This window comes from Acipenser ruthenus, chromosome 7 (assembly GCF_902713425.1).
Source record: "Acipenser ruthenus chromosome 7, fAciRut3.2 maternal haplotype, whole genome shotgun sequence".
NCBI lineage: Eukaryota > Metazoa > Chordata > Actinopteri > Acipenseriformes > Acipenseridae > Acipenser > Acipenser ruthenus.
The window spans coordinates 21,086,960-21,159,048 of NC_081195.1; the positions used below are offsets into that span (position 1 = coordinate 21,086,960).

Sequence of the window (72,089 nt, forward strand, 5' to 3'; positions counted from 1 at the left end):
CTAATTACTAAGCGAATACGGTTTTTTCTGAAAAGTGAAATGTTTCTGGTTTATAAAGTTTATATATATATATATATATATATATATATATATATATATATATATATATATATATATATATAATTTACTTATTTGTTGCATAGTCTAATGATCGTTTCCTTTCAAATATCCACATCTATATACAAACCGCATTTATAGTATCTCCACACGGGTCTCCAAGAAAAGTAAGAATGGTGTTACCGGTATATTAGTTGAAGACATAATAAAATACAATTCGATCTACATTCCAGACCAAAACATTTTCAAATTCAAAATCTTGAAAAATAAATAATTTTCTTTTTACTGTACATTTGGTTTTACAATATCAACCATCAAAATTAATTTAGAATATACTGACAGGCATATTTTGTATTCATTTTTTAGATCTATTTTTTTTTTTTTTTGTAAGGAAAGACTAATTAAAATAATCCAAATATTCTAATCTTATTCAAAATATTTAATGATTTCCCTATATCTGTTTGGCTTATGAGTTTTTCTTTACAGCAATAGGATACAGAATACATTAAATAAATAAAACAGATTATTTTAGGTTTGAAGTATTTTTTTATGAGAGGAGAAAAAAAAAGAAGTATCTAGTATATATTCTAAGAACATGCATTTAAACTTCTTAAGTTGAAATGGGTCTAGTTAAAGCTTCATTAAGATATCACTGTGGATAAAGCCTGCAAGAATGACCCTTTATATTGTTCGGGGGCTCACTGGGCCTGCCTTGAACTTATCTGAAGTTCAGGTTGTGCAGCCTGGAATGCAAGACGCTACGCACTCCTACTCAAGCAGCTACCAATTGCAGGCCTTGTCAGAGCAGGCTCAATTTCACCTGGGTAATTTACCTATTAATGAACAATCAAGCTTACATTTTCTCTCTCCCGTAACACAACATTAACTACCAAAGGACTGGAAATGCATTGTCAGCCCAAAGCTTAGATTGATGTCTTATAAATGAGATAATTATAAAAAGCTGTAATCCCATTAAATATATTGTTTTGCAAATATCTAAATCCAATTAATAACTTGTTTCGCAAAAGGAGCTGAAAACATCTCTTTTAGAAAGCTTTACTTACTGTGACTTGAAGTCCTTTGTTTAAAGAAACAGCTTTGTGAACTGCGTGGTTTAAAAATGCATATTAAGTGCCCGTGGCATGAAATAAAAAAAAACTACATTTAATTTCCTCACCCCAAATTAGAACAATGTAATCATCTTCTGAGTTCAGTGTCTTAACTTAGTTTTTTTCATTATGAAAAGGAATTGTCTCTTGTATACCAGCTGAAACTATTTCTCCTATAATATCAGTCGGCCTTGTAAGTCAGTCACAGTCTGTATTTGTTAAATGTACAACACATGTATAAAAGTATTTCATAAAACCCCACAATTGAAAAGGAGATTTAAAAACTGCCATGAACATTAACCCATGATTTTCGAGTACGACTAATGTCATAGGCATTCAAACTTCTATTCATATCCAAAACACTGACACATACAGTGTAAAGTGTTGTAGTTGCAACTTGATAAACTCATTTAAAAAAAAAAAAAAATCACACATGGGCCATTATTTTGAAGCAAGTGCAAAGGTAAATGTTAATTTTCAGGAATACACTTCTACTGTTCCGAGTTTTGCTATGGCTTTTTTTTCCAAAGTAGGGCCTGCAAAGTCTGCAGTGTAGATGTATCACAGACTGACAACTAAAGAGTTAAATACTCTACGGCACTCTCCATACCTCCACTATCCTCCTGGATCATGTTTAGTGGAAGAAAGGAGTACTTCACGCATCGTAGCAGGATCCTAATGACAGTATAATTAGAAGTATCATTAAAATTACATTGTTTTGGTGTTAGTTTGATAAATATTGGATTTTTTTTTTAGTTCTTATTTTTTCCTACGTTAATTTCTCAGCTTGTTTCTCTGAAAACACTTCATTTGCCGTTTAATTTGGTGTGTAACAGAATTTATTTTGAAAAGCCTTTTTCACAAAAGTCAATTAATGTATAATTTTGGTTTAATGCTAAACATACTTGTGTGTATACTGTATACTGTACTTGTGATTTGTTTTAAAGAAATACTAAAATAAACTCCGATTCAGGGACATTGAAAAGACCTCTAGTCAAAACATTTGTTGTTGATATTTAGTTTCTTGTAGTACTGTATTTTGTAATTCCTAACTATTGAGTGGTAAATGGTTATGATTGAGATTATTTGAGTGTATTCCAGTTATAGTGTCTCTAAATAGATCTAGTAGCGTTGTCTTGTTCAGTGTCCCTGTGGCTGTTCATAGCCACCAGGGGACAGGAGATACAGTATCTGGTGCAGTTCCAGGCTGCAGGTACAGTTTGGGGAATAAAACACCCTTATAAAATCACAGCAAAGTGTAATACAGGATAGTGAAAGCACGGTAAAGCACAGAGAGATATGCTAAAGCTTATTTAAAAAAAGAAATATGGCAAACCAAGGTAAACTATGGTAAATGCATAGTGTAACCATGGTAATAGTATGGCCAGAACTATACATTCCGTTCATAACACTCCCCTTCTTACCTTTTCATTATTGCCATGACTGATTATCTTCTTATCCCCTGTTCAAAAACTGATAAAAGATTTTAAATATTAGCCATTTATTACCAATGCAGAATGACTAGGTGGGATATACATTTATGTTCTTCATTTTACCCCCCAAAAGGCTGGTTTCTGTGAAGGAGACTGCCTGGCCTGTCACAGCCCTCAATTTCTAAGGTGAAATGAAGAACATAATATCCCTCGAGTTACTGTTTTAATAAATACGACTCAAGTATTTGTGTTTGAAGAAGAACAGTGTTTATTTTAAAGAACAATACAGTTTTTTTTTTGTGTATAATCATCTTTACTGCATAAATCATGATATGATCAAATGTCCTTATTTAATTTCATATCTATCACCCATTCAATTCATATTTAAATACATAATTGGTTACATTTCAGTACCTCAGTGGGTCTCCTTCATATACTCAGTACATGCTACATGCTAAGCCATTTCACTGTATTGAACAATCTCATGTTTAAAATAATACAGTAGTTTCCTCTCAAACCATATATTCCATTAATTGTCTTTTCACAACCTATACTATTGCAAATAGTTGCATACTCCCAAAGTACCTTTCCAGCAAGTTATGTGAAATGCTTAAATACCTATGTAACAGACTATCGCAGTGTACTATAAAATGCACTGCATTATGCAGAACATATACTGTAATAATGTGCAAAACAGAAGAAGACACAGACTCTGCTGCAATCCACAGTTCAGACACTTATAAAGTAACATTTTCAAGGTAATAATATGTACCAGTCTTTTGCCCTATACTGAAACCTAAAAACCCACATCAAACTATATAAACTTAAAATTGGAATTTTATTTAGGTAGGTATAGGAAAAAAATAAACCCTGGAATCAAGTACAGTACCCTCCTTTCAAAGCCAAACGCTTTGAAGACACTGAACAACGGCTGTTTTACAATGTTTAAATTCAGCACTACTGAGTGTTTAATAGTTATACATGACAAATGTGACCTGACATTAAAGGATTCATTCCTAATAAACACTATTAATAAATTATACTGTACCTGAAATCCATTCTGCCCAGCATAAATCCAATAGCATCATTTTTGTGCCATGCAGAAATATTCCCTCAATTCGAATCAGTGACTGATCAATTGATTTCACAATATACATAACTGCCTGCCAGTAGTGTCAGGGTGCAGCAGTTAAATAGTGTCCTGTTTATTACATTTTGTGTTCCCTTTCCAGCATCCAAAAGGAAAAGACCCTTTTAGACTGCTACACTGACAAATAGTTTGCCTATGTACATTACAGTAATCAAGTGCTTTATTGATCAGGCACTAATTACATTAATGTTTTAAAATAATTTTTGGACTAAGCTGGGCAGAACAGTTTTCAAGAAACAGCTTTACTAGGAATACATCCTTTACATGAATCATGAAGCCTCTTCAGTGTTGGAGACTATGAGAAACATCTAACCAGTGGTGCATCAGAAAGACTACTACAATTCTGGCACAGCTGGCTAAAAAAATTAATTACAAAAAAACATCCATGAAAGAAAGACCTAGATGGATTTAATACTCTCCTTATTTTTTCAAAAATATAAGAAAACATATAAAAACAGGGAGAAAAGCTTTTAATCAGTACCAAACCCTATTTAATTATTCAATACTACTACGAATACATCATTGAATCAGTGTCCCACACTCAATTTAAATATATCCTCTTGTCAACATGACCCAGTTTGTTTTTGCTACAGTAGAGGATCACCAGCTTCCTTTACCCATGACATTTGCTTGCGACTGAGGCCTGGGATAAATCAGAATAATAGTGCTGCCATGACTATAAAGTGTGGCTAACAGACTATACTTTTTGTTTAATTCAGGCCTATGTCACTCTGTGAGCCAAATAGGCATTCTGTAACACACCGAGTTTCATCTGGGTTTTCCTTTCCTGGTCATTCTTGCAGAAGTCGGGGGTTGTGTATGACATTGTTAAGCTTTCTAATAACTAATGGAATTAAACAAAACAAACAAACAAACAAACATTGTGTTTTACAGGAAGCAGCTGTGGAGCTGATATTTTCAACTTGGGCTTAAAAGGTGATAAATAAAATAAAATAAAACATAAGGGACACTGCAACTTTAGTTCAAACAAATATGTTTAAAAAATACAATCATTCCACTAAACAAGTAAAAGCAGTTTCTGTAAAAGGATTGTCAACCCTCCCAGATTAATATGAGACAACATTTTCTAAAACCACCGACACATTTTGATCTCGTAATGCAAAATATACATAAACACAAATAGGAAATTGTTGTCAGAAACGTCTGGGGACATGCAGTGTAATTTTAGTACATCTACAGTCTAATTTTATTTATTTATTTATTTTTTACATTAACATTAGCCTTACTAGGTAACTAAGTCTAGTAGTCCATTCCAAAGTGCAAACTATTTCAGCCTTTCAGTATTTAGAGCAGCTCACTCCTTGGTTCAGTGACTGCAGGTGACCGCACAATTTAATAAGGAATATTCTCCAAGTCACATTGGTAAACTCCTTGATGGCAACACACAGTTTAATAAAAAGCATCAGCTAATTTTAAAGTAGTCACAGTCAGTGGTTTAATAATTGCTCTAGACATTCATGTGGAAATGAAAACAGACATTTGCTCAAGTACTTTTGGAAAGCAGTGTGCTATGTCTTGCAGAATACCACCAGCGTTAGATTTTTTTCACCACATGAAAGGTAGGTGTTACTTAAACATTCTTGTATATATTTACTGTCTATATTATTCCTTAACACCACAACTGGTATTTAGTGCAGTATATAGGAAACAGTTCATATCAGTGTCTTGTACAATTTTAAAACTGTATTATTACTGATTTCAATAAAATTAGAATGAATAAAGATGTGTATATAAATGTAGCATGGTTCTGTATTAGGTATTCAGTAATATAATTGTCTGTGTTCACTCTTTAAGACGTACATACCCAAAGATAAGTTGCAAGCATTTGGCAATAATTACATAGCTAAGCAAATATTGACTTAAACTGATGCTACTGAGACACATATTTGGCACTTTGTTTTAAGTCTGCTACGATTGTATATTACTTGATATTATTTAATATTTTACAGTCCCCTGCATCCTTACAGTACACATTCTTCTAGATTGTGTTTTTAATTGTGACTTCAATTCTAAGTTTCATTCAAAGTTAATAAGCTTTCTTTGACACTTGTTTTTGGTATGGTAAATAACAGAAGGCATTCTTTTTTTTCTAGTTTAATTCTGGAATTTTAAAACTTTTTTTGTTTTGTTTAATGTATCACAACACAAGTGTTTTAAACACTTCCTATAACTATTTGCTATTGACTATGGTGATTTAGTGCTAGCTACATACGCGGGATAAACTAATGACAGTATTTTTTTGTGAAACTTATGATTTAATTTTTTTAATTTTTTTTAGCAGTGTGGTATATATCCAGTGTTCAGAATTTCTATATAAATTATGCTATGATAATTAAGCCATATATAAATAAATGGTAGAGCTTAGTGTTTTAAGATGCACAAACACAGGTAGTTTTAATAGTTTGCTCAGACCAAATCTGGTTTAAGTGTTGGAAGACTATAATAATGTTCTTTTAAAGCAATTCTTAAGAACAATGTAAAAGTGCATATCAAAGAAATAAACAGAAAACAAACCCTGCTGATATGGTAAACTGCAATATAATTAAAGTTTTTAAATGGTTTTAAGGTAGTTGCCATGTAGTTACGACCTATTTGGAATTGTCAGTTGCAGGAAACAAAAAACAAAGAAAAAAAACATTAAAAAAAAGAAAAAACTGTACAGTACTTTCTGAACAGCCAGGAAGCTTTAACACATCACTTTGTGAAGCTTACAAGCATTTCACAATCCTAATTACCAAGACCCCCACCATTGGAATTAACAATCCCATGTTACTGCTTGCTATGTATGTCAGCATTTTTTAATGTGGTTCTGTGGTATATTAGGAGCCTTTCCATATGCATCAAGCAGCCTGCAAAACAAAACAGTTGCTATGAAGTACACAAGTCTTGCAGCCTGTGAGGTCAAAAATAACACTGGAAGTATCAAGGTCATGAAAGGTAGTGTTTTAAACAGAAACGCATTAAAAACACTTTTTTAGGTCGAAGACTGCAGCGTTTGTAAATCTCCACCAGCGCACTATGTTAACTCTGCAGGAGACGCATGAAGAATCACCTGCAATATCTGACATATACTTTTGCGCAAATGGGTTGTCTTTCGTTTGGCATGCGCATCCTGGACATGGGTAACATAACAAAGGCTGACATCTGGCTGTTTCACAAATCAGTTTCAAGAGGTTTGACAAACTATGATAAAGGTCAATGTTGTAGGTCTAACCCACATTGACAGTTCTGGCAGCTTAATTAAAAATATGTATTCAAATATTAATACAATGTTATTCATTCTAATTGGAATTTGCACCTGATGTTGAAGCTTATTGAGAACCATGAAGGATGTTCATAAAAAAAAGTTGCATCTTTTTTTGTAAAATAATACATTCTACATTTAGTTCCTTGAGTGTGTGTTGCCATGGTTGCACTTTTGTTTTAAAATGTGTGTTGGTAGGCATGGACATGCTACGGTTCTGATATATACAATATACATTTAAATTCTATAACGATATAAAGGGCAAACACTGATTTTGAATTGGTTTCCTGTTGCTGTCCAGTTACTGTTGACACATGTGCTAGAAAAGGTGCTTTTTTACCTCATGCAGTACCCCTGACGTCTATTTTAATGATCTGAACAGTGGGAGATCTAAATACGCTAACTCTATTTCATTGTATTTTTAGTATGAAGATCTTCCTATGTAAAGAGAATTAAAACAGACCCCATCAAGTGCTGCAGATTCAAAAGATCTAAAACAAAAGTTGAATTGAAAAAGTCACTGGCAGAGATGAACCTATGCCTGCTAGACTTATACGATTATTCCGTTTTACATTTCTGATTGCAGGTGACATTTCCAATGTGTAAAACGTCATTTATACTTTGGAAGAAAAATCTTTGAAAATGGCTCCCTCAAGAATTGACGGAATAAACAGGGTGTACCAAATGAAATAATGTTCTCACCTACATCATCGTATTTGTTTTCTCAATGTCTTACTGTGTTTTGTTTTTCTATCACCTCCTTGAAACTGTAAAAAGTTGGAGCTCAACAAGCTTCCTAACACTATGTTCTTTACCAAAGACCATTGTAAGATGCTTTTAGATAGTCCCCCCCCCCAAAAAAAAAAGCTAATGTGAGACTAAAGTAAGCGAGTAATACTAATTTGATTATTAGTCTCATATTCTACGCTTGTGTGAGCTTCCGTTGACAACTGCCTTTCAATGGGCTAGCGGAGTTCATCGCTGCTGCTAACAAGAGGCAATGAGTCTTTCAGTCTCACACTAATGATACTGAAAACGAACTACAAGCATATTATAATGGTCTTTAGTATAGAAAATATTGCTATGAACCATGCCGAGATCAAACTTTTTAAAAATAAGTTTCAAGGATGATAAACAGAAACAAAACTGGAAACCAAATAACATGAATGACAGGTAAGTGAAAGAATTATTATATTTTGCAGTCCCTATTCATTCTACCTTTAAGTTAAAGGGCTTTTTATTTTATTGTGTTACATGTTCCCATGTGTTGCTACAACTGTTTACGTAAGGTGTGTGTATTGTTTAATTTTTTTTTTATTTATTTTTTACATTTTGACCAGTTTATTAAACTTTTAAATTGCATTCCCTGCCTTAAGATGACTTCCCATGTACCTGCATGGACCTCTCAGAACTACATTCCCCATCATCCTCCTGCTCACTTGTGAATCCATCTCAGTTACATATGTGAGCAGGAGGATGACGGGAAATGTAGTTCTGAGAGGTCCATGTGTGTACATGGGAAGCCATCTTGAGGCAGGGAATGCAATTTAAAAGTTTAATAAAGAAATAAAACACACACCTTACGTAAACAGTTGTAGCAACATACGGGAACATGTAACACAATAAAATAAAAAGGTTCTTATGTACCCTTTAAGGCTGGAAAAATCCTTAGCAAAAATCAGCATCTGGTATTTTCTAAAGAACCATTACATACTTGTACATATCCACCACAAACAGTTTTATTTTAAACTAAAACTAAAATGATAAATCAGCAAAAGAAAGGTTTTGCATTTAAATGTTAGCAATATATATATATATATATATATAAATGAAAAATAGAAAAAACACCCCTTCATAATGGACCAGATTTATTAAGGTTTGTACATTAATTGTACAGCTATGGCCAAAGGTTTTGCATCGCCCTATAGAATTAATTATTTTGCTTCATGAAGTCGAATGAAACTTACTGAATGTTACGTTAACATATTTAATTACATCCCGCTTTGTAGTTTTCCATATGAAAACTGATTTTTAAATTATTATTATTATATTTTAATGTGACATTTTTTAATTTAGCATGAAATACTGTACTACTATTATGGCTTCCGGTAGACTTTTGCGATATCATTTTGTAGTTTCTTTGATTACATGATGTTAAAAGTTTTGGCCACAGCTGTATATTTATTAAGCTCCCATATTAATACTAATCAGCATCTGTGAAACCAGACTACAGTGACATGTACTGTGCACAGTCTGCAGTTTTCAGTTTCATACACCTGCAGTACTGAAAGTTAAACAGGTCCACTGGTGTTTATCACTGTGATAGAAATGAAATATTTTTATTTGTTTTACTGTTTTGAAAATTTCCCTGCTTTCTTGGCTAGCTCATACGGCACTCTGAGGATGCTGGGAGTCTCCTCCATGACCTTAACAAGAAGGCCGTCGATGTAGTCCTCCAGCTCGCGAATGTGGGCGTCCTTCTTTTTCACCAATTCCTTCTGTTTGACCAACTCCTGAACGACCTCTTCGAACGAAAGATTGCGATAAGATGCCACTGAATTGAAAGGGTTTCCTTCCTGTAAAGAACGAAAAGATAATTCTAGTAAAAAAAAGAAGTATGAGGCAGTTTTGTTCTTAGTTACCTCAGGGGAACTGACTTGCTGGTATTGGAGAAACATATAATTGCAATTAATACCCCCCACATTACAGATCGGCGTGGGCAATCATTCCCTGTGTCTCAGTTATTATTGCATAACTCTCGATCCACTGTAGTTGATAAAATCTCAATAAAACCAGACATTATCATGATTTCTTGTGTTCTACTTAAAAAAAAAAATCTCAAGTCACAAATTGAGAAACTAAATTAGACCTTGAAGCCTCAAAAGAGTAAACAGGCAACTGACGCATGTTAAGATAAAAGTGGTCGCTCGTTTCCCAGGGGAAAAAGCATTGGCTGATTCACTCTCCCAAAGTGGCTGGACTGATAACATTAAGGAGTTCATTTTCCCTGATTTAGAGAAACATCTGCACAGAATATCCCATCCAAAAGGGCCTTTCAGGACTCATTAAGAAGAACAGGACTACAAGACTAGATGAATCGGTTCAAAATACCTTTTAAATGAGGCTCGGAATTACCATTTTGAACATGAACCCTTTCTTGTTGACTTTATCTGTAAATGGCTTGCTTTTGACTCTGCAGATACAGCCACATAAACACAGATACAAACAGAACACATCTTTAATGCTTCCCTAATTGGACAGCCCTGCTGTTTACTGGCTGCCATGTATCACAACATCATTAAATTCAGCAGGTGGCTGAAGTTTTAAAACTCATTCGGGCAAAAGGAATGTTAACATGGCTTATGTTGTGAAGTCACGGTGAAAAATGGCAAATCCTGCTGGCTGCTGAAGGAAAAAAGCACTGCAAGACTGTTTGAACGTTCCATGCTGTCCTGACATTTATGCATGTGTTTAAACTGTTCTGGAGGGATACCACAGCATTCCCTCAAGAGGAACTAGCTTCCAGTGTGATTTTCATTTCTTTTACATTTCCTTTAGTGTTTTATGGTGTCTGGCATGCTTTGCGCTTATATGGTATGTAAAACGTTGGAAAATGAACAAGCAGAAGTACGGATTTGTATTTAAAAACGGAATCACCATTGATAATAATAATAATAATAATAATAATAATAATAATAATAATAATAATAATAATTATTATTATTATTATTATTATTATTAGTTCAATCCTCTAAAAGACAGCACTGTAGATATCAGAACACAAACGTGTAGGCTACACTTACAGCACAATAATAATAATAATAATAATAATAATAATAATAATAATAAATACAAACTTCTAAAATGCTTTTAAAAATGAACAATAAAAGCAATATGTATCATTATCAAAAATAATTTACTGTTTAATCTCAAACTTTGTTAATACAATAAAACTCACCAAGAGGTTTGTAAAATACACCAAGAGATTTGTATCTGGCCTACTTTCAGCACGCTTAAAATTATCAAAACCTTTAAAAACTTAATAATTGCATTTAAACAAATATGCATTACATTTAGGCCTACCTTAAATTACATTTTCTATTATTATTATTTATTAATCCTGAGCCACTTTCATCGCTGTCACTTATTAGCAGTTCATTACGCTCAAGCTCCTCCTCATCTTCCTCAGCTTCAATGGCAATGACACAGACCCGGCGTTTACTAGAGACCCAGCGTTTATTTACGATATTTGCCAGCAGACCCGGCGCTTATTGGCGACAGGTGCTAATTTGAGACCCGGCAATTACTTTTTACAGTACATACATACATAATAAAGCAATTAAAATGACATTTGAAACTGCTTCATTTTTTCAGGGAACTTTGTGGTGGAAATCTGCAGGAAAGACCCTAGTTCTGCCTGGTATACAGAATCACCTGCCCTTTACAGTGTGTCAGATCTGCTGTCTTAACTCTGTCAAGAACTCCTCTCAAGCCCTCAGACTGCCAATGTAGTGCAACAAAAATCAACCACGTGAGGGACAACTCATTTCTTAGGTCTAATTAAAAATCGTTAAGAGATTAGCTCCAGATTGGATCGATTTCACAAAGCCTTGGCATGTTTTGTAGACTGGCATCCTTGGCAATTTTGCAAAAGCAAGAGGAGGGAGGAGTGGAGGCAGAGATAAGGCAAACCCTTGGCATTTTCTGATTGTCTCATTATTGTTCTAATGAGGAGCTTTGCCCTGGGAATATTAATCCAGCTACTTTCACATCTTCTGCCTTCCTCCTTTAACCCCTCCACCTCCACCTCCTCCAGTCCTAACTAGGATTTCCAGCCCTCACACCAACATTTCATCTGTCCGCAGCTCCTGTAACACAGGCAGGTGATGCCGTTGGATACAAGACGCACTCTGGTCTAATTGCCACAAGTCTTCAAAGGCTTTCTTTCTTTCTTTCTTTCTTTCTTGTGTAATAGTAATTATCTTGCACTTGACATAAAAAACACACCTTTATAGAACTATAAATAATTCACATTAAAGATACTTAATGTTCCTGATGTAATGAAGCATGGAAGTTCATTTCTTCTTTTTATAGTCTGCAACTAGGAGAAGATTACAGCAGACAATGGCTATTGTTTTCAATTCTTAATTAGTTAATGGCTTGCTAATTAGAGCGTTTGAGAGGGTACAGTACAGTGTATCCAAGGTAAACAACAATCAATTTCTGATGTTGGACACGTATGGAAAACGTACCCAGTTAAAAACTAGTTTTGTTGTCTAAATGAATACAGTTTATCTGACATCAGTAAACAGAAGCTCCCAACTGAATCAATGCTGCTGATTTAATCGTTGACATAAACTGTGATATTGTTTTTAACACAATGATTCTTTTTACACCAAATTGTTATTAGTATGTTTTTTTTCAAAGAGTTAGAATGGATATATAATGTCGTTCAGAAAAAAAATATATATAGTGCTTGGACAAATATCAGAATATTGGAACGAATATTTTTTGACATGTATTCGGATACAAAAATCAGATGTTTGTATTTGCTACAAATGGCAAAAATACCTTGCACTTATTTACCGTCTCATCAGAATCTGTGTGACAGTTTCAAAAAATGGAAAATGAAAGAGAGCTCTGTGTGATATGCAAGATGAATATATATATATATATATATATATATATATATATATATATATATATATATATATATATATATATATAAACACAGAATCGACACAGCAGCTCTTGGGCTTCTATTAATTTTAGATAGCAAAAAGTAAACAAACCAGATTATGCGTGCGCACTCATAGTGATCTCTATGGAAGGCCATCTGGGACAAAAACATGTTGTGCTGCTTTAGAGCGAGTCAGAATCTCATGGGACAGAAAAAAGGCAAGCACGTCATTCTGAAATGCTTTGCTTAAACAGTAACCAACTTCCTGAAAATGTTGTGTAGTAATTTTTAGATGGATTGTATATATTATATATTTTAGTTGCAGCTTTCAGTTATGTGGAATGGAATAAACAAGAACCAAAAACTGAGTTTTTTCCCCCTTTCACTTTACAACACCATTTCCATGTTTGGCCACTGTTTACTGCGAAGAAACAGCAATGGCAAGGAATGAAAAAATAAATAAATAAATAAAATGCGGTGTCAACATTATGTACTATTTATTTCGGGAATAAACAAAACAACGTTTAACTTGAACTGCTATTTGGCATCCTTTGTTTTATAGTTAATTCACTGGGGTAAAGTAAGTCCTACACAACTTATTCTTTACTCCTGGGATATGTTTCTATTTTAACGTGTTACATATTGTAAGGTCTTGCTTTTAAATCAAGGCACACACACAGGGGCCATGGCCACGCCCTCTGCCCCTGCTGCTATGCTGTCTCTGCCTGCGTTCAGAGCAATATAATGGCTTTTATTACTTTTTGAAAAACAAACGAATATCCAAACGAATATAGTGAAAGCCTACTTTGGAGATTTGCAATTTAGTTTTTCAACTTCAGAATTCAGCACTACATGGCAATGCCTAGAAGTTGGAATAATACCAGGATGCACCATTTCTCCACTGGCTTTAACCATGGCACTGGAAGTAATTATTAGGGCATCAAAATGGGTAGTGGAATGCGACTACCATCAATTCACACATACATGGATGACATGACAACCATGACTACAACAGTAGCCTGCACTAATCGGTTATTGGGCAAATTAACCAATAACATTGAATGGGCACGAATGCAATTCAAGCCCACTAAATCAAGGAGCATCTCTATAGCAGTGTTTGCTCCAGGACTTACAGACTGAAGGTCAATGTGGCCCGCTCTCAAAATTTTAGGGGGACATTTTCTTCAGTGAGGGGGTCAATATGTTTGATTCAGAACCAACCACCATTTCTTATTTTTGTTTGTTTTTAAATATGCCAGCAGAGTTACTGACCTTTTGTTTCTGAATAAAAAATAAAAAATAAAAGCTGTAGATACAACCAAGGTGTCTCTACAATACTCACTGTCACTTTTGGGGACAAAATTGGGAAATGTGTCACAGTGATGCTGGTGCATCACTGAGTAGAGGATATTAATTGTACCAAATCACATTAGAACAGGGGTTTTCAATCTTTTTAAGCTGCGTATCCCTTTCCAAAAAATGTAGTCCACTGAGATAATCATAAAATGAAAACAGAAAAAAGGTCTGTACAGTAACATGATACAACAAAACGCACAAGCCTTGGAGTGTGTGATGGATACAATTATAAAAGTTACAGTATTATAAAAGAAAAAATATATATTGTATTTACTTTGAGCTAAAAATAGTCCCTCAGACAGGTTTCTAGATTTTGGAAACATTATCATTTTATTGTAAATATTCATTAATTAAAATCAACAAAGCCTCCGTGCTAGCCTCAAATCACTCAGAAATAACATAGGACTATTCCATGATAGCAAATGGCAATCATGTATTTTTATTGATAATAAAATTACAGAAAAGAAGGCAAACAGCTGACCTCATTACGAAAACATATTATTGGCATTTTTAAATTCTTGGTGATTAAAACGTACAGTACTGATGCTAATTAAAAAACAATAATAAAACGCTTACCTAGTATGTGATGGGTGTGCCTGCTTGTTATCACACAAATCACTGATGAGGGCAGGGAAATTGGAGAGCGCTTCAGTCTCAAAACATTTTTGGCGTTTTTAATCTCCAACGGTATTTCGTCTTGATCGCCCTTTGCTAGTAATGTTCTAGTATTGAGCCAACAATCCATATTTTTTCACTGGATTGAAAGCTAAAAACTCTTAACTCTCACACCAGACATAACGCATGGCAATACCTTGGTTTCTGATTGGCCATACATCCTGTATTTTGAAATGTAGTACTTAAGTTACAATAAACTTTAATCAGGTCATTGAAAAAAATAAATATCGATTCACAGGCACGAACGGACACAGGAAATAAAATGAGTTAAAGACTAGGCTTTTAGTTTTTTAAAATAGTTTTTTTTTTTTTAATGCCAGACAGACCAACTGTTTATGACATTTAAACAACAGGGCTTATTTAAAACGTACATATTTAATATGTAAATTAGTCGTGTGTGCACTGAACGCTCTGTCACAGCTCATCAGTCTGGTGTTAGCGACTAAATGTCGATTACATGGTAAAAGTTTGCAATAGATTGGGAAGTGGTACGAAATAAAATGCGTTGTCTGACATTTCAGAATTTTTCTCACGTACCCCCAGGTTTGAAAACTGCAAAGCTGGTACATACTTACCCCAAAAGTCTTAAAGCTGTTATTGCAGCGAAAGGTGGCTCTACCAAATATTAATGTGTGGGGGTTGAATACTTATGCAAGCAAGATATTTCAGTTTTTTATTTTTCTTAAAAATATTTCCCAACATAAAACCAATGTCACCTTACAATAATTGATTTTGAGTTTCATTGTTTTAAAATAAAATATCAAACAGAACGAAATTTCAATGTACCATTTGTAATTCAGTAATATGAGAGAATTGGTCAGGGGTCTGAATACTTTTGCAAGGCACTGTATATATATATATATATATATATAGACACACACACACACACACACACACACACACACACACACATTAGGACTGTCACTTGATTACAAATTTTGATCAATTAATCTATGGGCATTAGTTGATTAATCGGTAGATTCAAATCGTTAGATTAATCTGTGCACATTTTTAGGTAACAATCTTATAGCAGCTGCCCTGCATAGCAACACTAAAAAATCAATAAAATCTTTAAAAAATCTGAATCTTGATAGAGGTACCTGAGAATACTGTGGCTATTGACAAGCGATTGCTTAACATGCTGTCTTAGTCAGTAATCAGAGAACGTAATTCCACATAATTACCTCTATTTGAGGAATTGGTGCCTTCATCGTGCCCTCTGAATGCCAGTTCTTGCTTGTCAAGGTAAACAACAGAATCAATCAAGCGTTTGTTTCTTACTTGCTCATTGTGATGTATTATATCCCTACGCTTCTGCTCATCCAGCTGAACATCAATCCGGGTTTGTCCAAAAGTTTTGAGTGTAACAGTGGCTTGCAAGTGACTTTGGGAACGCTCATGTTTTTGTGCTGACTTCGATAAAAATCCTAGATTGCTGTAGCCAGTGCTGTTCCATATCGCCATTTTTCTGTACTGAACAAAAGACCATTCTTTTAAATTTACAGCTACCGGTAACCACGGCTACCTTTCATAATTTGAGTGTCGAATACATCCCTTCCCTTCCTGTGTCAGTTCGGGTATTTGTGGTGTATACCTCCCTGTGGCAGGGCAGGACCCTGCCTGTAAATAATATTGTTTTGTGGTGATTTGGTGGTGGTTAGCAGGGATGGGGTTAATTTCCTATCCCTTCCAAAAGACATGTGAGAATGTGGCTGTAGCTAATTGAATCATTGATGATAATTAGGCTCCAGCCACATGGTATAAAAAAGGGGAAAAATCCTTCATTTAGTGGAGGAGTTTTTGGTGAGTGTTTGTGCTGTGTTGCTGTTATTATTTTGGAAACTTTGTAGTCATATTTTGTTAGTAGTGAAGGAGAATGCCCAGCCTACATTTTTTGTATTTTGTTTAAAACCTTTTGTTTTGGCCCTTGAGCCGGTTATTTTGTTCCTGTTTATTGTGTGTGTTAATTGTTTTGTTAAACCTTTTTATTTAGCTTTGTGAGCAGTGTTTTTGTTTTACAACCTTTTTATTTAGTGTTTATGAAAGATGTGCAGCAGCGCTTCATCTACAGCTTCATTGTAGTCTCTTTGCCTGCCGATACCATCTAGGCCCGCAACGCTACCCTGTCACACTCCCTTTAACAATCTCCAGTTTTTCTGAGAAAGTTCTTCTTGAAAATTGATTCGTAACCAAATCGACTACTAAGTCTCTGTTGTCTGACATTTAATTTTTAAAAAACTATTCTAAATATTACTTGAAGTTATCAATATAATTCTCACTGTATTAACAATATTGTGAAATTCAGCTATTCTTGCACCACTTATCCTAGCATATTTGTGACCCGCCTCTGCTCACTAATGATTGGACAGCTGCAAAACCAGAGCAGATCTTTGACTTTCCCATTGGTTAAACCTACTCAAGACCTTCAACTGTTTATGTCCCACATCTGCTCACTTATGATTGGACTGCTGCGGATAAAATGCAGGATCTTCTATTGGTTGATTTTATTTTACACAAAAAAAATAAAATTCTGTACGATTAAATTGTAAAAAAAAATTAATCTGCGATCAACTTTTTAGTTGATTAATTCGTTGATTAATTTAGTTGATTAATTCGGTCCAATTAATCTGTTAATCGAAGCATCCCTAATATATATATATATATATATATATATATATATAGACACACACACACACACACACACACACACACACACACACACACACAGTCACCTCCAAAATTAAAATTAAATACCAGTACTGAGCTATATTGTAATTTTCCAACATGTGGAATATATTTGACTTTATTAATGATTCCATGGAATCAACCAAAATTACACATTTCTCAAATTATAAATTTATTCCCCCAAAAAATGAAGTGTCACAATTATTGGCACCCTTGTTTTCAGTATTTTGTGCACCCTCCCCTTGCAAGGATAATGGCACTGAGTCTTTTTCTATAATGTTTAATGAGGGATCTTAGACCATTCTTCCATACAGAATCTTTCCAGATCCTTGATATCCTTCGGTCTGCGCTTATGGACTGCCCTCTTCAATTGAAACCACAGGTTATCAATGGAGTTCAAGTCCGGAGACTGAGATGGCCATTGCAAAATGTTGATTTTGTGGTCAATTAACCATTTCTTTGTGGATTTTGATGTGTGCTTGGGGTCATTGTCTTGCTGGAAGATCCACTTGCTGCCAAGTTTCAGCCTCCTGGCAGAGGCAACCAGGTTTTTGGCTAAAATGTCCTGGTACTGGATAGAGTTCATGATGCCGTTGACCTTAACAAGGGCACCAGGACCAGTTGAAGCAAAACAGCCCCATAACATCAAAGATCCACCACCATATTTTACAGTAGGTATGAGGTTCTTTTATGCACACGCATCCTTCTTTCGACGCCAAACCCACCGCTGGTGTGCGTGGCCAAAGAGCTCTATTTTCGTCTCATCTGACCATAGCACCCGGTTCCAATCGAAGTGCCAATGCTCTCAATAAAGGCTTTTTTCTGGCAACCCTTCCAAATAGCCTATTGGCATGGAGGTGGCGTATAATTGTAGATTTGGAGACTTGGTGACCCCAAGATGCAACCAAGTTCTGTAATTCTCCAACTATGGCCCTTGGATTTCCCTTTGCCTCTCGAACCATCTGCCTCACTGTGCGTGGGGGCAAGATACACGCGTCCTCTACCAGGCAAGTTTACCACTGTTCCAGTGGTTTTGAACTTCTTAATTATTGCCCTAATAGTGGTAAGTGCTATATTTAGTTTTGTAGCTATTGTTTTGTACCCATTGCCTGATTTATGAAGGTCAATAACCATTTGTCTCTCTTCATTTGTGAGTTCTTTGCCTTTCCCCATGGTGATGGATGACAAATGGATTTCATATGCGTGTTACCTCATTTTTATACCCCAGTGAAACAGGAAGCCATGGAAGGCCACAATACAGTTCCTTAAGTCTGAGATGAACTTAAAGAAGTAGAATGTTAATGCAGATTTAATTTTGTTAGATTCTATTTATAAGAATCTTTAGGGGTGCCAATAATTCTGACACCTATCTTTTTGAGCAAAAATTGTATTACTAAAAAAAATTTCTGAGCAATTGTATTAGAATAAAAGAATATGGTTTTCCCATATATTTGAGCATAAAATATAGCTCAGTGTTGTTTATTTTATACAGCCTTTTTTGCTCATCTTTATCAAGGGTGCCAATAATTTTGGAGATGTCTCAACCAAATCCCCCCACAAAATCCTCACTTATACATATATACATACATACATAAACACACACACACACACACACAGGATAATTTGGTTTTAAGGCGATCCAATGAATGCTCAGTGTGGAAATGTTTTTCAAATTTTAGAAATACAAAAAAGATGTCATAAATTCAACTACAAACGGTTCAACTAGAAGTCTTGATCAATGTCTTCGTCTTAACAATTGTCATTTAATTTATTAAGCTGTTTGCCGTATTTCTAAACTCAGCACTATTGAGTGTTTAATAGTTATGGATTAAATGTTTTCATGAATAGAGGATTCAATTGGAATTCAACTGGACCTGCGTGTGATTGTAGTGGAAAACCCTTTACCTTTGCTTCGTCCCTGGGGTAGGCATTGCAGTTTGGCGTTAAAGATTTCTTGATGTCTTCAATGCTTGAAGGCTTCATTAAGTTGGAGCTGCATTATAAAAACAAAAAGAAGAAATGTTACAGAATCACACAGTCTTTGCTGTAGATTAGGTCCTGCCCTTTGTCCAGTTTTCCTAATTAGAGTTAGGAAATACATCAGTATTGGACAAGGTGTTGCAGGGGGGCATGTTAATAGTTACACTTTGGGGAACCAGCTGGACAGAAAACATGCCTTTTGAAGACACGTTAATAAAAAGTTAATAAAAATGTCATATCCATACCAAGTTACTCTTTAACTAAGATACACCTACAACAATATAAATCAAATAGACACATGTTCTGGCTTGTGCCTTCTTCAGTGTTTTTAACTAACCTACTCTTTACTATTGTAACAATGACAATGCAGAGTGCTATATTTACACAGCAGTGACACATGACTGGCTAGACTGATGAAGTTTATGTATGCAGTAAGGCCCAACAGGGCGTCCGTATACGTTGAATGGCATGAGGAAGTCGAGTGCCTCCAACATCCGAGAAGTCAATATATTCAACGTATACGGACACCCTGAAGGGTCATATTGCATTTATAATCCAAGTCAAACAGTGGATTTGAAGAAAAAAACATTCACTTTTTTTTCATTAAATATCCTTACGTCAATAAAGTTGTCCCATTTATAACTTTGAACTACACACTAAGCTGAGTAAATATTTATTGGAACATGCAAAAGGAAGTACATCTGTATTTTTGATATTGTGGACATTGCCACTGAAAAGATACACCAGGGGGCAGAGTTGAGACGGCACCGAGTTATTTTCTTTCCCTGTCACTGACAGTGCAGACACACTGTTTGAGCAAATTAGACGGGAGGAATAAAAATAAATACAACGACATCTCAGATTTCAGTAATTTTTCAAGGTATGTATCAGAGAGGTATGGATATTGTGCAGAAGTGTCTTTTTGTGTTCTTCTGTAGCATTTACAAACTGCTAGAAATACATTATTTTTGCAGGTAATTGGTCATTCAGTTTCATAGTTACAGCTGTACATCTGTAACTATAAAAGCAAGATGGCTACCGCCCGATACTTTAAATTATGTGAGATTTAGACTATGTGACAAGACTCCAACTGTCCGGATCCATCCAATATATGGACAGCTGGAACCTTGCTCGACCAATCACCTTGGTCAACTGTATTATGTTATATATGCTTGTGGTATCTCTCACAAGTCAAGTAAAACTCCATTGGGATTTATTTTATTTTTTAAAAGTAGAGGCTTCCGGGGGCTTCCGAGTGGCGCATCCAGTGGAGTGCAGGATGCGCCCTATAGCCTGGAGATCTCAGATTCGAATCCAGGCTATGTCATTGCCGACCATGACCAGGGGTTCCTAGGGGCGGCGCACAATTGGCAGAGCGCAGCCTGGGTAGGAAGGGCTTAGGTCGGCAGGGCAATCCAAGGTTCACCGCGCACCAGTGACCCCTGTGGCTGATAGGGCGCCTGTGGGTCTGCAGTGGAGCCATTCAGATCTGTGGTGTCCTCCGGCACTATAGGTCTGGTGGCTTCACTGTGGATCCGCATTACGAAAAATGACGGATTGGCAGGAACACGTTCTGGAGGACGCGTGTTTCAGCCTCTGTTCCTCGAGTCCGGGGGGTTGCAGCGGTGAACCGGGATAAAAAATAATAATTGGTCATTCCAAATTGGGGAGAAGACGAAGATTACCTGTAATATGGTTTCTTCGAGGAATGATGAACTCCACACACAGTGTGAACTCCCAGTCTCCGTGTCGCTTGGGTCAGGAAAAAAGCCGATCTCTTTCCCAGAGATCCTTTATATAATACTTTAATGGCGCCAAGTAATGTCCCTCCATTTCCTGGAATATCTATGTCCAAATTTCCAAACTATCTACCTAAAGTGAAACCATGAAAATGGGGAGGAGGGTAGGATATAGGTGTGTGGAGTTCATCATTCTATGAAGAAACTATATTACAGGTAATCTTCGTCTTCTTGCCTCTTTGTAATGGCCGCTGCATCTCTCTCGTTGCTGCCGTTGGAATGAGTGGATTTACTTGTTCTCTTCCTTGGGGGAGACCGGGCAGAGCTCTGAGATTCTGTGCAGCTGATTTGTCTTTTAGTTGACATTTTAGCTGATGAAGTGCTTGATATTTCAGAACGCGGAACTGGGGGAGAAGGAGCCTTTGCCCATTGAATTTGGTGCATCTGACATGTCAACACACATAAGACAGTCCTCTCTACCACAAGATGATGAAAGAGGAGAACCACACTGTGAACACACAGCATGTGTGAAAAGACCGCTAGCCACTGGGAATAAGTAGCAGTGTTCGAGAGAAGAGGAAAGGGATAAATAAATAAATAATTTATATATATATATATATATATATATATATATATATATATATATATATATATATATATATATATATACAAAAAAATGGAAACACCTGGGTAAATGATGGACACCAAGTATATTGAAAGCATGGGCTTCTACACAGGTGTGGCTCATGTGTTAATTAAGCAAATAACATCCCAGTATGCTTAGGGTCATGTATACAAATGCTGGACAGGCCTGGTTGCCTATAATTATGGATAGCATGGCTGCAAGAGGAGACCTCAGTGACTTTGAAAGAGGGGTGATTGTTGGGGCGCGTTTGGCAGGAGCTTCAGTGACCAAGACAAGTCAACTTGCTGATGTTTCACGGGCAACAGTGTCTCAGGTGATGTCGGCATGGAACTCCAAGGGAAAGACATCATCAAAGGGCAACAGTGGGCGGAAGCACATACTCCAGGATCGTGATATCCGTGCATTAAATTGAAGTATAAGGCAAAACAGGTGAGCAACTGCAGATCAATTGACTGCAAATTTCAACCTGGGGCATGAGCAGCCAGTTTCATCAAAAAAGGTCCGCCGAGAACTCCACAGAGAGGGATACCATAGTGGCCCAACACCCTATTAAGTGACTTTACATTGGTGTTTCCATTTTTATATATATATGCTCCTCAACTTACGACGCTTCAACTTATGACACACGGCACTTATAACTCTTTTGCATTATTACCCTGCTTCGACTTTACGACAGATACGGCATTTACGACACGGCAAGACACGAGCCATGCGTCATGTGTGCATGCTCAGTGTCCGAACCGCAGTACCTGTCGTGGTCGCTCTGACTCACTTAATGTCTGATAAGAGCAATGGACAAAACTAAACCTAAGCTGTGAACTCTGTCACATGATGAGAGGCTTAATTTCAGGCAATCGTATTTCCGGCTAGGAGTACCGGATACACACGCTGAATTCGTCACTGGAAAGCCCGTAGTCTGTACTTTTAAACAAGCCCGATAGGTGCCTGAGTAATATGCACGTAACCACCGGGGGACCGGCGCCCTGAAATCAATGGGAGTGTAAAGAGTTAAATAAATATCTGTATGAGTACAATATAACGGGTCATTTTTGTAAAAATATATTTTCTGGCCAAAGAGTCAGGAACGTAACCCCAATTTATAACATTGTTCCTATGGGGAAAATGTGATTCGACTTACAACGCGACTTTCCGGAACCAAATGTATCGTAAGTGCAAGGACTGCTTGCCTGCCTGCCTGCCTGCCTGCCTGCATGCATGTGTAACAGGGCGAGGAGCCCTGTACATTGATCTGTTTATTTATTTTGAGAACGGGGTTTCCCCCTCCGCCCCTGTGTTATTTTGTATTTGTTTATTATGATTTATTTATTATATTTATATGATGGCGACGCGTTTTGTTGTTTATATATGTGACAGCGTAGCCGTGTTTGTTTTGTTATTATATTTGTTTAGTAGCGTGGATGGGTAGCCCCATCCACAGTAATTTAAAAAAACTCGTGCAGATTGTGGCCGAGGGGTAATAGAATAATTGCTAGCTAGTTAAACCCCTCGGCCACGGTATAAAAAGCCTGCAGCTCTCCAGCTCGTGGTGTGGGTGTATGAGAGGAGTGGAGAGAGCGAGGAGAGAGAAAACGAAACTAAATTAAAATATACAGGAACAGTGATAGCGACTGTCCAGCCTGACCTGTATGGTTTATTTATTATTTTGTGTTCATGATTTGTTTTATTTCAACCTTTTATTTTGCTCTGTGAGCAGTGTTTTTGTTTAAATATTTTATTTATTTTTGTATTTGAATAAACGACGCAGCCTCGTCTTTATTATTTTGAAATCTGCAGTATTTGGTGTCAGTTTTTAGTTCCTGCTTCTGTATTCTGTCGTGACGTCGGACGACTCAGGCACCCTGTCACAGTATGCATGTATGCATGTATGTATGTATGTATGTATGTAGGTATGTATGTATATATATTTATAGCAATTTTCTTAACGACAAACAAGAAAATGTAAGTACGTAACGCCAAAAACTATACTGAGTCCTAATCCAAGCATACGCAGGAAAAATTTGGACATAGATACTCCAGGAAGGGGAGGCTTTATAGAGGAGGGACATTACTTGGCACCAAGCGACATGGAGACTGAGAGTTCACTCTGTGTATGGAGTATATCATACGAGCCAAGAAAACCAGGGTAAAAACCATTGGCGATGACTACATTCAAAAAAATAAAAAAATAAAAAATAAAAAAAATAAAAAAAAGTGGAGGCTTTCAAACGTATATAATAAATCCAGTATTCTTTGTAGATTTTGCTGATCAAACTGTTGATTAAGTGTCGCTGGCCATATACATGTTTATCACTGGGAATTTGCATGGTCATTTTACAGTTTCCCCATGGTTATACTCTGCATTTGCCATGTTTTTTAAATATGCTTTACCATATCTTGTTGTGCTGTACTACACTTTGCTATGCTTTTACAAGGTAAACTTGCTTAAGGGAAGACAGCAAAGGATATAAGCAAGTGTCCTCTGTAGAGACTGCATGTATTCTAGCCAGGTCTCATGTTACAAATTGCTGTTTTACACTGGTGCGGAATGTCTTCTCTGTTCTATTCTATTTCTGGACTCATTCCAGGGAAATGATAATGAAATCCTGTATCCTGATTTGAAAAATATACCAGGAAAAAAATATATATTACAGCTGCTGGAAATGCAAAAATGTTCCCTGGCGATGTCTGGTTGATGTATTTGATGTACCAACCTGTCCACTTCAAACACAGTTGCCTCCGTCTATCCCCCTGTCCAGCTGCACCAGGAAGAACTTGTTAATTATCTGCATGGATCTTGTTAATTACCTCTTGCCTACATCTGAGGGCCAGCTTCTAAAGTGCTCTAACTAATGACACGTTGAGATAAACAAGCCTCTCCATTAGTACCTGTCAAGGCCTGTAAATTAAGAAATTTTCACATCAAGCTATTCCTTAAACATGGGTTCAGTGACCTTTCTAAAAGGTGAATGTGATTTACAGTGCATTTTAAAGTTAAGAAATGTGCAAAGGGGAATCTAAATTAACTGAGAAAAGCGACAACCTTGCACAGCACAGTGAATTCAAATTCCAAATTCTATTACCTCTGTACAACTTGAAATGGAAGTTTCAATGAACAAACCAGGTTTCTCCACTATTCCCCAGTCATTAGGGATAGGATAACTTGACATTTCTGAATTGATAACTATCCCCTTCCCAAACACTGGCGGACAAAATGATGGTGTCACCAGCCGTGAAACAGAATGAAACATGAATTGCCCCTTTTGTCCCACTCAAACCCCTTTAATCGTCTCCTCTTAAAAAATATGCAAAGGATTTAAATGCTCAAGCTATCTCACAAATGTAGCGGTACCCTCAAACTGCCAAGACTGGTAAACAAGTCAATGTGGTATCTGGCAGTCACCATTGCAGAAAATGTTTTGGAGTAAAACGAAGCACCACCGCACAGTTGTTCTACATTAGCAGGTAATATTTGAGTACTATTGGGATGGATCTTTAATTAATTAAGAGATGATTAGTTGTTCAGGGATACTAAGATATTTAGTAAGCAAGGGAAATAAATGCCCCACCCTCAATTATTCTGGTTCAAGACTGGTGACACCATCATTTGACCGCAAGTGTATATGCATATGATTTCAATGTGCAAGCCATCTCTAGGGATGACTAGGGATTAGATATTTGTTATCAATCTCTCAGACCCCTTGCTCACTAAACAGACAGCTGCAATCTGCCCCAGTTCATTGGTACCCCAAATTTGATAGAATCCTACCAAAACATTTGTTATTTACTTTACCACCCTAAAATATGTTTCTGCAATGCTGAGATTAGTATTTTTAGTACTACCACATTTGGTCACTTCTAAGCCATTCTCCATTCACTCTGTCCCAATTACTGTTGAAGTGTAGTGTACATTTCAATTCATCAGACTCCTGCCAAACAACGCTTTTCTATTATGCATCTCTGCAGCTGAGTACAATGTGTAAAACACTTGAAAAAGAATTACATTTCCAGGAACCTGAACTACAGTATACATTTTACAATATAGGAAAAACACCACTTGTTTATTCAAGTGTTCCTTTTATGTACTGGCATTTAAAAGGAAATAAACATGCACAAGTTTGTTGTGCCAATACCGAATACTCAACTGCTTACATGCAGCTTTTGGATGTATTCAAACAACTACTTGAGTATAAAGGCAGGGGAGGTTTTGGCAAGTGTGGCGGTTACAGCAGATGATAAGGATCACAGTTAAATACGGAAGCAGTAACCAAATGAGAGTGCCTGGAGCGGTAACCAGATAATTTTTGTTTGACATGGATTTAAATTATTGCTACTAATATAATTACCTTAATGACTTACAGATTTATTATTTTTTTAAGCTTGGGGTGAACCTAAACCTTTTATGAATTAGCATAATGCTACTGTACTGTATATATGCTTTAAATAATAAAATTAAAATCTCTAATTAATATTATGATTTAAACAGTGGAATGCCAAATGCCTCAGCAAAATCAAAGTGACAGCTGCACACCCCTAGTGGTCAGTTTTCAAAGTAGTGCTGCTACAAATATTAGAATAGTTAAACAACACTACATGAATTTACCACGTTTGTGTTCTTTCATAGAACAGAATTTATAAATGCTATGAAAAGATATCATGCAAAGGAAACCATACATGCATACATGAGGTCTGTAATAAAAAACACACATTCTACTGTTTTACTCCTGAGAGACCAATATATATATGACAAAAACTTGCATTATGATTTGTATTACATTGTTGCCAGCTTGTCGACCAAAGGCTTGTCTCCCGTGTGACCACCTCAAACTGCAAGGCAACACACAGGCAACAAATGTGTTCCTCTTGTTGCCATCAACAAAAGTTGCCCATGTGACCAGCCCTTAACAGGCATTATTAAACAGGTAACCGTACCTCATTTAACTGGTACAAAATGTAATACTAATGTAATACTATGGAAATGTAGATGATAACATTCTATGTGCGTCATACTATTGTGAGTTTCATGACCCAGTACAGCAAGACTCACCTGGTCTTTGACTTATAGTTTGTGGAGAAGGGGTTTGTTCCTGCATCCCCTTGTAGACTGTCACTGAAAGGGTTGGGAGACCTCAAATCACCGGAACTACCCGATTTCCCGTTGCCGATCTTATCCAACTTCTTGCCGTCTTTCTTCCCCTTGACTCTCTCCAAAAGGCCCACTTTCTCCTTCTTCTTCTCAGATCTGATGTTGGTCCTGCCCTCCCACGAGACACCACTGCTCGACTCAAAGGGGTTTTTGTTCCGGGGCAGAGTGGCTGACTTTTGGGGCAAAGAATCGCTGATGTTGGCGAAGAGATCACTGTGTCCTTCATAGCCGCCTTCACCCTCAGTGGAAGCATTGCCAGGCTGCTCTGGGTTGGCAGTGTCGACGCTCTGTGATCGTCTATGGGGAGAGATCACGTTTCCTGCAAGAGAGTCAGAACAGCAAGTAAGATGCCAGGCTTTTCTTAAAAAAAAAAAGACATCTGCCTTCGTCCCTTCTAAGCACACCATTAGACCCTACGAGGACCTAATTTAACAGGACGGAATCCAATTGTTTTTTAAATGTTCACAGCCACTGTTTTAGATCCTACTACAGTACTCCAGGTAGGCTATTCCATGCATTTATAACTCTGTGTAAAAACATGTTTCCTATTTTTTGTTTTAAACTTTCTCAGATTCCGTTTATGCCCTTTAGTTAAACTCTCTTTGCTACCATTCAGGATTTTAATGAACTTCAATTAAGCCTCCCTTTATCCTTTCTTTTTTCTAGGCTGAAGAGATATAATTATTATTTTTATTTTCAGTTTTAACCGATAAAACACCCCCGATACAAAAAAAAATGAAAATCGGTGGATTATGCCAATAAACACCGAAAAACACCAGAATAACTGTGGAAATGGTTAATCAATTCACGTTGACTTTACCCTTTCCCCATTCAGAAATAAAAGCTACTACAAAAATAATAATGAATACATTCCCCACTGCTGCTGGGCAATGTCCTGCCTTCCTGACTTGCATCTATTATTGATTTGTTCTCAATACTTTAAACCCGCCCCAACTACTGAATGACAGCATATTCCTATTAAGATACAGTTAAGATACAGAGGATTTAAAACAGAATTGTACAAAAATGCCTACACACAAACCCCAGAAGAAGTGCCCATGGCCATAGGGATTTAGTTGTGGAATCTCTTGAATAGTATCCCTTTAGAAGGAGTTACAATTTATCAGTGGGGCAGTAATTGGCACACGATACCGCAGAACACTTCCAGGACAAACTATGCTGGCGGGGTGGGGGTCTGCAGTAAATGAAGAGTGCTAGAGTTCTTACCACTCTCGTCGATGGAATTCATGGAGTCTAGCTTGGGGCGAAAGAGCGGCGCGTGCCCGATTGTGCTAGCCTTAACTTTGTCTCCAGTGAAATGGGATCCGATCAAATCAGACATGGAGTGGGCAGCAGACAGACGCTGGGGCCCCAGCAGGAACGTTCTTTTTGGTTTGGGTTTCTCGTGCTGGTTCATCGCGGAGATATCAGGGTCAGAAGAGCGGGGGGTGCTCGTCCTGGGGAGGATGGCAGAAGAGGTGTCGGAGAAGGTCCCCTCCCCCTTCCCTCTCTTCATTTTGTCTTTGAGTTTGGAGAACGGTGAGCGTGGCTTGTCTTTCATGGAGAGGTCAAACATACTGGCCGTCATGTTGTTCCTCATGAACTGGATGTTGACTTGGATTTGCCCTCGGTCCTTTCCCTTCTTCCCAGGCTTGGACTCAAGTTTGAACCAGCTGAAAGAGAAGATCAAGGAAGCACAGCGTAAGGCACCAAGGCATGTCATCGCATAGCTCAGCACTGGAAAGACAACATGATTGAGTAGTAACTATATAGTGAGGTCACCCTACATATCACAATATGAATATCATGATGCAGGTTATGGTCCTGATGGGCAATTCTGTATGGTGTGAAACCGATTGATTTGTTCAACCTATACCCCATGATTTTAACTCAATACAAGTACTGTATGTCAGTAACATACATCTAGTGCCACACCTTCAAATTCATAATTGCAGCTATCAACATGATAAAAAAGTTGACGACCATGACATATATCAATAGTATGTACCAGTGGCGGCTCGTGACTTTGACAGGTGAGGCTCAAATCACCAAATAGTTATTACCACCCCCCACTCAGTGGCTAACGTACTAAAAATACATTTTCAGCTGATTTAATATATGCCTCCGCTGCGAGCATTTTAATGCATTCAAATAACAGACTGCAGTTGCTATGTAAAATATACCCACATCAACTAAAAAAACAACATTAGCATTGTAAACAACACATACTTTACAGAATTGCAGAGTTTTTATAATCAATTGGCAAATCAGAACCTTAAAACCACGTAGTATTTAGTTCTACGAGTCATTATGTGATACCAGCGTGGAACATTCGCTATAAAAACACAAATACAATATCACAAAATCATTAATTCAAAATGAACAAGGCAGCTTGTCATGTCGTGGCAAGAAATGGACAGTTGGACCATTAAAAGAGATGTAACTTTGTCTTATTTAGTTGAAAGAGGGTAACATGGCCAACAATAGTTTGTTCACAGCGCTGCTGCCATTTTATAAACTCCTTGCCGCATTCATTTACCGTCTTTCTTCAAAATCTCCAGTGCTAGTGTTATTCTGCCATATGTCCAACATACTAGAATTAATCAGTCACTTTTTAGAGAAAAGTATTTGTTTTAAGCCACCTCGGGTACTTTTTATTGTGTTTATAATGTGTTTTTTCTTCAAAACATCACATTTAAGACTTATGTGGCTAACGGAAGTGCAAAACAGGTCTATGAAATTGTTTTGTTACAATCCCTTTAATGCGGATGACCTGAAAATTGCACAATTAACAGGTTTCATGATGTTTCAATGCAAAGCTTGAGTCTGCTGAAAACAAATACATTCCTCAAACAGTCATTTATTTCAGTATTTGGGGCACTGAATAATTCAAGCCCTACTTGAATGTCATACATAATTTGCCAACTTTATTGCAGTGTTTCCCTGTACCTCTTTTAAAAAAAAATAATAATAATAAAATTACAATGTTTATAGTTCTGGAGTTGTGGCATCTGAAGATGCAAAAACATTGCGACACTCTTTGCAAACACTCAGTGTGGTTTGTTTTACATACAGTACGCCTATTTTTTAAAAAAGGAGTCATTTCTGTGCTTAAAAATATATTGAGCATTTTTAGGCGGTGACACTGCCTACACACAATGCAAAGACACATTCTGCACATATCTGCCTGTTACACCTGCTTAGGTTTTCTCACAGTTTTGTTCCTGTGACTTTACATGTACTATACACAGGATGTAAAAATTACTCCTGGAAACTGAATTTATACGAAAAGACCAGCATGTTAGGATGAGAGAAAAAATATAAAAGTGGAGAAAAAATATTTGATTTTGGTCCCTGTTTTTTTTTTTTTATGTGTACAGGCAAGTACATCAAGAACTTAAAGTAGTTTCAAATCACATTTTTGCAATTTTAAATCCGATGTGGTTTTTATTGCAATTACTTTTTTGTTGCCAATGTACTAATGTAAGGACACTCTAATATGTCTCACAATGTATGTGATGGTTCTGATGGGCTGCAGTACTCGTATGTACATAATAAGACCAAATAATCATGTATAGATGGACTGTTTTGTTACAAGACAAAAAATAAATGCATTAGGGATGTATTCTTCTTGCAAAAACCACTCCCGAGTGGCGCATCTGGTAAAGGCACTGCCCGGAGTGCAAGATGCACACTATAGCTTGGAGATCGGCGGTTTGAATCCAAGCTATGCCACTGCCGACCATGGACGGGAGTTCCCAGGGGGCAGCGCACAATTGGCTAAGCACTGTCCGGGCAGGTTAGGTGTCAGGTCAGCTAGGGAGTCCTTCGCTCACCGCACACCAGCAACCCCTGTGACTAACCCTAACCCTAACCCTCCAACGCTGTAAGTTCTGGATACGGCTGCACGGCGGGCTTGCAGAGTGATTAAAAGTGGATGACTGTTAGCACTAATTTCGGAGGACATGAGTGCTCGTCTTCGTCTCTCCTGAGTTAGTTCAGGGGTTAAAAATCTTATAAATAAAATACGATTCAAACTTTCTTCTCTTTGGCAGACAAGCACCAAACAACCTCAATCCCTCTTGAAACAATAATAGAATTTTCTTTTTCAAATAAAAATAAATAATTCCCTGGTTCCCAACTGATCAAACTTATCACATTTTCCAGTTAAGTATAGTCTATTTGCAATGATGTGCAGTATGAAAAATCCACAATTCTACAACTGCACCACCCACCAGCTGTGTGCACAATACAAAACACCAAAACCATTTTAAATTCCAAACGAACCCCCTGAGCTTTAATACAAAACGCTTGGTTAAAAAAAAACAACATGTGCCTTTGTTAAAACACAAAGAAGACACTGTAGTGCAGCACACCGCACAGTCCTTGGAGGAGTGAAGAATGGAGCCTGTGTGTATTTGAGGTGACCTACCTTTCACTGTTTAACTGCTCCACTCTTATCAGGCACTGGTAACAGTTCTACTGGAGATACAGTACAGGCAAATTGGCAAGGCTTTGTTTTCATAGCTCTGGTCTTAATGGGCTTGTACTATTTGTGACCTTATACGAACATAAGAAAGGTTACAAACGAGAGGGGGCCCATTCGGCCCATGTTGCTCGTTTGGTTGTTGGTAGCTTATTGATCCTAGAATCTCATCAAGCAGCTTCTTGAAGGATCTCAGGATGTCAGCTTCAACAACACTACTGGGGAGTTGGTTCCGGACTCCCACAATTCTCTGTGTAAAAAAGTGCCTCCTATTTTTTGTTTTGAATGCCCCTTTATCTAATCTCCATTTGTGACCCTCTGGTCCTTGTTTCTTTTTTCAGGTCAAAAGTTCCCTGGGTCGACATTGTCAACACCTTTTAGAATTCTGAATGCTTAAATCAGGTTGCCACGTAGTCTTCTTTGTTCAAGACTGAATAGATTCAATTCTTTTAGCCTGTTTGCTAGGGCTGTAAATCTACGTTTAATTGACTACACGTTTAAACCCATTGTTAATCCGGTTGTTTAACCGTTTAAACGGCCATAAATTTAATGTTTCACTTATTTCATATTTTTATATTTTACTTCCAATATTTGAAGTCATATTTTAACCTCGTGTGACAGGGTGGCTGTGCGGTGACGTCAGGGCAGAAGCAGGAAGGAAACTGACACCAGTACTGCAGCTTCAAAAATAAAGATGTGCGGCGCTGTTTATTTAAATAATACAAGAATAAAATAAATATTTAAACAAAAACACTGTGCTCACAGAGCAAAACAAAACAGTCAAACAAAACAAAATCACAAACACAAAAATACAAACTGAATAGGTCAGGCTGGACTATCGCCTTCACTGTTCCTATACGTTTTAATTTAAGTTTCGTTTCTCTCTCGCTCCTCTCACTCTCTCTCTCCTAACACCCACCCTGAGGGTAGAGAGCTGCAGGTTTACATACAGGTGACTATCTCCCGATTAGCAACAAATTAATCACTTAATTAACTCGGGAGATGGCCACCTTCTGCACAGGGTTTTTAATTTATTCCTGCCAGAGGATGAGCACCAATCTCTCCTCTGCCAGAACACGTTTAAAAATAAACAAAACAATAACAGACATGGTGCATGGCTCTCGCCGTTATATTTACAAAACAATAAATAAATACAAAAACACTACCCACGGCGCTTCACCGTCATATAAATACAATAACTAAATCATAAACCACAAATACAAAATAATAAACTGCACAGGGGCGGAGGGGGTACCGCCGTATAAATAAATACATTTTACAGGGCTCCTCGCCCTGTTACACCTCGGTTTGTTATTCAAAGCGCGTACCATATAGATCTACTTAAAGACAAACAATGGTAAACATAAAAGCATAAAGGAGGACTGTAAGTTAGCACTAATATGTAATCTATTTTATTATTATTATTATTATTTTTTTGTTTGTTTTGTTTTGTTTTATTTAGCAGACGCCTTTATCCAAGGCGACTTACAGGGACTAGGGTGTGTGAGCTATGCATCAGCTGCAGTCACTTACAACATCTCACCCGAAAGACGGAGCACAAGGTGGTTACAGTGGCTCTCAAAAGTATTCACCCCCCTTGGACTTTTCCACATTTTATTGTGTTACAACATGGAATAATGGATTTAATTAGGAGTTTTTGCCACTGATCAACACAAAAAATGTCCATAATGTCAAAGTGAAAAATAAAATCTACAAATTGTTCTAAATTAATTACAAATATAAAACAGAAAATAATTGCACAGGTCATTAAATCGCGGTTTCATTCCAGTCAATGATATTCGCATGTCACTTCTCCACATGCAGACGTGCTCTTTGCTTTGTCTTCAGTGCTGTCAGTGTGGAAAACCCAATCTCACACATGTGTTGTAGCAAAGGGTAAAATAGTTTTTAAAGCTTTTTCGCTAACAACAGGGTACACATCCATAATGTGTATCCAGAACTGTGGTAACGGAGCAGCAGAGAATTCAACCTTTAAAGTCCCATCATTTGATAGTTCAATCAATTCCTTTTGGGATTTCAGGTCCAGGTTTGTATCGATTTCAGAATCAAAGGGATTTCGGATCCAATTCAAATGTTTGTTTTCGAGCTCTGAAAAGTATTCACTGAAGTAATGTTGCAGGTAAACCAAATGAGACACGATGAGTGGCAGGATGCTGCTAGTACTCATGCTGGAACATTTAAGTTCTTCATGTAAAAGTGGAAACATTTCTGTCACTCCTTCATTAAGTTTATTTTCCCAGAGAGCAATTTTTTTAGTGAATGCTCTAACTTTGTCTTGCATACAGTGCCTTGCATAAGTATTCACCCCCCTTGGACTTTTCCATATTTTGTAGTGTTACAACCTGGAATTAAAATGGATTTAATTAGGATTTTTTGTCACTGATCTACACAAAATAGTCCATAATGTCAAAGCAGGGAAAAAAAATCTACATATTGTTCTAAATTAATTACAAATACAAAACTGAAAATAACAGTGTCTTTCTGATGGTGGAGTCATGAACACTGACCTTAGCCGAGGTGAGAGAGGCCTGCAGATCCCTGGATGTTGTTCTAGGGTTCTTTGTGACTTCCTGGACGATTTTACGCCTTGCTCTTGGAGAGATTTTGGCAGGATGGCCACTCCTGGGAAGATTCACTACTGTCCCAAACTTTTTGCATTTGGACAATATGGCTCTGACTGTGGTTCGCTGGAGCCCCAGAGCCTAGAAATGGCTTTGTAACCCTTTCCAGACTGATAGGCATCAACAACTTTTTTCCGGAGGTCTTCAGGAATTTCTTTTGTTCGTGGCATGATGTGCCTCTAGAACTTGTGTGCTGACAACTTCACTCTGATGGTAAGGGCCAAAGTTAGTCAGATTTATATTGGGCAGGGCTGGCCCAAATCAGGCCTGGTTGTTAACCAAAGTACTCAAACAGCTGACCCTAATTATCCCTTTAATTGGGTTGCGTTAACTAGGGGGGGGGGGGGGGGGGGGGGGGGGGCAATAACTTTTTCACACCTGAAGATTGCATGTTTGATTACCTTGCACACCAAACAAATAAAAGAAGCACCAAACTTTGGTGTCATTTTTTCTCTCAGACTCCCTCTATATATTACTACAACCCACATAAAAATCTGACCAAATACAATGTGAAAATTGTGCAAAAATGCAGAAAATCAGACAGGGTGCAAATACTTTTTTCACAGCACTGTAAATCATATTAAAATGTATTCAAATGAAGAAAAGAGCATGGAATTGTGTGGCAATCTGGAATAGAAAGCGGTCGCAAACATTATAATGAGATGTAAGGATTTTGCCTTACACTTGCTGACCCTCCAAAAACTGACAAGGTGCAAACCATTGTAGAAGCGAGTAATTAAGAGATGTATAAAACCACACATCTTCAGAGACCTGTCATTGGCCTCAGGATGGCTGCTGTGGTACACCTCCTGATGCGGCAACGCTTGGGCTCTTGTTAAGGACAGAAGGGCAAGACACAGAAGACCCCGCATATTCAAACCCAGGTTCACTTTGTTTGGGATGGACTGTCCTCTCCGCTTGACTCCAGTGGTGTCAGCTGTGATGTGGATGGCACTCCTCCTCCTGTTCCTGCTGCATGCCTGTGCTGCGTCGTGAGTTTCGCTTTTGTTCGGCGTCGCAGGTCCTGCCACCTTTTCATCACTTGGTTGACTGACCTCCAGGTAACACCGACAGCATTGACTTTCTCCACTATAGAGGGCCATATGGCCTCTTTGGTAGCATAACTGATGTTAGCTGAAGCTTTTCCAAATAACTAAGTTTCATGCTGAATAACCTCATAAAGACTCTCAGCACCTCCTCAGAAAACTTTTCTTTTCCGTGCGCCAAGAGGACTATGCTGCTCTTACTCTAACAATTTGGGCAGCAGTGTGGAGTAGTGGTTAGGGCTCTGGACTCTTGACCGGAGGGTTGTGGGTTCAATCCCCAGTGGGGACACTGCTGCTGTACCCTTGAGCAAGGTACTTTACCTAGATTGCTCCAGTAAAAACCCAACTGTATAAATGGGGAATTGTATGTAAAAATAATGTGATATCTGTATAATGTGAAATAATGTATAATGTGATATCTTGTAACAATTGTAAGTCGCCCTGGATAAGGGCGTCTGCTAAGAAATAAATAATAATAATAATTATTTATTTTTGTTTGGTTTGATTTTTGTACTCCACAAATCTCACACAGCGCCTATTGCTCTCTGTACTCTTAACTCACCTCACCTCTGGGCTGTAAGTGCGGCCGCTAAATAGCCCGATGCACAGGCGGAGCTCATTGTGACCCTAACTAATTTGCACTGCTCTTAAGCTTATATAGGACACAAAATAATTTGCTTGGCAATTTGGATTTTGTAGTGGCAATTGTTTGCACTGCGCCTATCCTTACATCAGCCCCTTAGACCCCTCGCCGTTTAGATAAATTGCATATAAATTGACTCCTATATGTTTGCATTTGACTACAGTCTGAATCATACAGTATAGTAAGAAACTGAAATTCCTCTTGTTGTGGCCTGGCCTATGTAAATAAGGGCTGGTTTTCAAGACTTCCTAAATATTTGCAGCTTTTACTGCCTGGTTTCCACTCTCAGCCCAGTCACGAGAGAATAATCAGATTTACAGCCGTGTTTAACTGAGTTAATCACATGCCACTGACTGGGCCAGCTTCCACCCTGTGACTCATAGATTTGTGCACAACACTTAGAGTTTGCAGGCAATTTTTTTGGCTTCACAAAATACAAATATAGACTATGCAAGATAGGCACTTGGAATACAGTCAGCACAGTTGTATTAGGAGGAAGCGAATAAAATGCAGCCAAGAATAGCAAGTGTCTAATCAATAAAAGGCACTCTGCAAATGGCTAAGACTTTTTTTTTACCCTCACAGTACAGAATAGTAAATGGAAAAATTTCCACTCTGCAATCTTTCCGCCATCCAATTTGGCAAAATGCAAAGCAGTGCTTTTGGTCTACTAGGGAAATATTTATTAGGAAACAGCTATCTTCACATCTAAAAACAGACAGGAAATAAACCATTGCCTCCCTGTTAGGGTGAGCCCCTCGCTGTAATATTTAAATGCCTGTTACTGTATTATTATTATTATTTTTTTTTTTTTTATTATTATATTATTATTCTTATTATTATTCTACTGGCGATACAGCAGTGGGTTTAGGTATCGTTGCATGCTGTTGAGTGTATTTGATATAGGACAGTATATTGCTTTATTTAGATTTGGGTGCTTAATGAATTTGCTGTTGTTATATAGTTATATGTTCGGCAAATCTTCCAAGAGACGGGGTAATGCTAATGTTCTATTTCTACTGGTAAGAGTTATTGACTAAAGAAGAAGAAGAATAATAATAATAATAATAATAATAATAATAATAATAGAGTAAACACAAAATGGAATAGTTTATGGATTGTTGTTTGTAAACAAAGACAGCATTCATGCAGGTTAAACAAAAACGTGTAAAAGAGAAGAAACATGTTTATCGTAAAACATCTAAGTATGAATGGAATGACTGTTAAATAATAATAGTTTATCTGTGTATTAAATCATTCCATGTGTAACAGTTATTGAATAATTCATCCTGTTAGGAGCAGGCGGTGCTGGGGCTTATTTAATGGCGTACCTTTTCTGTGCATTTTGTCATACAAGATCTTGTCTTTGTGAGTGTCAGTCATTTTGTGTACAACCTTACTCAGTTGTCATTTGTATTTTGTAAGAAGTATACTTCCAGTGCCAAAATAAATATTTATGCGATCCAAAAACCTCCATGTTCCTGAGGGTGATTGTGGGTGGGGGTAAGTGCAGACAATTACCCTGTTAAACTCCCATTCTATTTAGATTAGACCACCTGAATCCTGAATATCATCTGCAGTTATTAAAGTCTTGCAAGTACTGCAAAGCTACATTTCCCATGGCCACAACCCTATTTTCAGTGAGGACCGTGTGTGTGGAGAAAGGGTAGTAAAGCACTGTGCTGTTTTAATGATTGCCCTCCCCCCTAATAAGTATTTCCCTATGTATTATGATAGGGTGATTATGTTTATTCTGTTTGAATCATTCAAAACCACTTTACATTAAGCCACTAGGGCTCTGAGAACAATTTAGTGAGCACAAGTAAAATAAATGGTTTCCGATTTTTGTGCCTACAGTCAGTAAGTGAGATATAAACTTGTAAATAACTCCCTTTTAAAAATAATCTTATAGGTCACATTTAAAAAAGAGCAATTGGCCCTCTATTGCGGACTACAATTCTGAAAAGAAACACACACCCCACATTTTTTAAAGTGAAGCTACATGATGACATATTTCCACATTACATCCAAAACAAACTGAATTGATTTACTCAGAAAAACTTCCAAGTTACTTTACATTATCTACTGTTAAAACACATTTATACCAAAAAACAAACCAATAATATATCACTTGGCCATTGGCCTGCTTATCATTTTGTGTCGTGAACTGCTCTACTACTGCGTAAATTAATGAAGACTGCATGGACGATAAAAATCCAATTGCTAGACTAATGATATTCTGGTTGTGCGGCCTGCATAAGAAACATACATGGAAATTAAAGAGACCCTTGAATTGTCAACAGCACTCTTAATCGCCCACCCTCTAATGGTAAATATTTGAATGGAGACGAAGGGTAGGACTGCATAACAAATAGCCATTTCATTTGCTCAAGATTATATGGAAGCCTTGGCTTTTAGTGTGCACTGTAATTACTAAGAACTAAAAAAAAAAAAAATTTAAAGCTTTTTGTGCAAGATTAAGAGTGCAAATAAAAACACATGAACAACGTTGTATGGCCTTTCTACAAACCTGTTATACTAATTGCAACACACAGCCATGTTCTGTACAGTACTGCGGTATGTATGTTATTACTAAATGTTTAGTTTTTAAAACAATGAACAATGCCAGTAAAATGCAATTAAAACAGTGTTGATATAAGAAACATCTGCTTTGCTGTACAGCTTAATAATTAGGCATTTTATTGATTACAATATTGTTAATTTATACTTTTGTCTCTTTTTCATGAATGTTATATTGTGCTACCATACTTCATATAGTATGTCAGACATTCCAATAATGTACAGCAACTTAATGTAATACTTCTAATCTTATGGTATGTGGGGTGGACATCTATTGTACTGTATGGAAGGGAAGGGATAAACACAGTATGACAATAACCAATGTGATATTATCAGGAGCTTGTCTCCTTTGACTCCCATTACATTCTGGCTAGGACTTCTCAATATGTTGATAAGTGAAAGGGTTACATTGACAGGATATTAAGTGGGTTTTACTGTATGACATGTAGGCTAATGTTTTCATATATCCTGAGAATGTCCAAACCAAGTTTCATCATAATTGCATAAGCATCTCTAGTTGAACAGTGAAGTTAGATTAAACCAATTTAGATCAAATAAAAACAGTTAAAAATATCAGCAAACAGTTCAACTTGAAATGCTTGTCTACTTGTCTTAGTTTATTATGTTTTACCTCGATTGAACAGATCCTAAAGTCTTGATGATCATTAGCAATCACAAACCAGAAATGATCGAGAAATTATGTCTGGACATCTTACAGTGACTAAATATAGCCTTCATTAGCACCGTACTCATGACCTACATTCTAATACTCTGGTAATGAATGTGCACACCCTACCAAGTTTCACAACAGTTGTCTGGTTGGTTAAAGTAGATCCAAGTTACTGTAAACAGAGCTTAGCATACTGCAGAACTTGGTTGACTTGTCAAATGATACTTAGAGGTGCCAGCTCCAGTAATTCACAGACTGTTTTAGAAGTGTAGATTATGGCCCGCAGACACAAAGCGTTTAGGGTCTTCTAGATGTTTTGAAGCAAGTACAGCACTTGCTGCTAGTGTAGTGCTGCATATACCAAGGGTCATATTAATTAATGTACTTTATTATTAAACACTACTGAAACTTCTTCATCAATTTTGAAGATAAAACCTTGTCACATAACTAAAACATATAAAACACAAAAATATCTACTAACAAATGTGTCTTATTAGACAGTTTTGAAATACTTTTGGTAGTCAAGTATCTATCCTGTTTCAAGCCCAGTGAATGAAACCTGTGGCATAAAATCAATGCAAGTCATCATTTTTTTGCAGCGCTGAACAACATTATCCCAGTGGAAATGTTTAAGTTTTTAATAAGGCTGCCAATTACTCCTTAGGTCTTGTGACAGAAGATAGCTTTGAAGTTCTTCCACAATTGGCTCTCTCAGATCTTAACAGCTCTTTTCAAACTGTGTTGCACGGCATTAACACAGGACTCCTCAAATACTTTCATTCTTGTCATACACAAAAACTCTTGAGGGCTTTACAGAGACATACCGAGACATAGGAAAAGCAACAGTGCCTGGACGACTATGCCAGAACTGTGTTTTTTTTTTCCATACCCGGGTGACCAACCACAATCTGGATGTAAAGGGCTACCAGTAAGTTTTACAATTATTTATTATATATGTTTTAATTGTTGGTTTGCTACTGTAAGTCAACAAAGCGCCTGAAATGAAAAAAATAAATAAATAAAACCATCTCTTTAACATAGTTGTCACAGAAGCGACTCATGTATCTCACAAACAATACATGCATTGATGGATAATTATACAGGCCTATACAATCAGTTAGGAACACGTGGGCAGTTAAAACACTACTCCCTAGTTACTGTAAGGCAATTCAGGAAATGCTGGTTTCCCTAGGTCAAGTGTGAACTCCCTTTAGGGCTGTATCAAAGTTACATGCTCTATATTCTGTTAAATACTTAAAAACCTTCCCCAAATAACACTTGGGTACAACATTATGAACCTGCAGAACAACCACCAGTTAATCACCTTGTATTAATTCATATCCTCAGAGTACAGCTTTATGTGAAAGTCATCATTTAATACAATTTGAAAGCAATTCACTGCCATATTGGATAGGAGGTCAAAGTCAAGTCAACAAATTCCCCATTGGTGGGTGCTATACCTTTCAAGATTCAAATCAGTATCCCAATCTGCCTGCTCCTCGTCCTGCTCTTTTCCCTGAAGCCTTCCTTGTATTGGCTGTTGCTTTCCTGCTTCTACATCTACTTTTGCCCAGTTTTATGCTGCACAACAACGTTGACGTATGCCAGCCGACTACATGTGTTGGACATTCATGTGTATATGGAAAATACTTTGAATAAATATTGAATATCTAACCTTACACTGCACAAATCCTACTGTATAAACTCTATAGCTGACCTCTGTTTATTGTATATTTGACATGCATTTTTCTATCAATAGCTCAAGGTTTAGGAAACAATTCGTTTAAACTCTAAACTCTATTTACATCATTAAAGTAATGCTTTTTTTTTTTTTTTTTAAATAGACAAAACCAAACACTTACTCAATTTTTCTTCGTTCCTTGTTGTCAAAGATTTCATTGAGGCTGATAGACACTTGCCCCAGAAACTTGTCCAGTCCCACCAATGACCTGTGCATCACGATCAAGTTGAGAGTGTATTTTTCCGGATTGCCCTCCAGAAGTAGACCGGGAAGTTCAAAGGAAGCTTCCTCTTTCCACACCGGACTCAGGGTCTTCTCGGCTACGGAGGTAGAGTATTTTTCTTTGCCTAACTGAATGATGGTGTAAGTGTCATTGGTGCCGTTCTTGCCTTTCGGGTGGAGGTCTTTGGCTTGAAGAACGGTGGCCTGGACGTGGGTTGGGAACCACTTTTGAGCCTGTTCTGCGAGTGACATTGTCAGCTGTGTGTTTTTTTTTTTTGTTTTTTTTTTTAATTCTTTCAAATTGTTAATTAGGAGTTAATATGCTGTTTTAAATCAAACCTACGCATCAAAACAATTGGATTTGCAAATATGCACATACACTTAAATGTTCTTCTATCCTATTCCTTTCGCAGCATGCTTAGTACATTATACTAAATGCACTTGACCATTCTTAGCGTTCAGTAACACCGACCACTTTTTTATTTATAATTATACAGTTTAGTAAAATATCGCAGAACTGGATTTTCTAGTGTCTCTATCCTTGTATATGATGCGTATTGCTTTCTCAAATGGTCATACATTAGCTATATCTGACTGAATACAAAAAAGCTGACTTCCCAAAATATTTCCCGCAGTTATTAGTGATGCCATTCATTGGCAATGTACATACCAAACCCTCTGGCCCAACTCGAACAACATCACTATCGTTCAAATGACAACAACATACATTATTAACAACAACACTGTGTTGCTATCTAATGTTCATAATACTATAACCATTACCGATATTGCTGGCTAGTTTTCACGATTTCCAAAATATCATCATTTAATTTGAATGCATTTCTACGCAGTCACTGCGTTATTGTAGAATATGTTTTTAATATAAACCATTTCAGAGAGGAGAGAAACAAAAAGAGCACCATGATCTTCACCAGTCCCTGACTTCCCTTCCTAGTTCTCCATGATGATTGCCGTCCCGTCCTGCTTGCTGCAGTCAGAGGTGAAAGTTCAAGCTCCTCCTCGTTTCCACGGCAACCAGATTGTTTCAGGAACTACAACACACTGACAGCATTGCATGGCGCTGCTTTACAAACTATCTGAAAAGGTGACTGATATTTAGAAATGTTTATTAGTGGGGCTTGCGAAGCAAGAGTCCCCACTTTAAATCTTCGACATACTTCTTCTTCTTCTTCTTATTCTATGGCACGCTACTCCTCTTACACCGTTTAAGCTAGAAACGCCGTTCAAACTTTAAAACGTGTAGACCGGTCTGGAATAGTGTGCTTGTATACAACTTTTTGATATATTTTATTCTTTTTAAACTATCAACCTTTTTGTCCTTTTTTTGTCCATCTTCATTCACTTTAATGGGACTTTTTCAACATTCTAAAGCTCCCCATTGTTTAAAAACTCCCAGACTTCCAGCATTCTATTCACTGTAAACGATGTAACTTTTGACACAAATCAGCTGCTTTGACCACTTTCCCAACAAGTAAGACAAAAAGTTCCTCTACTTCTCTGCTATTCAAATCTGAAATCAAAACAGAAATAACTTTTACCAATCAAGAGGTACAGCTGTTTTAGTAACCGCACCAACTACGTTTTCTGTGAACTTTTAGAAATAACTGCTGTTTTTACCACTTTCCCAACAAGTTAGACAAATATTTTGAGCAAATGAAATCTTCCTGTAAATCTCAGCTATTCAAATAGGAAATCAGAACAGGAATGGCGTCTACCAATCAAGAGGTACAGCTGTTTTAGTAACCGCATCAACTTCTTTCAGTAGGCTACTTCCCACTGTTGAATTAACTGTCATAGAACTTTGAGACATTTCAAATTCTAGCACATTCTAAGCATGAGACAATTAGTAAACAATGTGACTTTTGACACAAATCAGCTACTTTGACCACTTTCCCAATAAAGCAAGCCCCACAACTTTACCATCTAGTTTAGGACTGCTATTACAAGGGGGGTGGACACTTATCCAACCAAGCTATTTCAGTTTTTATTTTTAATTAATTTTCTACAAATTTCTAGAATATTTTTTCACTTGGAAGTTGTGGGGTAGGATGTATAGATAAAAGAAAAAAAACAATTTTATTGCATTTTAATTCCAGGCTATAAGGCAACAAAAGGTGAACATTTTGAAAGGGGGTGTAGACTTTCTATAGGCACTGTAAGTATTAGAAACAACATCCCTTGTAAATATAACATTCTTTTAGCTGTTTTTACTATTATCTTGAAGTTGATATTGCCCAATCAAAATATTATAAGGCCCTTTAATATAATTTTATATTAAAGTCATTACTCCATTGGGAATGTCATCAGAGACAGTTACTTATTCTTTACAGGGTAATTAGCTCATTCTTTTTTCTTTTACCTTTTCTTTACTTTTGTATAATGTTTAAAATAATTCTTGGTGGTTCTGAGTTAAGCTTAATTTTCTATTATCTGAGCCTGTAGACTCCTAGTTGCCAGCTCCTTATGATTAAAATCCAATAATGGAGCAAAACCAGTCAAAATGATTGCGAACACCGTAAAATGATAAACGAATGTATTTGAAGGTACTTCCCTTAAATGCTGACAGGAAGGCTAAATAGTTGACCATTAAACAATTACTAGTACTGAACTATTTAGAGAAAAAATTAGAGAACAACGCCTTATTAGAATAAATATTCATATTGTTACAAATAAAATACTTACAGTATGTGGTGAATAATTGTTTATAGATTATACACCAACATCAAATTTGATCAGCAGTTTAGTTATTGACTGAAGACTGTATTTGTTCATTTTCAACAGCGATAGTCTAGATCTAATCAAGTCTGTGGGTCATAATGGTTTATACAATACTTCAATTAATCAAACAACAGGAAAAAAAGAGATAACATAATCTAAAACATTCTTAATTTTATTTTTATTACAACCAAACTCAACACAAAAGATTCACATTTTTAAAACTTTTGTAGCCTCACATAAAAAATAAAAACAAATCATTTGCACGGGTGTCTGAAATCTCAGAGGCTGTGAAGAATACTGCCTTGTGTGTGTGTGTGTACTGGAAAGCAATGTATTTTTAAAAAAGCAGATCCTGAACAAAAAATGTGTCCCGTTTAAAAGCTCCCCGAGGACGAGATGAACACCCTTGGTCTTAAACAAATTATAGGCTTGAGGAAACAGGGAAGCTGTAAATTTGTTGAGAACATACCTCCTGTGAGTACAAATTGCACCTTGCTCTTTGGAAACGCAATGCCGTGCACAGGAGACCAGCATTGCAAGGTGTATCTCCTTGTGCCTGGGCAAGTAATGACTTGCGTTTTCAGCTGCTTCTTGGTAAGGGGCTAAGTAATTGGAATCCGTTATTCAAAACATCTCTAAATGTGATTTAAATGGTGAGGATTTAATAACAGAGAAGGAAACCATTAAAGAGGTACATGCAGGGAAGAAGGGAATTCTGTTTTCGGGAAAGACAAGGGGGGGAAATAAAGCAATTACTTGTTGTAAAGGCCAAGAACAGGACTCCTACGGTCACAGAGAAATCAAATCTGTCAGCAATTAGTGGAATCTTAGGAGGCAACGCAATGTTGGACAATGAATAAAGCAATTTAGGACCTGATAAAGTAGCCTGTTTTTTTCCTTCTTTTTCTTCCCCAAACATAGGTTAACCACTCATTCTTTTCTTTGTCACTTGTTGCAAATGTTAAGAGGGTCTCCTTTACTTTCAATACTGTTTCTTGTTGTAGTTTTACTGTATTGTTTGCCCGAATAGAATGACTCGACCATTCAATTTTCAGAGAATGAAATGCTTCTTGATCTAATATTATTGCACAGGAAGCAGTGCCTTGAAAGAGTTATTTTATCTTTTTTTTAAAAGATATTTATACATGGGGGTAGCCCTTTTAAAATGCATGCTCAGTTACAAAGAGGCCCTTTGCTTCGGGGGAAGGGTCGTGTTTTAAGGCCCAGCCTCAGGGATTAACAGACTCTGCTATTCAATAAGTACCATGGGGTTTTTAAATATCTGCAAAGTGGCCTTAACCTTGGCTGACTGATCTGTTAAACCTAAAGGACACAAAATGTAATCGATAATAAAATGAAGAGACGGTTATATAAAAACTAGGCTTACTGTCTGGTTGTTGAGATGTGTGTAGTAAAGTGCAGATAATGAACAGTAATAAATAAGATTAAGAAAAAAAAGTCATAGTTCAGTGTCCTTTGTCTTCCTTTTTTAAGACATGAAGCTGCAGCCCAATGTGTGGTATTTGTTTTGTCACGTAGACTGAAGACTACACTGCGATTCATTTTACTTCTAACTTGAGCCAGATCCCTCACCTAGGAACTCAGAAGATGTTTTAGCTCAGGTAGCCTAGTCTGGGGAGATTTACTGTATACTGAAAAACACTGGGGAAGTCAAGGCCCACTGGGGCCTGTATACTAATGGGAATTATCTAACACTTTCATTATTACATTTTTGTTCCAAGAATTAGTTTAATATACTTGTTTTTGCTGTTAAAAAACAACAACAAAAACCATATGCAATTAAGATTATTGTGAGATCATTAGAAGGTGCAATAATGCTTTCTGAATAAGGCGCATGGGTCATGTTCTGTGCAAATATCTTAGTATTACCTCTGTGTAGATGTTAAGAGCATGCAAGGCAAGGGCTCTCTTTGTGGCCATTTTTCTATCTATCGTGTTGGCACTGTCTTACAATTGAAATGTGGTTTGTTGTAGAATTTTGTCTGTGAACACATTTTTTGGGGTGTTTCTGTAGGATATGATAAGTTGCGATATTGTGAATAACCACACTTTTTAATATAAAAGAAGCTGACATTAGTTTGTATATTGGCCTTTTAATATTGGTGCAGCATTTATATATATTTCATATTTTGTTACTACAGTCTGGGTATATGCCATATTCCTTTGAATTTAAGACGCCTTCCAATTTATGATGCAGCCCAAGTTCTCACCCTCAATTTGATGAAAAAATAAGACCCCAGAGATGTACCCTACTTAGCTCAATCCAGACGGTTGTCATGCTGATACGCTGGGGAAGCCGCACTGTGGTTGATCCCCGGAGCCAGCATCGCAGCCGTTGTGTGTGCTGATGCACTAGGGAGGCAATAAGCTGATCCCTGGAGCCAGCATTACACTTCAGCCATCAACACCAGACAGAAGGATATCTACAGCATCATATGGAAGGAAGCGCAAATGGATGGAGACACAGATGGATCACATTAGTTTACTGTAATGCTACGTCTTAGTCGGTGCTTATCTTGGTGAGAGCCGAGTTCAAATCAGCATGAATTTTTAACATCTACTCTCGTGTAATGGAAATCATTGTATGCCATTCTTTTTAGCTGTAGATCGCTGTTAATGAGAACTTGTAAATGCTTACTGCTAAATCAGTTGAAGTAATGTTTACATGTGTTTTTCTGATTGATTTACAATAAAGTAAAATATTATTTAAATATGTGTGGAAAATATTTTGCTGAATAACTGATCAAGTGTCTGTGTGTGAAGGGCATAGCAGGCAGCTTGTCAGATTGAGTGCTGCATTAAATTTACACAGGTTCCAAACAAACCCCCTCAAACACATCTTGGGCTGTACTGCCTTTCTCTCCGTGATGACTTTTTACACATAAAAATGATACCACGGAACAGCAAAAACAGTTCAGAAAAAGTTGGTGAAAATGCTGAAAATGATTTTCGCTGATGAAAATGAAATTGCCCTGGCATGCTTTCTGTTTGTCTTGAATTACTCCTCTTGTTTAATTTTTTTATTTTTAAAATGGCAAAATAATACACTACACTGCAGGCTGTTGGTCTTCTGTTTGCCAACCAAGATAGTGAGCCTGAAAGTTGTGATCCTCAGGACAGTTTAGCTAGCGAGATAGGAAGAAACTGTATTGTATATAAGTGTAATCATATTTGTTCTACAGATCTACCAAATGAAGACATAAAAAAAACTCCAGGGTTTTCTTGTATTGTTGCATTATATCTGTATGGCTTACATGCATCTATTTACATATCTTTTAGTACAGTATTCTTATTCTGTATGGCCACACTTTCTGTTAGGACCTTTCTAATCTGTAATTTACACTCATTCTTTTTTATTATATTTTATAACAAAAAAATAAAGTTTAGCAAGCATTTGAATCACTGTTCCCATGTTGTACATTTTTTTGGGGGGTAACTAAAAAATAATTATAAGACTTGTGAATGAATATTAGGTTACTGACAAGCACATACTGTCCAGACTGTAATGTCCCAATTTTTCAGTGTGTGGAACTTTTTGTGTTGAAAACAAAAAAAATAAAAATAAAATTAAGGCCAATTAATGACTCAAATGTGTCATTGTTAGATAAACTAGTAATTTTATTCAATTTATTTGTACTGAATGAAGTATGAATTATATTATAATAGGGGTCTCTACAACATTTAGTTTTTTGGTTGTACAGTGAAAACATTATTGTATTTATTGAATGTATTGTATATAGTTAATTAAATTATACATGTACATTTAAAAAAAAAATTTTTTAATTATGCATCTATGGTCTCCCTATATGTTTTGTGAATTCAACAACAAAGATTAATAATAATAAAAAAATACATAGTTGTGGAAGGGTGGTGGGTAATTCACTGACACACGGGAGACACAGGTGAACTTGAAACACTGCACAGGTGCCCAGTTTTATTCATGTTGGGGTAGTTCCACTTTTCAGCCCGCAGAGGGCGCTGTTGACCATGGTCTGCCTACCAACGATGGTAGACAGAGCTACAGTAATACCAGAGGTGGTACCGTTTACAAGTGCAGGCGCACACACAGGTGCTCAACAAAAGAATAAGTAAAAGGCAAAAGAAAAAAGGAAAATAAAACACAGTAATCAAAAACTACAAATAAAAAGCGCTGCACTCGGCAGCTTCATCCCAACCGTCGCTGCATGCATGGCCCGGGTCTCCAGCCTACTCTCGCCGCTCCCTCAGTCTGCTAAAAACACTTATGGGGTCTGCCAACGGTTTTCCCTGCTACCCCTATTCTTTCTTTGTGTTCTTTGTTTTTCTTTTGAGATTTTCTTTCTGGCCGTGTCTCAGTTCTGGACCAGAGTGTCTGCACGTCTCCTAAAAGGGCAGACCTGAGAGAACAGCAGAATATTATTTTATAGGGCCAGCAATCCCCCCAATACCCGCCTCTCAGCCACTCAGAGAGAAGGAAAGCCCACACACCCTCTCTCCCACCTCTCCGTGTCACTGCCATGACTGACAGGCGAATATTGAACGGCTGCTGCATCTTCAGAATGGCACCACCGGTTCATTCAAAAAATCCTACATCCCCATGCCTTCCTGAGAGAAAAAATCATTGTTTTGATGCAGCTTTCCTGCTCGGTGGACAACCCTGAAGGCATAGGGCTGCAGGGACAAGTACCATCGCGTGATTCTGGCATTGCTATCCTTCATCCGGTGAAGCCATGGTAAGGGGGTTTGATCTATAACTAGGGTGAAGTGTCGCCCAAGGAGGTAGTATCGGAGTGACTCGACTGCCCATTTTACCGCGAGACACTCCTTCTTGATGGTACTATAGTTGTTCTCGCGAGGAAGGAGCTTCCTGCTGATATACAGGACCAGGTGCTCGCTTCCCCGGACCTCCTGAGACAACACTGCCCCGAGACCTGTATCCGACGCATCCGTCTGCAGGGTGAACCTCTTACCGATATCTGAACTGCATAGTATTGGCTTACTACACAGTCTCCGCTTCAGAGCGAGAGAGGCCCTCTGGCACTGCTCCGTCCACTGAACCGTATTTGGGGCAGCCTTCCGGGTGAGGTCTGTCAAGGGAGCAGCGAGCATGGCGAAGCTTGGGATGAACTTCCTATAATAGCCCGCTAGTCCCAAAAAAGAGCGCACCTGGGTTTTGGTCGTAGGGACCAGTCAGCCAAGGCTTTCACCTTCACAATCAGCGGTCTGATCTGACCACCCCCTACTCGATACCCCAAATACTCCGACTCACTCTTCCCAATTGCACACTTCTTTGGGTTAGCAGTGAGTCCAGCCTCCCGCAAGGATCGCAGCACTGCCGCTACCTTACACAGATGACTCGGCCAATCCTCACTGTGGATAACCACATCATCTATGTAAGCAGCAGCGTACTGCTGATGGGGCTGTAAAATGCGATCAATCATCCGCTGAAAAGTGGCTGGTGCTCCATGCAACCCAAAGGGCATGGTCCTGAATTGGTATAACCCGAAGGGAGTCTAAAACGCTGTCCTCTCCCTGGATTCCGGAGTCAGGGGTATCTGCCAGTACCCCTTCGTTATATCCAGTTTCGTCATAAAATGAGCCATGCCTAGACTCTCCAGCAACTCATCTACCCGGGGCATGGGATAAGCATCAAATTTTGATTTTTCATTGATTCGCCTGAAATCAATGCAAAACCGAGTTGACCCGTCTGTCTTATCCACAAAGACAACAGGACTGTTCCAGTCACTTTGGGACTCTTCTATTACCCCAAGCATTTCATTAATTTCCATCTTTATTACCTGTCTTTTACGTTCAGGTATACGGTATGGCCTCCGGCGAACTGACGCCCCTGGCTCAATGTCAGGCTCGATTCTGCCCCGGGATGGGAGAAAACACATCAGGAAATTCCGTCACCAGAGCTTGAGCTTGTTAGTGTCAGATTCTCTGCAATCTGTACCAACCCTTTTCTCCCCAACACAGAAAGATCAGGTCCCAGATCTGGGACATCATCTGCTTGCGCCACTAACAACGCCTCCAGTTGCAACCAGGGCTTCAAGAGGTTAAAGGATAAATGTGTTTTTCTCTCCGTCGCTGTGGCTGGCAGATCTCATAATCCACCATCCCAATCTGGAGTGTAATCTCAAACGGTCCTTGACACTTAGCCAGAAGCTTCGACTTCGAACTAGGTAATAATAGAAGTACTTTATCCCCCGGCTGGAATGTGTGTAACTGGGCTCCTAGGTTGTATTGTGTCTCCTGTCTGCGCTGAGCCTGCTGCAAATTGTCATGCACCCATTTGCCTACAGACTCAAGACGTTTGCGCAGGTCCAACACATACCGGACCGTATTGGTTGAATTGTCCTGCTGCTCCTCCCACATCTCTCTGACCAGATCGAGCACACCCCGGGGTCTCCGCCCATACAACAGCTCGAATAGTGAAAACCCCATGGAAGCCTGAGGTACCTCTCTGATCGCAAAGAGAAGGGGCGGAATCAGCTGGTCCCAGTAACGCACATCACTATTAATAAATCTGCACAACATGTTCTTAAGGGTCTTATTAAAGTGCTCCACAAGATGAAACACTGAGGTCCTAATGGTCTTAATTCCCAAAATCTTACATGTTCCGCGGATTAGCCGGGACAAAAAGTTGGTGCCTTGGTCGGTCAGTATCTCCATAGGGATCCCCGCCTGGGAGAAAACCTTCACAAGCTTGTTGGCAACAGACTTAGCGGACATAGATCGGAGGAGAATGGCCTCTGGATAACACGTCGTGTAATCCAAAATGACCAATAGACGTGTGTATCCCGCTGCACTCCTTTCCAATGGCCCAACTATGTCCATCCCAATACGCTCAAATGGAGCTTCCACTAGGGGCAAAGGCACCAATGGCGCTCGTGGGACGACTCTAGGGCTAGCTTTTTGACACTCCCCACACCGCTCACAGAAACGTCTGATGTCACCATCTAACCCCAGCCAATAGAACCGTGTCACGAGCCTCGCTTTGGTTTTGTCCCTTCCCAAATGACCAGACAGGGGAATAGCGTGAGCAAGCTGCAGCAAATCCTCCTTAAAGGGCTGAAGAATGAGCAACTGATGACGCATTTCACCCATCTGGGGTAATTTTTCAACACGGTACAGAAGGTCTCGAGCAATGTCAAAGTGAGGGTACGTGGCAGCGCGTCTGGGCTCGACCACACGACCATTAAACACCACTGCCTGCTCAAAGAGCCTGCCCAGCACGTCGTCACACCCTTGCTCGAGCCACAAATCACTGGAACAAGCTAAAAAAATCAGCCCCCATGGCCTCCAGCTCGGGATCGGGTCGGTCCCGAGCGTAGGCAGCCGAGCCAGACCTCTGCGCTGGCTCCGCAGCCTCCCCCCCATACTCTTCACCAATCGCCCCCACCTGCAACCTCTCGGACTCCCTCCTTTGCCAGCCCTCATTCTTAGCTGCCCAGCGTTCCCGTTTAGTTTTCCGGGATCTAAATCCATGGCAAAACCAAGTCGGGTCACGGAAGGGGAAGATCTCTCCAACTGCTTCCTCCTTCTTAGCCAATAGGGAAGACGGTGCTGTCAGGGTAGCTAACCAATCTTTAAACTGCCCACAGTCCCACCTCAGAACTACTGGTACTGGCAATTGAGGACACAATCCTACCTGCACTTTCGTCACCTGCTGGCCAATGGTTATATTCACACTGATCTTGGGATAAGAGCGTACATCCCCATGAATACATTTAATATGCACCTGTCCCAATAGTTGTTTATGCCCCGGTGAGATTAGGCTATCCTGTATTAGGGACTGACCACACCCTGAAACCAGGAGAGCCTGGGTTTTTGTACCATCCACTGACACAGGAATAACAAAACCCGTCTGCTGAAGTGACTGAGGTAATTGAACAGGCTTACCTGGTCGGCTGAGGTGACAGTAAATCATCATGGGGCAATCTCGCACGAGGTGGCCCACGTCCCGGCACATCCAACACCGCAGTGGACTGGTTTCTCGCCCTGGACCTCAGCAAGAGGTGGAAACACAGGAGCCATCAAAGGAGCTCGACAGTAAGGTGGCCGTGCGAGACCCCGGTCCGACACCGCAGCAGCCCGTGGGGGACCCCACCCTTCCCCGGTTCCCGGGCCGGGAGCTTCCACCGCCCCCCCATCCAAAACCTTGTCCACCCCTTCCCTCCAGTCCCTTCGCTCTATCTGGGGCCAGTGAAGCAGATGATCCCGCAGTGCTTCGCCCAGGCAGCCTAGCTGGCGTCAGTTCTGCTGCCTGGTACTGCTCTGCCAGTGCGATCCCGCCCAATCCAGAGTGGGAGGTGCCTGCCGCTGTACCCACAGTCGTGGTCCCAGAGCTAAACACTCCAGAAACCGTTTGATTACTATGATCTCCACCAGTCTGGCTTTAGTGGTCGCGTCTGGATTCAACCACCCCATGGCATACTCATTCAGGTGGTGGGCGATGGTTCTGGGGTGCTCCTCGGGTGAGAAGCACTCCTCCCGAAACTTCCGGCGATACCCCTCCGGTGTCGCCCCCACGCGATTCAGGATGGTGGCTTTCAGCATGGGGTAGTCCATGATCCGATCGGGAGACATCGTCCTCGCTGCTGCTTGCGTCTCCCCCGTCCAACCTCTCTCATAGCATCAGAGTTAGACGTCAAGAGAAGGGAGTGATTTTCAAATATTTAGACATTAGTCAGCTAGCCATCTATGGAAATTACTTTTGCATATTACAAGTAATGAAGATCAACGGGAAGTGATGCGTTTCATCTAGGTTTTAGACATTGCAACTCAGTGCAGTGCAGTGCTCGCCTCTCCCGCTGCAGAAAGAAAGGGAGCTGACAAATGTCAGATGAGAAAGGTGAATGCTGTGCTCAAAAGGTAGTCAGATGCAGCCTCAGAAAAACAAAATAAATATGGAATTTGTTTTGACTCTCTTAATTGAGACGACTTTGTTTTGTTTTAGATAAATATCTCACCTTTTCATTTATGATACTCTCCATGTATTTAAAAAAAAAGTATCAGACCTTGCATTGGAAGTACAGTATTTTTTCCCCATGAAAAAAGGACAGAGAAAATAAATTTGTGTTACAGTGCAACATGTGGCATTCAGTGTGTTAAGGCTGGTTTATATTGCATCGCTCGACTGTCGTTGAAAAGCAAGGCGACCTGCGATCATCGCTGTCGTGTCGCCGTGCAGTTTATACTTTCTACCGGCATTCGCCCTGCTCAACCTGCAGTCACTGACAGTTCAAATCAACTGAACTTTGACCTCGTCGCTATGATTATTACAACGACAAAATAGATGACCGGTTGTTTGTCGAGAAGCTGCTCAGTGTTTATCCCTGCTTTATACAGTCGATAGAGCTGATTATAAAGATCAGATGAAAAAGGAGAACGCATGGGTATCAATTGCTGAACAAATGCATTCAACTTGTGAATATTTTAACCTCACTGAAGTGTAACAGGTGAAGTTTTAATTTTAATACAATGACTGCTGTTTTAAACACATTGTATATTATGAAGTGCCCCAGGTCCAACACGTTGTTGTTATTATTATTACTGTGCTACAAGATTTTTTTTTTTAATATATCAATATTTTCTGTAATAATAATAATAATAATAATAATAATAATAATAATAATAATAATTTGCGTGCTACAAACTCTGAAAAAGGGATTCAAATTATTGCTAGTAAACTATATGCAACCACGTTAAATAAAGTAAACCCTTATTTGGTATTTAAGATCCATTTTGGTGAATTTACTATTTACTGGAATCAATTGTATCTTGAACTGACTTGTTTTAAAGCTTGAAAAAACATAGTAAGTTAAGGCTTAGCAGATCCTCAGTCAAAGTGTGACAATAGAAAACAGCATTTTTTTAAAAAATATTTAATTTATTTTTAATAATATAGGGTTGAAGGACAGACTGGGCTAAATCTAGGAATGACAAACAAGCAAGAATATGTATGCACTACATTGCTGAGGTAGAAATAAGGCAGCTGCAAGAGAATAAAAGGTACAACGTTCCTGTCAGTGATGTCAGATGGTTCAACCAATAGCACTGTCATAGAAGAGGAGCCTCGAGAGGCGACGGCAGCAGCAGCGGACCCTCCGGAGGCGACGGCAGCAGCAGCGGGCCCTCGGGAGGCGAACTCGGGAGGGGAGCCCCTGGCCATGGAGGCGGCAGCGGGAGTTCCACTTCTATCTCGTACCCTAGCAGGGTCTCCAAGGGCTGGCCTCACAGCAGCTGGCAAAGGTTTGAACAGGCAGCCCCAGGTGATGCAGAGCAACAGGCAGCCCCAGGCGATGCATGGCAGGCTTCCTTGGGCGGTGCGAGGCAGGCATCCTTGGGCGGTGGTGGTGGCGGAGGCAGAGGCAGCTCCCGCTGCTCTGCTCCTGGTGGTGGAAGCAGTGGAGGTGGCGGAGGCAGAGGCAGCTCCCGTTCTGGTTCTGGACCTATGGGCCCCCCCCTTCTGGGCGCTGGATGTATGGGCTCCCCCCTTCTGGGCGCTGGATGCATGCGCTCCCCCCTTCTGGGCGCTGGATGCTCGTGCTCCCCCCTTCTGGGCACTGGATGCTCACGCTCCCCCCTTCTGGGCACTGGATGCTCGTGCTCCTCCCTTCTGGGCGCTGGATGCTCGTGCTCCTCCTCTTCGTATTGCGTGGTGCATATGGCCAACGTGTGCCCATATGCCCCACAGCCAGGGCATAACCTCCGCCACGAGGTTTGTAACATAAACCTCCCAGCCATCATCCCCGATCTCCTCCTGCTGTTGCTGCGGTTGCTGTTGCTGCTGCAGCTTACCTCTCCCCCTTCTCTTCCTGTTCCTCCTCCTCATCCTGGAAGGGGCAGATCGCTACCATGTGCCTGTACACCCCGCAAGCAAGCCTTGGTCCTCCAGACCACCGAGGAGGTCCTCCAGTTCCCCGCAGCTGTTTCTCCAGCTCCAGCCTTCCATTATTTTTTTTTATTATTTTTATTTTTTTCAAACACAAAAAATACTTTAAAAAAAAAAACAACAAAAAAAAGGCCCTTAGCTGTTCCTGGTCCGGCTCCTGGAGGCGTTGTTTATCCCACCACCTGACACCATATGTGACTGAGCTGTTGTTGCAGTGACGTATGGGTAGTGATGTCACGGACCAGGAAGTAAACAAAGGCAATGAATGGATGGAATGGCGGTGGTGGAACTGAACGCAACGGCGCTCAGTGTTTTATTAAATAAACAAAACAAACAAAAGATTTAAACAAACAACAAACAAAAAGGCACAAGGGGCAAACAAATAAACAAATAAGTATCTATTAGTAGTTATTTATAAGTTTCGTTTTTCTCCTTGCTCTCTCCGCTCTCACTCCTAACACACTCTCCTCTGTACACTCTCCGCTTTAGCACGGACAGCTGGAGGCTTTTATATTCTGGCCGAGGGGTTAACTAGCTGTTAATTATCTTATTACCCCTCGCCCACAGTCTGCATGAGTTTAGTAATGATGCATGACTGTCAGCTAGTTAAATAATCAGTAGCTGACCAGTCACGCATCCTCACAAGTTTTTAAATACAAGACAATAACAAATAACAATCGGCTTTCGCCATAATATAAAAAATAAATCATAATATAAATAAATAACAAACAAAGGGGCGGGACACTCCGCCACAGGCAGTCACGTCTTTTGTTGGCGATTTTAATACACACATCACTATACTCGAATTTAAGATGCAGGCCATTTTTTAGAAGAAAAAAAAATGTTTAAAAAGTGTGTCTTAAATTTGAAGGAATATATACAGTCAACCTCGGTTAACTCGACATTCCACGGAGATGCCATTTAATGTTGACTTGTCCAAGGTGTCGCGTTAACCACGGGTGCACATGAGCCATGTCATTAAAATGCATATAAGAGAACACACATTTACAGTATTACAGTATTTACAAGTTTATTTTTAGTTAAATGTCCTTATGAAAAACAGCTGAACTGCAGTGGATGAATTGTCCTGCTGAAATGTGAATTTCCTCCCCAGTTTCAGAGTCTTGGCTGACTCAAACAGGTTTTCCTCAAGGATTCGCCTGTACTTTGCACCATCCATTCTCCCCTCTATCCTGACAAGCTTCCCAGTCCCTGCTGAAGAGATGAATCCCCATAACATGATGCTGTCACCACCATGCCTGACAGTTGGGATGATGTTGACTGGGTGATGTGCAATGTTGGACTTGCGCCAGATGTAATGATTGGAATTTAGACCAAAAAGTTCAATTTTTGTCTCGTCTGACTTCAAAACCTTTTTCCGCATGTCTGCAGTATCATCTACATGCTTTTTCGCAAACTCTGTACGTGCTTTAAGATGAGGCTTTTTGAGTAATGGCTTCTTTCTTCCCACCCGTCCATACAGGCCAGCTTTGTGTAGGGACCAGCTTATTGTTGATGTGTGAACACCGACTCCCATCTCAGACACAGATCTTTGCAGATCTCTCAAGGTCATTGTTGGCTCCAGAGTGACATCCCGAACCAGTTTCTTGCTTGCCCGGCTGCTCGATTTGGAAGGGCGACCTGATCTGGGTAGTGTCTGGGTGGTATGATGCATCTGAGTCCCTTTCAGAAAACGGGTCAATAAACTATGAGCACCCGGGGACATTGAGTCAGTGGGGACATGGCATGCAGATATGGCTGCTAGGTACACTTTCAGCGTAGAGGGGGGGGATCTACCCATCTAGCAGATCTTGCAGAAACTGTAAAATAATTGTTATAGGGCAATAGATGGGGTCATGACCTTTGGTCATACACCAATTTTGAAAATATGTCCACTTATCAGCATCCAACACCCTTGTGGAGGATGCCCTAGCATTTTGCAGTGTACTAACGACTGTGTCTGAGAGCCCTAAGGCAGACAGACGGTCCCGTTCAGGGGCCAGACCTGGTTCTGGGTGCCAGAGGGTGTCTCTTGCCTGACTGAGGAGATCTATGCCTAGCGGGGTCTCCCAGGGCTGGCCTCACAACAGCTGGCAAAGGTTTGAAAACCAGATTCTCCTGGGCTATCTGGGGGCCACAAGGAGAACTGTTGCCTTTTCTCTATGTACTTTAGGAAGGCCGGGAGCAACGGTATTGGCAGGAATGCGTACAAGAGCAACCTGGGACACTCGTGGGCTAGGGCGTCGATGCCTAGTGGACCTCCACAGCAGTGAGTCTTCGCTGCCGTGGCAAAGAGATCTACTCAGGCTTCCCCGAAATGTTCCCAAATGGGCTCTACCAGATGACGGTGGAGTCACCATTCTGACGGGTGAGGACCCTCCCTCGAGAGGAGGTCTGTCGCCCAATTCACCACTCCCGGGAGATGAACATCCTGGAGTATTTCTGTGCCCAGATCAGCAGCAGAAAGGCTATCCGGTTTTATTCCCAGGGACCAAAGTCCTCCCTGGTGGTTGACGTACGCTACTTCTGACATCTTTTCCATGCAGACAAGGACATGTCTGCTCTGGAGCACTGAAAGGAAATTCTGAAGGGCAAGGTGAACTGCTTGCAGTTCCAGTGCATTTATGTGCAGGGATCTTCAGCGACCCGACTAGGGCCCGCTGACTCCTCTGCCTGCCTAGACCGCACCCCAACCCGAGTTGGATGCCCCTGTCGTTGCTACCTGATGGTTGTGGATCACTCTCATGCTTACACCTTTGCATAGGTGAGAGGCTTGCCTCCAGCAGCGCAGGGCTTCCCAGCATACGTAAGACACAGTCAGCCGATGGTGCCTGTCACATTTTGGATGTAGCTGGAAGGTATTGAGCCATGTTTAAACCGGGCACGTATGGAGTAATACCAGCTGGATGACTGATGAAGCTGCGGGCATCAGACCCAGTAACTTCTGACACAACACCAATTGTACTGTTGAACCCTGTTGGAACAGGGTTAGACATTTCTGAATGGCGGCCACTCTGTCGTCTGCCAGGTAGGCTTGCATGGTAAGGGAATCCAGGCAGAGCCTCAAGTAAATCATACTCTGCACCGGTATTAATTGGCTTTAGGCATAGTTGAGGGTGAGACCCAGCCTCGACAGATGCTTTATCACAATCGCAGTGTGGGCCACTGCTCCTTCCTGCGACTGGGAACAGATAAACCAGTCATCCAAGTAGTTCAACACCCTGATCCCCTGCAGCCGCAAGGGGGCTAGGATGGCATCCACCCACTTTGAGAACGTGCGGGGGGCTAAGGAGAGGCCGGATGGGAGCACGGAAAACTCAAACGCTTCCCTGAAAGGCGAAGCGGAAATATTTCCTGTGCGCAGGACTAATAGGGACGTGAAAATACATGCCCTTGAAGTCCACAGTTGTAAACCAGTTGCCCGGCCGGACAGACTGGAGGATGTGACTATGTGTTACCATCTGGAACCCCCTCTCCCTCAAGAACCCATTGAGGTGTCTCAGGTCTAGGATGGGGCGAAGGCCACCGTCCTTTTTTGGCACTAGAAAATAACTTGAGTAGAACCCTTCTTGTTGAGAGATGGGTTTTACGAGGCAAATGGCTTGTTTCAGAAGTAATGTATTTACTTCCTTCCTGAGGGCCAAGACCTGGAGAGGGTCGCTCACGGATGTGACCGTGATCCCTCGAAAGGGAGGCGGTCCCGAGTGGAACTGTAGTGTGTAGCCAGTGTGTACGGTGGCGAGTACGTAGGTGTCTTAGGTGCAGGTGAACCAGTATAGTAGCTGGTGTTGTGTAAAGGGGTGGTTCTGAAGCTGCAAGCTTTCAGGGGCCCTGCTTGTGCTGCTGAGGCTGGGATGGAGCCTGCTTTGGAGGCTGTTTAGGGTGACGTTGGAACTGCCTACCATAGTGCTGCTGCAGTGGGGCCCCACGTCTGGCGTTCCCTCGTCCTTGCGGACGACCCCGGTTAATAGCTGCCACGGAAGCCTGAAGGTAATGCCTTGGGTCGCCACGCAGCGCAGTGGGGATTGGAACCATCCTGGTGACAGTATGTGTCACAGACAGAAGCCATCGTCTCATCCTCTCCCATACTGGAGCACAGGGAGGGAGCATCGCTGCCACCTGTCTTGACGCCTCCCGTTTTCTGTGGGAGCGTTGCAGGATTTCCTCTACCAGTGGCCCGAATGTATAGCCAGGGGAGATAGGCGCGTCCAGCAAGGCCAACTTGTCCATGTCAGGGACTCTGGCCTGAGACAGCCAAAGCTGTCTGCGTGCCACTACCAGGCTTGCTAGACTTTGATCTAGAGTGTGCCTGAAAATCTGCAGCAGTATGCTCGAGACCAAGAGCAGCTCTGAAGCCACTGGTTCAGGAAGAACCGCTGATTGTAGCATGCCATCAAGGTATCCCATGAGGAGACCCACCGTGTTTGCCAGGTGTGTGGCTTGCGCCTCAGCTGCATAGGCCTTTTTAAGGTGGCTCTGTTATCCTGCATTGGCTTTTGGAGCATACAGAGTCCTGTAGCGTCAGAGGGGGGTCATAATATCATTCTGTGTATGAAAGAAACAGAATTGAAATATACAGAGGAGAATCTTAAACCATTCTCTGTGTCTAATTGGTTTCTGGTCACAAACTACCCCACTGACAAAGAATGTGTTTAAAAAGAGTCATAAGCTAACTGCTGAACAAATGGCTTATCTTCACGATCGCTGAACGACAATTTCGGCACCACAAGCCAGACAGTTCTGGGTGCTTTGACACCTAAGACAGGAACTAGTCTATCTCATAAATCCAGCCTACAGAGGGCGAAGCCACGGACCAATTGAGAACAATGGGCTGTCTCTGAACGAGAACAACCAATGAGAAACACCCCACGCGTCACATTTGAGAAGCAGAAACATATGCACGGTTGTTGCAAGCACAGTTGCGTTTAAATTTTGACAGAAAACGACACACAAGGTATGTTTAACTTGTTAAATTCGCCTTTGTATTTAATTATCCATGAGTAATATATATGTAACTTTAACTTATATCTATATACATTAGAAACATTTGTTAGTGTCCGCTGAAATTACTTAAATCACATATATTTTTTAATGTGATTTATTTTCAAATACTTATAAGTTATAATTAATGTTTATTAAATAACGATGACATTGCTACAGGGTGTAAACACTGGTTACTTACGACTACAGCTATTTATAACAAAGATCTCTGTTACATAACGGTAAAATGCCAATTAGGCAGATATATTGTTTTCCACTTAAAAGTAACAAAGATTCAGGTTAGCATGCAGTATTGATTTAACTTTCATTTTTATAAATATTATTCATTTGGTTACGTTGTTTAAGTTGTACAATTTTGCATACAAATATATACACTTTTCATATATTGAATGTGTATTCATTTGTCATCTGTGGTTAATTAATATATATATATATATATATATATATATATATATATATATATATATATATATATATATACAGTGCCTTGCATAAGTATTCACCCCCCTTGGACTCTTCCACATTTTGTAGTGTTACAACGGCACACAAATATAACATAATAATTTGTAGTTTTATTGATCTATTATACGTGTCATATGTTGCAGCACAGATAACACTGTGTTAATAGCTTAGCATAATCCCTCATTTACAGAATCTCCCTATAGTGCACTAATACAGATGTATTCTTTAAAACAGGCGAGAATTGAAGCAAATAAACATTTCACATGCTCTTTCAGTCCCCACATATATAATACTTGCACAAACTGGATTAAATAGAAATGGAAATAAATAGGAATAATACAGTGCTTTGCATAAGTATTCACCCCCCTTGGACTCTTCCACATTTTGTAGTGTTACAACCTGGAATTAAAATGGATTTAATTAGGATTTCTTGTCACTGATCTACACATAATAGTCCATAATGTCGAAGTGGGGAAAAAAATCTACATATTTTTCACAATTATTTACAAATTAAAAACTGAAAAGTCTTGATTGCATAAGTATTCACCCCCTTTGCTGTGACACCCCTAAATAAGCTCTGGTGCAACCAATTGCCTTCAGAAGTCACATAATTAGTTGAATGGAGTCCACCTGTGTGCAATTAAAGTGTCGCATGATCTCAGATTAAATACACCTGTTTCTTGAAGTCCCCAGAGTTTGTTAGAGAGCATATCTAAACAAACAGCATCATGAAGACCAAGGAGCTATCAAAACAAGTCCGGGATAAAGTTCTGGAGAAGCACCAATCAGGGTTGGGTTATAAAAAAATATCCCAAACTTTGAACATCCCCCGGAGCACCGTTAAATCCATTATTAAAAAATGGAAAGAATATGGCACAACCGCGACTCTGCCTAGAGAAGGCCGTCCACCAAAACTCAGTGACCAGGTAAGGAGGGCATTAGTCAGAGAAGCAACCAAGAGGCCAATGGTAACTCTGAAGGAGCTGGAGAGATCCACAGCTGAGATGGGAGAAACCGTCCATGGGACAACTATAACCCGGATGCTCCACAAAGCTGGGCTTTATGGAAGAGTGGCAAGAAGAAAGCCATTGCTGAAAAAAACCCATATCAAATCCCGTTTGGATTTGCCAAAAGGCATGTGAGAGACACAGCAAACATGTGGAAAAAGGTTCTCTGGTCTGAAGAGACCAAAATTTAACTTTTTGGCCTTAGCGCAAAACGCTATGCGTGGCGCAAAGCCAACACTGCTCATCACCCTGAGAACACCATCCCCACGGTGAAGCATGGTGGTGGCAGCATCATGTTATGGGGATGCTTTTCATCGGCAGGGACTGGGAAACTGGTCAGGATTGAGGGCAAGATGGATGGAGCCAAATACAGGGAAATTCTAGAGGAAAACCTGTTTCAGTCTGAAAGAGACCTCACAGCCAAACACACAGCCAAAGCTACACTGGAGTGGTTTAAAAACAAGAACCTGAATGTCTTAGAATGGCCCAGTCAAAGCCCAGACCTCAATCCGATTGAGAATCTGTGGCAAGACTTGAAAATTGCTGTTCACCAACAGTCCCCATCCAACCTGACAGAGCTTGAGCAATTTTGCCAAGAAGAATGGGCAAAAATTGCAGGATCCAGATGTGCAAAGCTGGTAGACTTACCCAAACAGACTCACAGCTGTAATAGCTGCCAAAGGTGCTTCTACCAAGTATTGACTCAGGGGGGTGAATACACCGTGTAACAATTTTTTATTTTTTTTGTTCCTGGGTAGTAAGTGTTATTTCCTAATTGCTTATGCCTCAAAAGTATAGAAAATGGCTATTATTCCCCACAAACTTTGCTTTTGTGACCAGGACAGTGATATTTTGAAATTTACCTGTTTTCCAGAAGATTCCAGATAGATTCAGTGCTGAGTAAACTTGGAGTAACTTCTAGAACTTTCTAGAACTTTCCAGTAATATAAATAGTAGTATAAATACAGGGGCCTTAAGCCCACCAGTTCAGTTTAGTTCCAGCTGCTTAAGTGGATACATATCTGCATTTTTCTGAGATTACATCAAGAGGCTGTAAGCATCCGGCAGACGCATTTTGCTATGTCTGCGGCCAATTTATCAAGACAAGAGCGAAAAAGTACTCCGTGGAAGCATCTGCTAAGATGTGTGAGGCCTACAAGGCATATTTCGGCATGCCTGTCGGGGATCAAGACAAACCCAGGGCACCTCATTTCACCTGCGAGCACTGCAAAAAAACTCTGGAAGGTAAGATGGACAATTGTTGCTCGGAATTTTATGTTATAAAATTCATTAAAATTTTAAAAATTGTGAAAGTTTTTAATTTTAAAATGTTTTACAATTTTCAATGTTATTGAAAAAATATCATATATGAAAAATGTTGCGAGAATCTCTTACACATTAGTCATGTGAAATAAATGTATTTTGTAGGATGGTACAGAGGGGAAAAGAGAGCCATGAACCCACTGACCACTCAAGCAACTGCTACTTCTGCATGGTGACCCTTCCGAACGTCGGACTGGCAAGAATGCACCTGCTATCACCTATCCGGACCTTCCTTCATCCATCGCCCCGATGCTTATCTTGATAAATTCAAGGAGAACATGGGAGCGTACTCGGAGGAGCAAGGCGAGTGCTTCCACCAGGATATACTGGACTTTGAACGCCGCTACCAAGGACAGTATAACGAGAACATGATGGTAGACTACATTTGGGGGCTGATTCGTGAAAGTGATTTACAGTATAATCGTAAATCTCAAAAAACTACTCACTTCTAAATCTTTTGTAGTCATTTTTGTATTACTTAAGTATACATGTTAATTTGGATTCATATGTTGTTTTTTTCTGACTTTATGTGAACGAAAAGACATAAATTCGCCTGTTTTCTCATTGGAAATAGGTAAATTTCAAAATATCACTGTCCTGGTCACAAAAGCAAAGTTTGTGGGAAATAATAGCCATTTTCTATACTTTTGAGGCATAAGCAATTAGGAAATAACACTTACTACCCAGGAACAAAAATCGTGTTACATAGTGTACTTATGCAAGGCACTGTATATATATATATATATATATATATATATATATATATATATATATATATATATATATATATATAGGATTGCACAATGGTTTACACAGGCCTGTATTTTTATTTTACATCTACATTGAAATTCTAATTTCAGTTTGTATTTTATGGCATATGAGCTTAAAGGACAGAACAAAAACTGGGATGCAAATAATATGAGTGACGACCTGAACTTCAGCTTCCTATATTTTATTGCGTATACCTAGGCTAACCTATACAGACATGTAAGCATGTCAATTTTACATTGTAAATAAGATGAGAATGACACACATCATTCTTACTTTAATACGATTAAGTAAATGTTGATTGTGTGAAGCTAATGGACCACGGTTCTATAGTGTAGCTATACTATTATTATTATGGTTGTACTGCATTATTGTAACACAGGGAATTGTACATTGATGGTGTAGGATACATATATTATACAGTACAATTGTACTTTCACAGATACCATCGTACCTTGTTCCATAATCCAGTGGTACATTTTTATAGGGTTCCATTCTAACAGTATTGTTGCAATAGAAACAAATGGATAATTGAACAGTTTCCAAAGAAGCGGAGGGCAGTATATTAATCAGAGAGTATCAAGCAATATTTTTAAAATACACTGAGACCATTCCCAACAATGCTTGCAGATTGTATTTTTTTTTTTTTTTTACATACATTACATACCTCAAATAGTTAACGATTACTGCTTTTGTATATATTATATGGAAACGTAAGCGCATTAATTAATACTGCCTTTATAAATGTAATGATAATTAAATGGTTTATTCAGAACACAATGTCGATGTATTCATTATTTGAAAAACATAAATAAAATGGGCATATTACATGTTACGACATTGACAATACAGAGAAAAGTAGATTCCGTAAAAAAAAAAAACGACTTCACATGGGTGGGATCAGTGCATCAATGTGAGGACTTGGAAATTGCGTCACTGTAGAGGAGGAGTTATAAGGGTGCCAGGCTTGGGGTGTCAGGCTTGGGGTGTGAGGCGTGTGTCGCCCGTCTTGCAAGTATACACTGTTGGGCAGCTTTGATGTCGGCTGTTTCATTTCACTGAATAGGGAGACATTGAATAGCCTATAGTTTAGCACACACGGGTCAGATCTGTGTTTCTGTCTGGATAAAACTGGTAATCAGTGGTAATAATTAGTGTTTGTGCCTTCAGTACTGGGGAAACTAATAATAATTTGTTCATTTAGGAAATACGTTTCCCCCCCTCACTTTATGATACGGTCGGGAGTTCATCGAAACTGTCAGTGTTCCATTCCACACACACACACACACACACACACACACACACACACACACACACACACACACACACACAGTGTCAGCGATCAGAGTAACGAACAAGGGAAACAGAGAATGCAGTGGCACTTTACAGTATTACCCTGTATGCTGGGTTGTATTGTTGCTCAGGGATTGCGGGGTCTCCAGCGATAATTTAATTTAAAATTAAAGTCTGTACTTGGCTGCTGCTTGAATAGAATGAACACACCAAAAAAAAAAAAAAAAAAACTTTCAGAACTAAAGGGGGAAACCAAGAGGTGCCGTGGCTCAGCCCTGGAGAGCCCTGACACAAATGAAGCACTAGTTAAATAATAACATGTAAGCCTCGGATAAAGGCGTCTACCAAATGGATCAAAAATAATAAAGATTACAATGTATTTGTTATGACACCTATTTTAAACTCCAATTGCTTTTTGTTTATTGAAGATCGTTGTTATTGGGTTTGTGATTATTTCTTTCTTTCAAAGTTGTAATTTGCTTTGTTAAACTAATGATCTGACTGACAGCTTTACATGGCCTGGCTTGAACAAAACTCTTGTTCGTCGAGCAACACATTGATTCACATAAAATAAATACATACTGCCTGCTGGATACGAAAAAAGAAAGAAGTCTGTCAATACTTGTAAACGTAATACTGTAAAAAAAAAAAAAGTGAAGATAATGTTTTGCCAAATAGAATAAAATACAAATGCATACTATTATATGTATGCATGTTATATATTCCATATTTAAGCACTTAAACACTTTCTGCTATTTGTTTACTGTATATCGCTGCCAAAGGAAGTTTGAGATTTTTTAAAAATTAAATTAACAGCACGCGTTGTTCTTCAACTGCTACAGAATGTTTATCTTGAAAGAGACCTTCTTCACAACGAGAAGTAATTTACTGACAGGTGGGTAAAAGCTATTATTAATGATTTAAGAAACCCCTGAAATAAGGATGTATCAGACAGCAGTAGAACATCCACGAGTAAAATAAAAAGCTATTTAACTTTTGTTAATGAAATGGGTGAATAACAATATATTTTTTAGAAAATATAAGACATGACTGATGACGATAATCAATCAGCCTGTTTTGAGAAAATAAATGAATACTTCTCGATGCAAGTTGTCTAAAGCCAAAAAAACAACAACATTACAATACAGTATATTATTACTACAGTGACAATACAACTGTAGTAATATTCATATTGTAATTGTTTATGTGTACAACTCATCAACACAGTACAGTAAAGTATACAGAATTCTATTTATTACAGTTCGAGTAAACTTTTGGGCAATTCAATTTAGAAATGCATGTAACCTGTTATTGTTATTATTTCATTTTTAATAAATACTCTTAGTATATCACAGATTATTATATACATTTTCAGATATCCAAATCACTATACAGAATTCTATTTATTACATTTCAGAAACCTTTTTTCCTTTGGTGGTTGATCCAAATATCTAATTCTAATGTTTCCTGTCACACTTGACATCATATGACATCATCAATGACATGGGCAATGACATCACTAAGCACATGACAAATTCTCCCCGAAGACCTGCCTTACAGAAGTCATTGTGATTGGTAACATGTTCAGTAACTGCATTATCTTTGCTGTCGAAATGTGCTTTAACCAACAACAGATTTCCATGTACTCAGAAATGTGTAATTCACGTTGAGGTATGTAGTGATGAGTATTTGATGTTTGGAAAGGAGTACCTAAAAATGGATGGGAAATGCAATATGTGAAAACCTACATGTAAGATAACACTCTCCATTAAGTTTCACTCAGAAGGCGCCAGTGAAATAGAAAATGAATCTTCTGTAGTACTGTATGGTATACTGCTGCTCCATGTATACTGTGGTACACAAAGCAGTGTTTTATGTTTCTTGGAAGCATAAAATCCACGCATTACAATCCACTTCTGCTTTATTGAATGTACTTCATTGAACTGCAGAAATCTGCAATTGTACCTAAACATTTCAATGTCATAATTGGCTTCCAGCCATAAGATTATGATAGCAAGAATTCTTACTGAACTGTAAAGTTTGAAAGAAGAATGGGTAACAGTGCAAAAATAAAATGAATAATAATACTGTAGAAAATGCAGTGACTCCTTTTGCCATGTGAAACAGTGTAGTTCATACAAGAAAGCCAATGTTGTGGATTCCAATATTAGAGTTTGGAGAAATATGGCTTGTAGAAGGTCCCATTAGCTCTACTGTATTCTGAGTTAATTGGTTTTATTTAGAACACTGGTGTAATAATGTTTTTGCCATTGAATATATATATTGATTGAATCCATTCTTGTGTTTAATAACATGTAGCCTGCTGAAATTAGCAATCTGAATCTGTTCTCGACCTCACAAACCAAATCATTGGAAAGCTGATTGGAGCAGGTCAAGAAAAAAAAAATCTCTTCCAGCGATGGTTACGCCAAATTAATGAATCTCATCTGAGACCATCAGCAAGTCCAACAAGCTGAATATACTAAGGCAATGAGGTTATTCAACATCAGTTCAGAACCTATACAGACAGAACAAGGAACCTAGCCCAAATTAAACTAAACAATCTAGAAAAAAGATCATTTAAATTTGTTTTCTTTTAAGCTTTTGTACTACTGTGAACATTTTGATTCTGTATACAGAGCAGTCAGTTCCCCATTTGTGAATGGATTATATACATTTTTGTTAAAGAATAAACACATCTCTTTTGTGAATGGAATATACACAGCACTATTAGGATTGGATCAGTAGTTCTGGAGCTCTTTCAGAATCTAAGCCCTTTTGATCAGTAAAGCTTCATTTTCACAATGCTGATTTGGACTCTTTGCTCTCTGTTAAATACAAACAGGTGTTATCAAAATGCTTCATCTTTACATATTTCATTAATTGAAAATGCAGCTTGTTCAATAATACCAGTAATTGTTTTGGCATTCATTCCAATCTGTTATGCCATTGTCACAGATTCCCATCAGATACATTTTAGATATGAAACCCTAGAATTAATTTGATCAACAAGGCTTATCATTTATTTTCCTTTTTCTTCGAACGCATCAAATGAAGCATATCTTATGTCAAGAAGAAAAGATTGGTGAAAACGGCCACTATACACACATAATTCAGATATTTAAACAAAAGCCAGATGTTAAATAAAAAAAATAATAATTAAACCACATAAATTATTCAGGTCGATATTGCCATACATTTCTACGTTTAAATATGTGCCAATACATCATTCATGGCTCTAAGCAGATTTTAAAAGATTACAGAACTGCATATTTCCCCCCTTTTTTTAAATGTGTTTCTTGAATGTTGCCTGTAGTACACTTAAGAGTTGAGCACACCAGACTATGCTTATTAAGCCAAGAGACTTGTGTCCTATATTTTAAATAGACGTTAGGTATTAGTGTGTCTCTAACACATGCCTCCATGTGTTCTCTACATTGCAGTGCTGTCACAGTGAACAAATAACTATAGGGTGTACTTCTATTAAAGTTCATATAAATCTGCCCATACTGTGAAACATTTACTCTAAACTGTGTGTGACCAATTATAATATTTTACATACAGGGGTTGGGCATAACTTTGAAAACACCTGCTATGAATAGCAAACACATTTGCTTTTCTATACATTACAGTAGCTTTCAGAAAATGTTGAAAACACGAATGCATGAATGAAATAAATATAATACCAGCAACCTGGAATCTGTGTAGATAAAATACAGTATGTAACTGGCTGTATGATGTAATAACAGATACAGTGCAGCCTTTGTGTTTTTGTTCATGTTTGTAATTGTAACCATAGGCATTGCATAGTTAAATATAATTGCAGTCATTTCTAAGTTCTAAGTTTGATTTAGCAAGACAGGTCGCTAATTTTCACTTTGAATCTTTTAGGGTTGGGCCTGCAGTGTTTGAAGTATGCACATGGCGATCGCATTTGCATTTAATGTCCTTCAGATAACTTCCTTTAACTTTCTCTAAACACCTCCCTCAGTTGGGGCTAATTTGATGAGGTCATGCTATGACCTCTGACCCCGTGGTCTTTAAGTGAAACCAGCTGACAGACAACAGAGTGACCCACCCTCTAACCTTCATTTCGCTTTCCCTCATTCTCTCCAGAGCTGACTGTTTGCAGAAAAACAGCCAGGTTTACAAACTACTCACTCACCAGTTTAATACTTGATTAGCTTTGCAAAATACACTCTCTCCAAGCGAATGTGTTCTCATGGTCCAGCTAAAATACAAGCAATGGATTTAAAAACAATAACAAATTAGATATTCTTTATCACAGAGCAATACTTGCTTTGAAGAGTTCTCCTATAGACCAATATGAACTGGTAAAAACACCTGTACTAAAACCCTGCATGACCCGCATTAGCCCTGGCATTGATCTTTCACTATTGAATTACAATGTGAACCCTTCTCTTACGATTGTTTTTTCATTTTTTTTATTTTTTATAAAAGAAACAGAAATGGATATGAGATCTGTTTTCCTGTGGTAAATACTGTATTTATAGACATCCTTTCTGGTTTTTCAATGAGTTCATCATTTCCAGTTTGTGTCAAACTGTAAACATTTTCTGCTCTATTTTCTGTTCAAAAAGGTGTGTTACCATCTTTGGGAAGTTGTTTGATCATTATTACAGCACAGCAGCACAAGATACTGTCAAATGTTTAACTACTACTTAAAAGCTGTCCCCAATTTAAATTGGCTTTATTAGGAAAGATGATTTTTAAGGCTTTAGTTTTGTGCTTAATAGTGCGAATGGTACGCGCGCAAGGTCATGCACAGTGTAGGCAGTAACAATACAGAGCTTATCCTGCACTGCGAATGCAATTTGATCTCTAGCACTGAACAGCAGCTTCAGCCTCATACATATTTCTCACACTTTTCCTCCTTTTCAAATTATGTGCTGAAAGTGCAGGATTATCTGCCAATTAGTACCAATTGTGTTGCTGTTTTTTTTTTTTTTCTCTTCTGACATACAGTAGCCTTATTAAGTTTAAATTGCACAGTCATTTTTTTTTGTCAGAACTTACAAGCCCTTTTCATGAAACAAGAGTTCCAATTTATTATTATTATTATTATTTATTTCTTAGCTGACGCCCTTATCCAGGGCGACTTACAATTGTTACAAAATATCACATTATTTTTACATACAATTACCCATTTATACAGTTGGGTTTTTACTGGAGCAATCTAGGTAAAGTACCTTGCTCAAGGGTACAGCAGCAGTGTCCCCACTGGGGATTGAACCCACAACCCTCCAATCAAGAGTCCAGAGCCCTAACCACTACTCCACACTGCTGCCATTTTAATTTGCTATTAAGTACCGCTCGTCAAAAAAAATGGTCAGTTCAACAAACTAGGAAATAATTTTAATAACGCGCCGTGAATGACTAGTTCAAACAAATATAGGGTCAATCGACCCTAACAAAAGGTCTTGGTGGAAACATCCGTGTATCCAACTGAGACCAGTTAAATACATGTACAGGCCTTGTCAGGTTCTCCCCGAGGGTATTCCTTTAACAATTCTATTATATTTGAGAAAGAGGCACCGAGTCGGCAGGGAATTGGGCTGAAGCCTCTGCTACATACTTGAGGGCAATTCCCTTTTACATTGGCAGTACAAGTTTGGAAAATTACTGTAGCAAAAATAGCTAATACAGTAAAAGTGCATGGTAATTATGATGACATGAACTAAACCTTGCCATATAAAAATCCTAAAAAAATGCTGTATACTTTCTTATGAAAGATATTATTGTAAACATCTGAGAGAATGGGCAGAGACAAGAATGAGCAATATTATTAACCCTATTTCAAATGTAAACTACTTTATACCTCTTTGGAATCTATATCAAATTAAGTTATATATATATATATATATATATATATATATATATATATATATATATATATATATAGCTTATATATATATATATATATATATATATATATATATATATATATATATATTAAGTAGGTTGTTTTTTCAGATGTACTGACATGTTCTACCAAGGTTAATTAATCAAATTAATAAACGCATTACTTTAATAAAATCGGATTAAATGCTAATAGTACTAATGGCTGATGCATCAGTAATTCTTCTAACCCCAAAATGAAACAAGATTATTAGTGCTTATTTTTGGAAATAATAGTTGGAAGGTTTTTTTCTGTGAACTGTGGGGTCCATGTGGACTGCAACATGCTTTAGGAAGGGATATAAATATATTGTAAAACATGTAATTAAGTCAGCCTTACAGTAGATCTCTACTAGACATTACTTCATTCAAAGTCTCCACATATTGATCACAGAGGACACATAGTGTTGAGTGGTCACAGCACACATTGTTTTCATAGCTGCTGCAAGCGTGTCGTATCTTTCTTTCAACATCTCTTTGGCAGCTGGTGGCAACTCGCTATCTCTGTCTGAACTGATACATTAAGACTGTCAAGCAGCGTGGAAAATCTTAATGTGTTCCTGGGTTTCTTCCCTTTCTTTTATGTTCATGACTTCATGTGCCAGTGACAGCTATATAAAACTGAATTATGTTTTGCACCTTTACCTACCTAAAGTGTAATGAATATTAATGTTAATTGGTCGCAAAACGTTTTGAATTCCCCTCATAGTTCTGCAGCGCGATTGAAACACAGGCTTCCAGAGGCAAGTGGTGTGAAAGACTAAAGAGTGTAGGTGGCTCTTATTGTAGAAAGATGCCCCCTCGTGAAGCTTAAGCCAGATAACTGCAAAACAAATCTGCTGAAACCGTGCCAGTAACATGTGCAGTATGCTCGGAATGACATCTGTACACAACGTGTCATTCCATTTTTTTATGTGATTTAAGGAATGCTCCCTCTATGGACCAATCAAGACCAATTATGCATACAAAATACAAATAAAGCAGTAATCTAACAAGTCACATTCCAAATTGTCACTGAAATACAGCTGTAATAATACACTCCTTATTTTACATTGCAAATCTTTAACAAACTGTTAATTGGGACAAGAAATTACCAGTGCATACCCCAAGTGCAGCACTAGTGCTCATTTTATACTGGCTTGCTCAGAGTCACAAAATGAAGATATGCTGGGTGACTTTTTAAACATGCCAAATACCCATGAATGCAGAAACAGTGATTAAGAACACATATCACAAAATAACCTTTTTGCAGATTCAGAGGGTATGAAGTATTCCTTTAACACTGAATTAAGAAAGATGTAAAATATATACATATATACATGTACATTTTTTTTAATTTTAAACTTTCATGATTTATTTAATGACTCTCGAAGTGCGAATTGATACCTTTTTCATTGGAGCTGAATTTTTTCTGTGGGTTGTAAAGTAAAAATATACTACAGATCCCACGGACTCCGCACTCAGAGGTGTTGGCAAAGATCTTGGCACACCCCTCTGTGTGCGTATATAGGGGGATTCTGAGCTGAAGACACGAGCAGGAAGGGGAAGCTAGCAGTTAGAGACAGAATATGTATGGCTGCGATGGTGACTGACCGGCGGCTAATTAGTTTTGGTGCAGAATGTTTTTCTGAGAATTCAACTGACAGACTTCAAGAGTTCGTAGCTTCAAATGACATTTTCTTACATCGTTTAAATGTCTCGTTACCATCCTATGATGTTTACAATAATT

The 72,089-nt window shown here is 38.7% G+C and overlaps 1 protein-coding gene across 1 annotated transcript; it reads right to left on the bottom strand.

The window, feature by feature from the left end:
- Positions 1–2,843: 2,843 nt before the first annotated feature.
- Positions 2,844–42,020, bottom strand: LOC117415367 (rab11 family-interacting protein 2-like). Its single transcript, XM_034025618.3, has 5 exons — positions 40,848–42,020; positions 28,146–28,591; positions 26,820–27,237; positions 19,316–19,403; positions 2,844–9,590 (listed from the first exon to the last, which is right to left on the bottom strand). Exons 1-5 carry the CDS (start codon positions 41,198–41,200, stop codon positions 9,363–9,365), a joined length of 1,533 nt encoding a protein of 510 aa, XP_033881509.2. The 5' UTR covers positions 41,201–42,020; the 3' UTR covers positions 2,844–9,362.
- Between the last annotated feature and the right edge of the window lie 30,069 nt (positions 42,021–72,089).

What these genes read in the sequence shown, in the direction of transcription:
- LOC117415367 (XM_034025618.3), bottom strand. Translation starts at nt 41,200, where the DNA reads ATGTCACTCGCAGAACAGGCTCAAAAGTGGTTCCCAACCCACGTCCAG. An exon ending in AAGGAACGAAGAAAAATTGA is followed by an intron (nt 28,592 to 40,847) that starts GTAAGTGTTTGG and finishes CTTCTCTTTCAG; the next exon opens with CTGGTTCAAACTTGAGTCCA. An exon ending in ACCCCAGGGACGAAGCAAAG is followed by an intron (nt 9,591 to 19,315) that starts GTAAAGGGTTTT and finishes CGTTCTTTACAG; the next exon opens with GAAGGAAACCCTTTCAATTC.